This window comes from Lathyrus oleraceus, chromosome 7, assembly GCF_024323335.1.
Source record: "Lathyrus oleraceus cultivar Zhongwan6 chromosome 7, CAAS_Psat_ZW6_1.0, whole genome shotgun sequence".
Classification (NCBI taxonomy): domain Eukaryota; kingdom Viridiplantae; phylum Streptophyta; class Magnoliopsida; order Fabales; family Fabaceae; genus Lathyrus; species Lathyrus oleraceus.
The window spans coordinates 84,259,786-84,331,874 of NC_066585.1; the positions used below are offsets into that span (position 1 = coordinate 84,259,786).

At 36.7% G+C, this 72,089-nt stretch overlaps 2 protein-coding genes and 2 long non-coding RNA genes across 4 annotated transcripts; 1 reads left to right on the plus strand and 3 right to left on the minus strand.

Annotated features, from left to right (window-relative positions):
* Positions 1 to 11,758: 11,758 nt before the first annotated feature.
* On the minus strand, positions 11,759 to 12,822 carry LOC127106679 (uncharacterized). Its single transcript, XR_007795452.1, has 2 exons — positions 12,139 to 12,822; positions 11,759 to 12,061 (listed from the first exon to the last, which is right to left on the minus strand). It is a non-coding gene; the product is annotated as an uncharacterized LOC127106679 (long non-coding RNA).
* A 9,543-nt stretch (positions 12,823 to 22,365) lies between these two features.
* Positions 22,366 to 23,409, minus strand: LOC127106766 (uncharacterized). Its single transcript, XR_007795487.1, has 2 exons — positions 22,824 to 23,409; positions 22,366 to 22,724 (listed from the first exon to the last, which is right to left on the minus strand). It is a non-coding gene; the product is annotated as an uncharacterized LOC127106766 (long non-coding RNA).
* Positions 23,410 to 31,917: 8,508 nt separating this feature from the next.
* LOC127103072 (uncharacterized) lies at positions 31,918 to 33,094 on the plus strand. Its single transcript, XM_051040365.1, has 2 exons — positions 31,918 to 32,597; positions 32,694 to 33,094. Exons 1-2 carry the CDS (start codon positions 32,031 to 32,033, stop codon positions 32,895 to 32,897), a joined length of 771 nt encoding a protein of 256 aa, XP_050896322.1. The 5' UTR covers positions 31,918 to 32,030; the 3' UTR covers positions 32,898 to 33,094.
* LOC127103071 (uncharacterized) lies at positions 32,945 to 41,316 on the minus strand. The gene is made up of 10 exons (XM_051040364.1): positions 40,790 to 41,316; positions 40,612 to 40,709; positions 40,249 to 40,291; positions 39,428 to 39,510; positions 39,273 to 39,337; positions 34,054 to 34,118; positions 33,812 to 33,871; positions 33,534 to 33,566; positions 33,347 to 33,412; positions 32,945 to 33,233 (listed from the first exon to the last, which is right to left on the minus strand). The coding sequence occupies exons 1-10, from the start codon at positions 41,216 to 41,218 to the stop codon at positions 33,165 to 33,167; spliced, it is 1,011 nt and encodes a 336-aa protein (XP_050896321.1). The 5' UTR covers positions 41,219 to 41,316; the 3' UTR covers positions 32,945 to 33,164.
* Between the last annotated feature and the right edge of the window lie 30,773 nt (positions 41,317 to 72,089).

Genomic DNA, 72,089 nt, shown 5'->3' on the forward strand with positions numbered 1-72,089 from the left:
GACTTGCAAGCTCTTACAGCTTGAGCCTAATATTCGGGATTACGACTGGACATTACATCCAGGTAATCTTTTTCTTCCAACTTTATTAAGAAAAAGATTTGAATATTAAAGAGAAGACGAATATTAACGGCTTACAAGCTCTTACAGCTTGAGCCTAATATTCGGGGTTACGACTGGACATTCCATCCAGGTAACCTTTTTCTTCCATTTTATTAAGAAAATGATTTGAGGTTTAAATATTATGTTGATTTGTGAAATGATCTTGAAATGATTCTCATTTATTTTTGGAATGTATTTTGAATTTGAGAAAAATTGAAATTGATTTTGAAATCGAATAAAATTTGAGTATGATTATTTACATGTGAAAATTCAAACATGAATCATCTGAATAAATAATTAACCATATTAGATTGATTAAAAAATAATTTAAATAATCCACTCAATAATTAGAAAAATAATTTATTAATTAAAAATAATGATCAACTAAAAAGAAATCATTTATCAAGATATAAATCAATTAAATAATAAAGATCTAAAATCAAGAAAAATGGATGTCATTTATAATAATTATGTTATTTACTTAGAAATGAAAATAGGTAACCATTTATATATAATTTTTTTACTTAATGAATAGATAGCTTTTAAAAGTGAAATGATACGACACTGATTAAAAGTGATAGCACAAAAAGAACTGAAGCAAACCACATTTTAAGATGACAACAAACCTTAGAAACACTAAGGTCCAACCGACTGTTCTAACAGCAACCAACTTAACTCAATTAATGCTAACAGAACAGGATAACTTCTTCCCACTGAAATTCAACTTCATTTCTAATTAAATTCCAACATTTCAAGGTAATTTAACCTGCATCTCATAACAGAATTGAGAACATCTCATAACAGAATTGAGAAGAGAGGTTATATAAGTAGATCTTCACTCACCCTAGGATGCAAGAAAACTCGAATCCCATTTCCTCTTCACTTTCTATTCACTTATCATGCTGAGCAGAATTTCAAAACCTGTCTTACGAATGCTATTAACAGAGTTTTAGAAGTTTGTCACAATTAAACAAAACGTCGACATAATAGCTCTACATTGACATTTAAACCAAACCCAATATGACTTTTCCTTAATACGTGAACTCAGAAGTGTAATATGATATGAACAAAATCATAACTGTGAAATAACAGAATCAAACACAACTCCTAAGTTCATACAGCTGTAAGCGAATATGCCAAAAAAGGGTCTAACAACAACACTTCCAATATTCACAACACAGCAGTATATCCAACCGAAACACAAATAAAATAAAAAAAATACTACAACAGTATACAAACAAAACTGCAATACTACCGATTATTATTTTATAGAGTGCGGCTTGAGTTTGCTGTTTATTCTGCTTGGCGAAGATGAGACTGTTATTGCTGTTGTTGGGGTTTCACTGCTCGATAACGATGGCGAAGTAGCTACGGCAACCAGGTTTGTGGCTATTGCATCCCGCCCAGCAGTGTGGAAGTCAAATGGACAGCCATGTTTGTCTGAGTAACGATGTAAAGCACAGAAAAAAAAAATTAACACAAGTTAACACATAGACAAATAAATCGTGTCAAACCAAACCGCTTATTGCAGTTGGAGCACCGTTTAGGACCATCCTTGAGCTTCTTCTCCAAACTCTCCTCTGAGCCAGAAGCAACTAACGGTTGTGCAGAGACGGTTCCAGGATGTCCGTTTCAAGAGCAAAAACCACCGGAGCGATTCAGCCAAGTTTGAATACTTCCAAACCCCTTAACAACGCCGTGGAGGGTATTGTTAGCTAGATTCGAGTACTTGATACTCTGCATTTCAGAAATGAATTTCGAGATAGACCCGTTGAGTTGGTTTGAACTAAGATCCAGATGAATCGAACCAGGAAGAGCAGAAAATGAATCGGAGTTCATTAGAGGAAAGATTCAAACTTTGAAGACTCCCAAGCATGGTAACTGAAGACGGTATATGGGGTGGTTTGTAAGCGGTAAGCGATGAGCTTCGGTTCCATTCGCATGAGGGAAATCGTTGAGTTAGGTGGATAGTTTCAAACTTGGTTGTTTCGGCGCAGCTTTTGGATGGAAGGAGTGGTGGTGTAACGGCGGAAAAGGGTTACGGTTGGGTTTTTGAGGTTGAAGGTGGGGCGCGATTTTGACGGCGGATGGAGGGTGATTTAAGGGTCGAAGATGGTTGACGGCGGAGTAAGGGTTACGGTTTGGGGGGGTTTGTGAAGGTGGTGTTTTTCGTGAGGGTGTAGTGGAATGAAGTTGAAGGTTTGTGGCTTCGTGAGGAAGAATGATGAAGGGTGAGAGTGATGGTGGCGGATTGGAGTTTTTGTGAGGGAGAAGAGGGTGGCGGCGATTTAGGGTTGAAGAAGCTGGAGGAAATGAAGGGTTTGGATTGTGGTGGATGGAGAGCTTTGGGTTGCTGAAGGAGACGATGAAGTGCGGAAGCTTAGGAGAGTGAGCGTTTTGGGGAGAGTGACGGCTAGGTCTTGTGTGGCCGAAAACATCAGATGCTGTCTCACTCTCTTTTATTCTTGTATTTTTTCTTTTTTTATTTTTAGAGAGAGGAATCTCTTAAAATGACCCCCTCAAGAGAGACGTTGGAGTCCTTTTTTGAAGCCCACCTCTATTTTTTGTCCTTTTCTTGAGAAGTCAAAGAGAGGAGAGAGACTTCAGAGAGACGTTGGGAATGCCCCTTCCTTCTCCTAGGCATCAGTTGGTTTTTTATTATGTGTTTCTTTAACTTTTTTTTTGTTTTTTTGGTGATGTGTCAAAGGGTTATTGGCTGAGGAGGATAATTGAGGATAGGGATCTATGTGTCTTTCAATTGGGATCACTGATTAATTTGAATTAAAGGCTAAGATTGAACCAAAGAAACACAACATTGTTAACCAAATTAAAAATGCCTAGAATATCCCTTCTAGAATCTTAAATCAATTTAAATCACTTAAATAAAATAAATTTCACATTTTTTATATAAACATGATAAAATTAAAATGAAAGCATGATTATACCTATTAAATTTTTTTGATTTTTCTGACACAATAATGAAAATACGGATTTAAAATAAATAAAAAAATCAAGTGCGAACTCGCTCAAAAAATTACATTGAATGCACCAAAATAATCAGTGTGAAATAAACTTATTGGAAAAATACAGCGTTTCTTTTAATTTTGAAATAAATTTTGACCGGTTAAACAGGCTTGAACTGATTAAAAAGGTGGTCGAAAAAAATAACTGAAAAATAAATCAAGCATACCAGATTAAACTACGTAAAACGTAGATTAATGAAATTGATGTCTAGAAGCTTGATTTTAAAATTTTTCATTTACTGATTTAACGCACATCCTTCGATTAATTCAATCGGTTTTGTCTGTAGTTTCCAAAAAAATTATTTCGACTGATATTTTAGGCATTATGCGGTACGGAATGCATGGCATGCTATGATTAATGTGTTGAATCAGTGATTCAGGGTCAAAATTGGGGTATGACACTGATAAAGCAAAAACCTTGCCTCCTGACTGATTCTCTTTCTTCGGCTTAGGACACTGTGGACTGATATGACCCAACTCTCCACAGTTGAAACAAGTCACAGTCTTCAACCGGCAATCTGCAGCTAAATGACCACCTTTTCCACATTTGAAGCACTTCTTCTCATTACTGGTACACTCATGGATACGATGTCCAGCCTGACCACATCTGTAACACTTAACAGGAGCACTAGAATCTCCTCCACTAGGCCTCTTCATCCCACTCTGTCTCTGAAAACCTTTGCCAGCTGCATACGGTTTTCCACGGTCATTCTGACTCTTACTTTTCCTATCAACTCTTTGCTGATAGCTCTCTGCTCTAGCCTTGGAATCCTGTTCGAAAATCCTGCAACAGTCAACCAAATCAGAAAACACTCTAATCCTTTGATACCCAATCGCCTGCTTGATCTCGGGACGCAACCCGTTCTCAAACTTCACACATTTGGAAAATTCTCCAGTAGCCTCACTATAAGGAGTATAATACTTTGACAGTTCTGTGAACTTAGCAGCATACTCCGTAACGGACCTGTTACCCTGCTTCAATTCCAAGAACTCTATCTCCTTCTTTCCTCTGACATCCTCGGGAAAATACTTCCTCAGAAATCTCTCTCTGAACACAGCCCAAGAAATCTCAGCATCTCCAGCAGTTTCCAACTCAGTGCGGGTAGCAACCCACCAATCATCGGCTTCCTCTGACAGCATATGTGTACCGAACCTGACCTTCTGGTTATCAGCACACTCAGTTACTCTGAAGATCCTCTCTATCTCCTTCAGCCACTTCTGAGCACCATCTGGATCGTATGCTCCCTTAAACATTGGAGGATTGTTCTTCTGGAACTCACTCAACTGACGAGCAGCTCCCATTCCCATAACATTCGGATTTCCTCCAAGTACTCCAGCTAGCATACCCAGAGCCTCAGCAATTGCAGCATCATCTCTACCTCTTCCAGCCATCTCTATACTGAAAACCCAAACAAGCTAAAACAATAAGTACTGATAGGGTTACACAACACCTATCCCGTACAGGGGAAACAGAATAATTACGACTCGACACGACCGACTAGAGCTCTGATACCACTAATGTAACACCCTTCTAAATACCCCAAATTATTATAATTAAAATAACAATATATTCATCAGAGTAATTATGCCCCGAAGGGTGTCACACAATCATTTCACAACATTTGTCAAAATGTCCTGTCATGCTCATTTATTTAATCAAAATAAGGTTCTTTTGCATAATTCGCAGCGGAATAAAATCCAACATCAATGTAAAACATGTAACACAATACATGTAAATCATTCAACCACCAATATTAAATTAATTAAAACATTCCCTCCCGATGTTACATCTATCAGAGCATGACCCATAAGAACTACTCTAGACTCCAAGCATTAGCTTCTATTCAACTCATTTCTCGTTACCTGAAAAATAGGCGTAAGGGTGAGTTCCTCAATCAATATAACAAGCATTATAGAACAACATGTAATGCTAAGTAATTAACACATTAATTCACCCTAACCAGACTACACACTCAGCAATGGTAGTATCCGTTCAAACATCATATTCAACAATAACATATAGCATATATATAATTTCAACCATACTCAACATCAACAACACAACACACAACACACATATAATACTGGAATACATCCATTCATATTATATGCCATACATTTATTATGCAATGAGACTCTATGCATGCGGTACCGACTATTTGTGAACATATAGTTCAACCTCACCGTCCAAATCCAGGCACGGCTACCAAGCTCACTAGTCCCACTCATTTGAGACATAGTGACTCACTCACTAATTCCTCACCATGGGAATTAGCTACCACCCCAAATGGGCCATGAAATGCACGCTAATCACCTAGCATGCAAACATCAACAACAACAATCAAAATGATTTACTCACTAATTCCTCACCATGGGAATTAGCTACCACCCCAAATGGGCCACAACATGCATGCTAATCACCTAGCAATGCAACATCAACAATAATCAAGAATAGACACATGCTCACACTCTAAGCCATAATACAGTCTATTCACACATGTATACATTCACATCATCATGTATACCATCACACACTATCAACATAATTAATCACAAAAGCATATCATATCATGCCACATAATCAAACACAGTATTAGCACCCTCTACTAATACCTATACCACTCAAAACAACGGAAATTGATTCCTACAACATCATATCTCAGCTAAGTACATCACTCAGCCTAAACAACCAAAAACTGCACAACAACAGTTCAGGAAAATCCCAACTCTGCCCATACGCGTACTGCCCATGCCATACGCGTATTGCCCAAACCTGGCCAACTCCATACGCGTATTGCCCACTCTCATACGCGTATTGCGCATTTCCTCGCCCAACTCATACGCGTATCACCTGTCTCATACGCGTATGCTACGCGTAACAATATCCCATTACGCGTACCACCAGAGACCAATTCACGTTCAAAATGTCATCTTTCTCTCCCATACGCGTAAGGCCTCCTCCATACGCGTATCAGCCAGCCCATACGCGTATTGCCTAGTGCCATACGCGTATGACCAGAAACCAGAACTCTCAGATCTGCTATGGCTTTCTCTGTTACGAAACCTATCCGATCCAACCTTCCACAGTCCAAATTACACAAAATAATCATCCATATCACCTACACGAATCATATCCTATTCATCTTCACCAATCCTAACATTATCTCTTCTAATTCCTACGAATTCTTTTCACTTATCATTCAATTTCATTCATCCAATATTTCACAGATTCATCATGCATCAATCAAATCAGAGATACAACCAATGGTTATCACTACCCAGTACATATTATCATATAATACCCTTTAACCGATGATAAACCCCCCTTACCTGAGTTAATCCGGCAGCTTCCGAGCTCCAAGCTTCTCCTTCCTTCAACCTTCGCTCTCTGGCTTTTTGCCCTTTCTGCCTCTTTTCCCTTTCCACGTGAAAACCTTTTTCCAAAAATTGGGACTTGTTATTATTCCAGCTTATATACTCCAATAATATTATTCCACTAAATAATTATCCCAATAATTATTATTCCGAAATAATAATAATAATTCAAATATTCTAATTAAATTAATAAACATATTATTAATTTAATTTAAATAAATACATATTATTATCGGGGTGTTACACTTGTGACCACTAAAAATACCATATATTAAAGAATGAAAATAATGGGTAACATGACAACATACAATTCACGATGCTTAACAAATTATGCAAATACATGTTCTCGAAAGTCAAACGTAACATGAGTTCCTAATTAGTATAGAAGACCAATAAGGCTAGGAGTGACACCTGATCCATGAGGTAAGGAAACCCATGTTGGGTGTGAATATGGGAGTAGAAAAATGGTCTAGAGGGGGGTGAATAGACCCAAATAAAAAATCAACCTCTTTTTAAAAAGTTATCAGACTATTTTCAAAAATCACGAGCATAAGGTTTGATGTGAAAATATGAAATTTATACTATTGAACATTTCGATTACATTAACACTAAATCGTTTCACAAACACCAAAGATGAATATGATGAAACACTAGGTATTCAATTGATTCATTTGTATAATTCACGAGGCGTGTTTATACAATGTTTCAATATATAGAATTCTAACTTCGATTGTTTCTCAGAATATTAATCATCAATTCAACTCAATAGTGTATTGAATTCCAACATAACCTAATGCTTACGTAATAAATCACTATCAATTGAATCAACGATAAACTATGCTAAAATTGAAATACCTAAGCATGCAAATACTACAAAATTAAATGCAAGAGTAAGCGAGAGATATGACACTGAGATTTATAGTGCTTCGGCGTTCGTCCTCGCTTTTTCTACGTGCGCTCTTCAATGGATTCCCATTGGAAACTGCATTGTTCCTTTATATTTTACAAATATTTTCAAGAGTTCATACAATCACTAATCCATAATACAGTTGAGAAAATTAAAATCTCATATCTGGATCTTGACTTGTATACAACACAATGTCAAACTCTTCTATGTAATATTTACTTGATTAACGCTTCTTTAATTTTCCAATATCACCAACCTGCTCCAAGCCTTCATGTGTAGTAATCAACCTCTTGATCCTACCGATTCCTTGAGGAGAATTGTCCAAAGATTTGAGAAGAAGTTCCCCTTACGCTACTACAAAATAGACCTTTCGTAACACCATATTGCAACGACCTTCCTGTTAATCATGGTAATAAATATTTTTTAGACGTTTTTTCGTATTTACTAAAAGACATTTTACTACGGCCATAGTTAACAACTATAGTGAAATGTACCTAAAGTGAAAGGATTTGAATTCCAGCACCAACAATTTTCCATTTATCATTACATAATGGGCTTGACCTTGTATATCACCACGGTTCTTATAATCAACAGTGGTGTAAGGTACAATCATTTCATCAAGATTCATATTATCAAACATGGTGAAATATGTTACATATTTATATATAAGCAAAATTGTCTCTTGCTTCAGTACATAACAATCGTCTCTCTCTAAACAAAACCCTAACATCTCTTTCACCCGTCTCTCTCAAAACAAAACCCTAACATCTCTATCACTTGTCTCTCTCATATGGAAACCCCCAAACTTATGCAGCGAACTCGTCTTCTTTGAAGGGTTACCTTTGTTACATCAAATATTAGCAAATGGCTATCTTAGAGGTTGATCTTTACAATAGTTTATGTTTCAAAATCTGTTTATGTATTATTGTTTATGTTTCAATAGCTTGCTTCATAATGTTTTAACTTTAAGCTTGTTTTGACTTGTAGGTAGGGATGGTGAATGAAATAGATTAACGAGGATGAAGCTAAAGTGAGCGCTGCAAACTTGTGTGGAAGATCTAAAATTACATTCATTCAAAATTAACACAAGTTTTCAACTCTCATTTCAGCTTCATCCTCATTTCACGGTGGATGCCATTATGGGACAAGTACATTTTTGAGAGTTTTTTCAACCCCTTACCGAATATATAACTTTTCAAAGTTTATTAGAAATTATAATATGATAGATAAAGTTATAGTGTTCTAGATATAATTTAATTTATTATATTATAATATTCTAGATCAGATTGAAATGTTATATGTTTAGTGATTATTGTCTAAATAAGCATTCCACATAATTTATAATAAACTCAATGTATATATCACAATGGTTGTTTAGAACACTTAGTTATATGCATTGACACATCATCTAGATTAAACATATACATATTTTCAATCCTAGAACCCTTAAACACAAGGTCCTTACTAGTCTTATGCTCAATTACATAACTAAGAGTATCAAAAACTACATAATTCCCTTTGTCACATAATTGGATAATATTAAATAAGTTGTGTTTAAACCTTTTGACTAAAAGCGCATTTTCAATGATAATTTTGGAGGGATTTCCACAATACCTTCACCGAGAATTTTACCTTTCGTATTGTCTCTATACGTGACATAACCACTTTCCTTCTCATCGAACTTGATAAACATGGAAGCATCTCCCATCATATGTCTTGAACATCTGCAATCTAGAAACCATAATCATTTTGCGGAGGCAAGACTTTCCTGTGACAATTCAAATAGGCAATTTAGGTCCCCCTTAACTAGTGGGTCTTTTGGGTTAGTTGAGTTACATTTAGGAATCCATATCATTTTATCATTGAGAACTTGAATGTTCCTAATATGACAAAGAGACCTAATGTGATCCTTATCTCCACAATAATGGCAAACATCATTAGATGAAATACTTATTCTATTTCTTTTAGTGACATGAGGGTTTTTCTTTAAAAACTTCCCTCTTCCACTCAAAGAAGTATAACAAGTACAAGATAGTGAAATAACATGTGCCAGTGTCCCTTAAGAATTTCAATTTCAAGTTTTAAAATTGGACACTAAACACATTTTATACACTAGAGATGTATACACGCTCCTTAAGATGATTTATCTCCTCTTCAAGTTTCAAAATCATTTCTTTTTGGAGAGAAATTTTCTTAAACGCTTTTATAGAATATGCATACATGTCATTGAATGCATTCAATAATTCACTATAAGAATACTCATTATCAGAATTAGAATTATATACCTTTGAAGTTTCACCTTTCTTACGTATCATAAAACAAAAGTTGGCACACTCATCATCTGAACTCGGGCAAGAATCGGATGAGGAACTCTCATCCTCTTCTTTCCATGCGATGTAGGCTCTACGACCTTTGGAACTCTTTCTCTTTGTCTTGTAGAAATCCTTGTATTTACTTTTATGATGTTTGGTGAGACTTGGACAAGTGGTTCTATAATGTGCCAATTTTCCACATTCGTAGCATGTGATATCATCATCACTTTTCTTGTGATCTTTCTTGGATGGATGATTATTTTTGAAATTTACTAGACCTTTGTCGGTATGCTTGAGTTTGTTCCTCTTTAGATATCTATTGTAGCGTCTAACGAAGAAACCCATTTCTTACTTTTTGGAAACTTCTTTGTCAAAGTTGTCACTTTCTTCCTTTGACTTTTTCCTTTTAGAAGATGAAGCTTTCAAAGAAATATTGTGTTTCTCTTCTTCACATTTCTCTTTCTTTTTCGACCTTACTTCACTATCGGTATGCTTGAGTTTGTTTCTCTTTAGATATCTATTGTAGCGTCTAACGAATAAACCAATTTCTTACTTTTTGGAAACTTCTTTGTCAAAGTTGTCACTTTCTTCCTTTGACTTCTTCCCTTTAGAAGATGAAGCTTTCAAAGAAATAATGTGTTTCTCTTCTTCAGATTTCTCTTTCTTTTTTGACTCATTCTCATGCTCAACTAACTTTCGAAACAATTTTGTAATATTGAAAGTACTAAGATAATTTGATTCTTTTATATCAGTGACCTTTGATTGTCACTCTCTGCACATAGATCTTAATATTTTGTTAGTATAATCTTTGTTAGAAAAGTTCTTACCCAAACTGCTTAATTTGTTGATTAAATGGAATAATTTAGTTTGCATGGAATCCACGGATTCTTCGGGTTCCATACTAAATAGTTCAAACTCCTCTATAAACAAATTAATTTTAGAATCCTTGACGTCATTTATTCCTTCATAGAGAGTTTTGAGAGCGTCCCACATGCCTTTAGCACTCGTATGATATGAAATTGAGTAGAACATTTTAACGCTTAAAGCGAAAATAAGTATGTTCCTCACTTTCAAATCATATGAAGCCTTTTTGGTTTTAGAATTATCCCAATCTTTTGGATGTTTAAAAACGTCATCATTGCCCTTGGGAATAAATTGTCCCTCAATGACGGTTGTCATACCCCGAAATTCGCCATACCCTTCACATATCATATAGGTAACTAACCCCAAACATTTGCATATCATCTTCATCCATTCATCTCATTTACATCAGCATGGTTCAACACAAGAAGACATATAACTTGAATTCATGGCTTTATACTGGTACCTGGTGGAAACTAGGGTTTATTAGCAATTTTTGGTGGATCAAGCAATCAAACCCTAATCTCTTGATTTATAACAGTGATGAACAATTGCATTTTGCATGGTAAATCACTTATGTCTTGAGGCATTTGATCAAGCATGATCGTGCCTTGATCATCAGGGTTTGGCATACATCTTGTTAACCAGACCGTGGGTTTGTAAAAGTCTTTAAGCCCATTTCTCTTCTTTAAATCAATTCAACCATGTAAGCCCATTTCTTTTTAATCCAATTCAACCATTTAATCCGTTTTTGTTTTGCTGACCTATCCCAAGTGCCTAGTAACCCAAGGCCCTGTCCAATGCAGATAAGACAAAAAAAAGGGTAAAAGAAACAATTGGAAAGTGAAGTGCAGCGTTTTACAACAAGAACAGTAAGTGGCATCATCTTCCAAGCCAGCTACAAAACCAAAACGACAACGAGCTTCAACCATCCAAACAACGCAAGCCGCAGAAGTACCAAAGCTGCTATGTTTACAAGCCATATGCAATGCCAAACGCAACTCAAGTCACAAAATGCGGGTGCAACTTCATACGCGAATGTAAACGACAATGCCAACGGCAACAAATACCAAAACGGCAACCAAACGCAGATGAAGAAAAATGCGAAAACAAAGTGAAAACGGCATGAATATCCAACAATTACAATCAAAACGCATTATAGTATAAACAAAAGCGAAAAATTCAAACAGAAAAAGTTCTTGCATAATAATAACTCTAACTGAATTAATTCACGGTGTTAGCAAACCTCTAACAACTTTGCACAAATTGAAGCTTACAAAACTCAAGTGGATTTAACAGATTGGGTGCTTATAAATTCTGGGGGAAACTTTGAGCTTCGGGGGGAATTCTTCACAATTTCAACAGAAACACGAAAATTGAGTTATCTTCTGTAGAACCTACAACAGAGAGGAAAAAGCTCAAGCTTCTTCAACCTCACTTCTCAATTTGTCTCCTCCACCTGCAACAACCTTTAGCAGAGGAAACTGGAATTCAACAGAAATCAGAAACATAAGAAGTTTAGAATAGAGTTGGAATAAAGAAGAAAACTCAGAGAACGAACATGTTACATGGAGGCGTTCCTAATCAACGCTGATCTTCACTCCTCGTCGACGGCGTGTTTCCGACCAGAGTCGATCTTCACTCTTTGATTGATTAGGCGTCACCACCGTGAGCGAATTCTCATTCCTCGTTATTCCTCATCATCATCTTCTTCGTTGAGCCGCAATCGCCTCCAACCGGTAACTGATTCTTTTATAACTCATAACTCCAAACAACCACACGCACAAGAGTAGATAGAATAGGAGGAGGAGATTTTGAGGGAGCCTCACGTGTAAGCTCGCGTTCGTCTTTCTCTTTGACTTCGCACTGTTGCCGTCGAGAATACGTAATCCTTCGGTTCGCCACATTTTGTTACCGTCGAGTGGGTTTTAAGGTTTTTGGCTTCCTCCGTATGAGGATTAGATCCTGATTTTTGTTCGTGAGAGATTTTCTATTCGATTCGTGTTTGGTCAGGAATTAGACGGTTGTGTTTAAGGATTCGAAATTAGGATTACGAGAACTCCGCCGCCGTCGGCGGTGAACTTTGGCGCGGCTGAGTCGTGAGAGTGATTGATTAGCGTCATTCGCGTTTTACAGAAGTGTTTGGTTTGGGAATTCATTTCCCGTCATTGAAGCTTAAAGATTGGCCTGGGACCTAGGCCCAATCTCCCTTGTTCCTGCAGCTTTTGAATTGTACTCCCTCCATTGTCCATACACCCTCCCTGTATGGGTCTGGTTTGATTTAAAGCCCATGCTGAAGTGATTGGATTTTAGTGTTGGTTAATTTGATTTAATTTAGATTAGCTAGATTAATTGTGTGAATTATAATATTAATCATGTTGTTTTGGATAATTGTGTAGATAATTGGATTTTTTTGTTAATTGTTTTGATAATTCAATTTTAGAATTGATTTGATAATTGTTTAAAATTTATAGTTTGTTAATATTTTAGAATTGATATTTTGTTAATAGTTTAGAACTTAATTTTTGATAATTGATTCGAGTATTAATTGATTGATAATAGTTTAGAACTTAATTGGTTGATAATGGTTTAGAATTAATTTTCGTTAATTGTTTAAACATTTGAGGTTTGTTGGATTTTTATATTGATTTTAATTCTATTATTCCTCTTTTGGTTTTTATTAACTTTGATTTAACATCTAACAATTAACTCTAACTTTTAAATTCCGCTCCTAATACTTTACAATTCCGCATCTAACTTTAACTTTTATTTTTCACACCTAACTTCTAACACTTATTTTTGTCAATTTACTTTACTTTGCTTTTTGCTTATGTATCATCATTCGCCATTCACTTCATCTTGAAAATGGACTTAAAAATGGAAGGACTTAAAAAATGCAATAATTCCCAAGCATGGAAAGGATCATGGACAATGGACTTAGGGACTCATTAGGACCCTTGCAAAAGACTTTGGACAAGCATTTGACTCGAACACGGAAGGAGTATTAAAGAATCAATAAGAGTTGTAATCTTTTATGCACTTTCTAGCTTAGGACACAATGCACACACAGGGATTTCTCTTGGGCTACCTGACAATGAGACCTTTTATTTTCGCACTCCCCTGTACTTTACATGTACCCCCTCCCCTTTCAGATGTATGCGTTTACTTTCTTTCTTTATTATTGCTTGCTAGTTATCCCTTAGGCATTAGGAACGATCACTCTTTCAAAATGAATAAGCAAAACCTTGATCCAACGTCAAGCGGTCTTTTTTTCAAATTAAACTAAAAAACACAATAAGATACGATTAGGATTGTATGTCACGAGCCTTAAGTGGTAAAGAAGGGATGAGAATTGAGTTTTCCTACACTCGTTCTGAATGCTTTGAACACAAGATGTTTGGCTTGGTAGTTCGAGGTATTCACCTTTATCCATAGTCTTTAGTGCAATCCAAAATCAATAACACCTTTCTCAAAACCTAAAAACAACTTCAACACATTCAAACCTTTTGTTTGAGCCTTATGGCGACACAATCGAAAACCCTTCTTCAAGGTAATAAAATCAACAAAACAAATAACATTTTCTACCCACGAACTACAGGGCTCTGATTTCTCACTTCAACAAGTGGGCATACGTAGGCACGAGGACCCAATCCTTTTCGAGCACACTAATTTAAAACCTACCTCCAATCCGCGAACCTTTGGCAAGCAAACATTACGATAATGACACCACTCAAGCGTGACATCCTAGATGGTTCCCATGGAGTACCATGGATGTGAGGGGTGTTAATACCTTCCCCTTGCATAACCGACTTCTGAACCTATCGTGGTTGCGATGACCATTCTTTGGGGTTTTCTCGATATTTTCCCTTTCCTTTGGAATAAATAAAAATCGATGGCGACTCCATATTTTTCACGTAGTGACAGATGGCGACTCTGTTGGGGATATCTCCCTAAGCAAGTCAAGCCTAATCTAGGTAGATTCCTCGCGTGTGTGGGTGTTTATCCTTTTGATTGCTTGCCATATTTATTGCCTTTCGCTTTAAATTCTGTAATATCTTCTATATGGTTCCATGGTTCTATGGTATTAATGGATACTACTTTGATTGCAAGAAGCCTTGTGGAAAAGACTCTCTACCCGAGTCTAGAGCGGAAACTTGAGATAGGAGAGGTTGAGTAGTATGGGCCACCGAGAAGATTTTCTCGTAAGGGTCAATACGAGAACCTCGCTTAAAGTAGATTCTTTTTAGGATATTGACGACCATCAAGCTTTTGGCGTAAGCGATCAATATTTTCATTAAGATCAATGACTCTAAGGACCTTTGTAGAGCATTAAACCTTTGACAAATTAAGATTGATGGTCATGTAGTACGGGTCCCCGAGAAGCTTTTCTCGCGAGGGTCGGTACGAAGATCTCACTCAAAGTAGATTTTCTTGATGGATTCGTCGACCAACATGCTTTTTTCGTAAGTGGCGAACATTTAAGGAAGTCCATGACTTTGAGACCCTTGTCTAAAACCCAATGTCGATGGTCGCATAGTGCGGGTCCCCGAGAAGCTTTTCTCGTGTGGGTCGGTATGAAGATCTCACCCAGAATAGACTCATTTGAGGGAGTTGACGATCGACACGCTTTTTCCGTAAGCGTCAAATAGTCAAATGAATCGATGACTTTGGGGTTCCTATCTATAACCCTAGACTACAACCAGTGAGATCCCCATTATGGAAAGCAATCAATGTTATCCTCCATCCATATCTTGAACATGTGATACTATGCCAGCTTGTATGTTCGACTTGTGAGAGCCATGCTTGTGTATCGTCCATTCACTCATTCATGCATTCACGCATCATAAAAAAATCATCAAATATAATATTCATGCATCATTCTGCATATCATCAGTCAAAATCCAGAAAACTTACCATTTGGCTCGTCTGTCCAGAACCATCCACAGTCAAGCTGACTTCCCGGTATTCCCACAACACTCGAAGAAATCAGAAGTTGCTCATGGATCAGTTGGAACAAAAACAAGTTGTTATGAGGGAAGATATGACCATTGTGAAGGCTCGGATGGGTCAGCTTGTTGAAGCTCTACAAGCTTTGGCTAGGGTACAAGAGGAAATGCGTCAGGCTAATTTGAGAGTCGTCGCCGCCAACCTTGCCGTTGTGACAATACCAGTAAATCCGCTAGGAGGAGATGGTACACTTGTTGTAGCTCAACCACCTTCTAAAAGAGGTCCAGTATATCAAAATGTTGCTCATCCATTCAATATCCTTGTCAATCGGAGAGTTCAACCTGAGGTCAAAAATAACCAATATGCTTTCTTCACCGCAAGGGCTGATTCAATTTACGACGCTTTTGGTCCTTCTCTTGCTGACCTCGAAAGGAGATTATGTATGGTGGAGGAGAGATTCAAGGCGATGGAAGGTCCTGATACCTTTAGGTTAGATGCTGCCGACATGTGCTTAGTGCCAGGCGTGAAAATTTCTGCTAAGTTCAAAGTTCCGAGCTTTGAAAAGTATCAAGGGGTCACCTATCCAAAGACCCATATTAGCGTTTTTTGGCAGAAAGATGACTGCTCATTCTATGATGAAAAGCTTTTAATGCACTTTTTCCAGGACAACCTTAGTGGAGCTTCTCTAGAATGGTATATGCTGCTCGAGCGCACACATATACGAACCTGAAGGGAACTTGTTAAAGCCTTCTTAAAGCATTATCAGTATAATTCAGACATGGCTCCCAATCAAACTCAACTCCAAAACCTTGTTTAGAAGCCGGATGAATCGTTTAAAGAATACGCCAAATGTTAGAGAGATCTAGCTGCCAGGGTTCAACCCCCTCTTCTTGAAAGAGAACTGATAGACATGTTCATGGACACCCTTCAAGGGCCATATCTTGACAAAATGGTTGGAAGTACTACCTTGGGATTCTCAGACTTGGTTATTGCGGCGAGCGAATCGAGAAATGCTTAAACATCAGCAAGATACAAGATACAACAGTTGTGGCTAGTGGAACAAAGAAGTCTCATTCCGAATTCTCAAAGAAGAAGGAATGGGAGACCAATGCTACCACAATCGCTAAAGGGGGAGCTGGAGTTTACCAAATTCCATACTATCCGGTGGCAGTAGTAACACCTAACCCGTATCAGCAGCCAATGTATGTTATTCCTATTGGTCCTCCAGCAATGCAAAATCAGCAACCCTATGCTCCTCGACAACCTTTTGCTCCTTAATAACAAAACTACTATCAGTAGGGTAGACAAGGACCAAGGAGGCCTCCCAGAAGGTTTAATCCAATTCCCATGTCGTATGTTCATCTGCCAGCTCATTTGCTCAAAAAGATTCATTAATTCAGTTAAGAGAAGCTAAGGCTCCTCCAGTACCTCTTCCTCCCGGGTATGACATGAATGTCAGTTGTGAGTATCATTCTGAGACGCCAGGGCACTCGATCGAGAATTGCAATGTCTTCAAGCACAAAGTACAAGACTTGATTGACTCGAAAGCTATATCGTTCATTCCAGCTATTCCAAATACAATGAACAAACCCATGCAGGCAAGCACATTTGCAATGTCGTAGTCAGAGCATCAATAGATCTGAAGGATTTGTATCAGTGGGACTGTCCCATCAGCTTCTTCCAAAACCAAGACCCTAAGCTGTGGGAGAATAAAGCTCATCACTCTAGCAATCATTAGTTCAATCATGTTCATGTGTGATTTTCTTGATTGTCGTTTGTAATAAACTCGTTTGTTTTTGAATAATAATGACATTTAAATGAATATGCATGTTTTGAATAAATTCATTCGTGTCCACTCATACTTTATTTTGTCAATATCTAACTGTTGGTTTTAAGAGGAGGAGGATGAAATTAAAATCACAAAACAAAATCACTGCTCATACACTTTTGAATAAAATCTTGCTGATGATGTAAGGCATTGTTTCAAATCCCAAACACCGGAGATATAAGGAAGATAATCCCTAGTCAACCCCTTTGAGCCAAGGAGTGGGAGTTTCTTTAAGATAAACCCTGAATCTTAAACCGGGGCGGGGTAGTCGTCACTCAGTTTGACCAAGCGTTCAAACTTCAAAGGAGGAGTGTCCTATCTGAGGATCAATCATATCTTATCCCTCGCAAGAGGTCGGAAACCATAAATCCCAAATGGTTGTCCCTCACCCACAGAGGCACGAGGTAGTCACAACTTCCAAATCAAATGGACGAGTGTCACACGATTTGTTTCAACAAAAAGAACCAACAAAAAGAAAAAATCGGAAATCAAAAGAAACAAAGCCCACTAAGTCGAAAACTTGAAAACAAGTGACTTAGGAAAAAATTAGGGCATCCCTGTGGATTGTAAATCTGAACCAATCCAGCAAAAATAGGGAAATGAAAAAACAAATCTGCAAAAGAGGAATCAAAAGAAAATCCTCAGCAAGAACAAAATCGTGTGGCTACAAGTCAAACAGAGAGTGCATGACTGCCACTCTAAAAACCTCGTGGGTTCATTTTGACTCCCAAATCCCCTTGGAGGACGAGTGCTTGTATCAAACTAGTTGAACATAGGACTAGAGAACATCAAGGAGAATGGGTGGGTTAGGATAGGTTTGAGCCTTACATCCTTTCTTTCTAAAACCGTGAGCCAGACCACTTTACAACCCTCAAAAGACCTAATCAAAGCAGGGTTTTTTTGAAAGCGTATTATGGTCAGAACAATCGTGTTAAAACTGACTCCTCAACAATTTGTTTATCATATGTGTTGGTATCGACATGACATTCTCATTAGTGATTTACTCACTATATGTCATAATTCCAGTGAACATGCTTGGATTTCAAAACTGCATAAACATGACGTTAGCATTATCATTTCCAAAAACTTGTCTTACTCGTGAGTAAGCATCTAACATCAAGGGATCTACCACAATGAACATGAATTAAGGAACCCGAGGATTCAAAAGTGTAGAACGCCTGAGACCTTCATTGAGCAGGGGCAAGCCACTTATTTTGATCACATCAGTCAAAATGTTTGAAGACTTTGTCGAGCAGAAAGACAAACTGCTTCAAGATCCAGTCGATCAGAGGCGGCCACGTCGAGAAATCTCTATAAGATTCAGTCAATCTGAAGTAGTCAAGTCGAGATTCAATCAATATCTTGGAAGATCAGTTAGTCAGGGGCATTCCCTCAAAGATCAGCCAACCAGAGGCAAAGTTACTTCAAGGCTCGTACTGGGGCAGGCCACCCCAAGAGCACAAGAAGTCAATCTTCCTGAAATGGTTAATCAGAGGAATGCAGTTCCGAGACACTGGGGCAGATTCGATTGAGATAATCTATGAAGAAATTGTTTCATAACTAGTGATTGGGGCAGTTCGTGCATATATCCAACAGACTAGGGCAAGACGGTCTAAAGAGAGGAAGGTTATCTCCTTGCCTGTGAAAGCTTTTCAGATCTAGCTTGGGACATCTGAAGGTCTATGTTAGATCCATCCTCCAGCAACATCAAGAAGTCAAATATCGGGAAGTCATGCGAGACGCAATCCACACTCCGTAAATCAGAAGCCCCGCAACCTAAGCGAATTTTTCTCAGCATTCATTGCATCGTACCCAAGATTGGGGCATCCGTAGATCCTCATATCATTGTATAAATCTGTCATGCATACTTCATATCATTTCATTCATGCATATCATCCAGCATAGCACGAATCTCTCTAACAAGAAAGAAGCAAGCCTAAAACTCTCTTAGCGCTATTCAACAACCCGTTTTTGTTGGCAAACCTCTCGCAGAGTCCAATTCCCATTGGCAAAATCCCTTTTCTCTCACCTAGTTCCTGTGATTCCTACCCATATCTCTCAAATTTGAAAGACCAGTCAAGCCATCATCAGTGTCTACCACTTTTTTTAATACCCATCGGTATTGATCTCCCTTCGCTCGTTAGTGTCTATCACTTTTTTTGATACCCTTCAGTATTGATATCTCTTTTCTCCAAACCGCAGAGTTGTAGATGATCACCTTTATTTCAACGTCAAATGTTATGATGTTATTACCTCTAACCCCAGAGTTGAGAGACCATTCTATACCCGACCTCAGAGTTGATGCCAATTCCTACTCCAACCTCGGAGTTGTTGCTACTTTCTTCTTTCCAACCTCAGAGTTGTTGTATATCCCTCTTATCCCCAACCTCATAGTTGTTATCTTTATCTTTCACCCGACCTCAGAGTTGATGTCAGTTCATACTCCAGCCTCAGAGTTTTTGTCCATTTCTCTTATTCCCAACCTCAGAGGTTTTGTCTTTCTCTTATAGCCAATCTCGGAGTTGTATGTTTCCCCTTCCCAACTTTAGAGTTGTTTCCCCTTTTCCAACCTCAAAGTTGTTGCCCTTTCATTCCCAACCTCAAAGTTGTTTCCCCTTTTCTAGCCTCGGAGTTGTTGTCGCTTTTCTTATTCACCAGCCTCAGAGTTATTGTTTGTCGTTTTACTTCCAACCTCGGAGTTTATGTCTATCACATTTTTCCAACCTCGGCATTGAGGTTTGTCATCCTTACCCCAACCTCAGAGTCGACGCCCCTTTTCCAGCCTCAGAGTTGCATGTCAGTTCCTTACCCCAACCTCAGAGTTGTTGCCTCTTTGTTAACCTCAGGGTTGTTGTCACTTTTCTTATTACCCCAACCTCAGAGTTGTTGCTCTTTCCTTACCCCAACCTCAGAGTTGTTGCCCCTTTTCCAGCCTCAGAGTTGTTGTTTGTCGTTTTACTTCCAACCTCGGAGTTGATGTCCATCACTTTTTTCCAACCTCAGCGTTGACGTTTGTCATCCTTTCTTCAACCTCAGAGTTGTTGCTCCCTTTCTAGCCTCAGAGTTGTTGTCATTTTTCATTAGCCAGCCTTAGAGTTGTTGTTTACCATTCTTTTCCCAACCTCAGAGTCGAGTATCTGTTTGTTTCCAACCTCGAAGTTGACGTTTACCATTTTTCTCTCCCATCCTCAGAGTTGAGCAAATATATTTTTCCAACTTCGGAGTCGGTGTATCTCTTTCTAGACTCGGAGCTTAGACTCTGCTTTGTTTCCAACCTTAGAGTTGACGATTACCATTCTTTTTTTCGGCCTCGGTGTTGAGTATCTACCTTTTTCCAACCTTAGAGTTGACGATCACCATTCTCGCCCCAGCCTCAGAGCTAAACGTCTACCTTTTTCCAACGTGGGATTTGATGTACCTTTTTGCCCCTAACCTCAGAGTTGAATGACTACCTTTTTCCCAGCATTCGAGTTGTTGTGTCGTTTTCTTATCCTCCAACCTCAGAGTTGACGCCTACCATCTTTGTCCCCGACCTTAGAGTCGATGTCCATCCTATTATGCCCAACCCCAGAGTTGACGCCTATTCTTTTTCCAGTCTCAGAATCGATGTTGATCATAATTCGCTTCCAACCGTGGAGTTGAGAATGTCTAGTTTTACCCCAATCGCAGTATTGAGGTCAGAATGTTTCAATCTCCAGCAATTAGTGTTGCTCTTGCTTCTCTCCCCAACCTCAGAGTTGACGATCAACTATTTACTTTCTAATTCCCCTACTGTCGTCCCCAATAAAGTCATCTACCACCCTGAAGCCCAGGATTTGCCTGGCAACCATTTCCAAAGAGATATCTCACGATATATCCCCCAGCGGAAAATTCTTTTTTGGCGTCTAATAAAAACTTGTTAGTAGAGATAAAATGAAAAAAGAAAAATCAATCATTTTGCATTAGCATACTGTATATGTCATGCATGTCTAACCTCTCATTACCCATCTACCACATAACATTCCCATTCCCAGCAGTTGCCCTACATAAAGACTAGATTGTTCATCCGATTTCCCAGTGAATAGACCTCCTTGTGACCTATCTTCACATTGCATTCTATTTGTTCTTGGTGGGAAAATTTCCCGATATTCTAGTATTTAATACCCTCCTACCTTGATTGTCCGGAAGCCGTTGATATCCATGCATTCAGGTCCGAGAGGATTAAATAGGGGCAACTGTCATACCCCGAAATTCTCCCTACCCTTCACATAATCATCTAGGTCAACCTCAAACATTTGCATATCATGTTCATCCATTCATCTCATTTACATAAGCATGGTTCAACACAAGAAGACATATGACTGTAATTCATGGCTTTATACTGGTACCTGGTGGAAACTAAGGTTTATTAGCAATTTGTGGTGGATCAAGCAATCAAACCCTAATCTCTTGGTTTATAACCGTGGTGAACAATTGTATTTTGCATGGTAAATCACTTATGTCCTGAGGCATTTGATCAAGCATGATCATGCCTTGATCATCAGGGTTTGGCATACATCTTGTTAACCAGACCTTGGGTTTGTAAAAGTCTTTAAGCCCATTTCTCTTCTTTAAATCAATTCAACCATGTAAGCCCATTTCTTTTTTAATCCAATTCAACCATTTAATCCATTTTTGTTTTGTTGACCCATTCCAAGTGCCTAGTAACCAAAGGCCCAGTCCAATGTAGATAAGACAAAAAAAAGGGTAAAAGAAACAATTGGAAAGTGAAGTGCAGCGTTTTACAACAAGAACAATAAGTGGCATCAACTTCCAAGCCAGCTACAAAACCAAAACGACAACGAGCTTCAACCAGCCAAACAACATAGGCCGTTGCAGCACCAAAGTTGTTATGTTTACAAGCCAAATGCAATGCCAAATGCAGCTCAAGTCACAAAACGCGGGTGCAGCTTCAGTGTGTGAATGTAAACGACAACGCCAATGGCAAAAAATACCAAAACGGATACCAAACACATGTGAAGCAAAATGCGGAAATGAAGTGAAAACGGCATGAATATCCAACAATTACAATCAAAACGCATTATAGAATAAACTGAAGCGAAAAATTCAAACAGAAAAAGTTCTTGCATAATAATAACTCTATCTGAATTAGTTCACAGTGTTATCAAACCTCTAACAACTTTGCATAGATTGAAGCTAACAAAACTCAAATGGATTTAATGGATTGGGTGCTTATAAATTTTGGGGGCAACTTTGAGCTTCGGGGGGCATTCTTCACAATTTCAACAGAAAAATGGAAATTGAGTTTTCTTCTGCAAAACCTACAACAGAGACACAAAGGCTCAAGCTTCTTCAACCTCACTTCTCCATTCGTCTCCTCCACCTGCAATAACCTTTAGCATAGGAAACGGGAATTCAACAGAAATCAGAAACAAAAGAAGTTTAGAACAGAGTTCGAATAAAGAAGAAAACTCATAGAAGGAACACGTTACCTGGAGACGTTCCTAATCAACGTTGATCTTCACTCCTCGTCGACGGCGTGTTTCCGATCAGATTCGATCTTCACTCTTTGATTGACTAGGCGTTACCACCGTGAGCGAATTCTCATTCCTCGTTATTCCTCATCATCATCTTCTTCGTTGAGCCGCAATCGCCTCCAACCAATAACTGATTATTTTGTAACTCACAACTCCAAACAACCATACGCACAAGAGTAGATAGAAGAGGAGAAGGAGATTCAAAGGGAGCCTCACGCGCAAGCTCGCGTTCGTCTTTCTCTTTGATTCCGCATCATCTCCGTTGAGAATAGGTAATCTTCGGTTCGCCGCATTCCGTTACCGTCGAGTCAGTTTTTAGGTTTTTGGCTTCCTCCGTATGAGGGTTAGATCCTGATTTTTGTTCATGAGAGATTCACTATTTGATTTGTGTTTGTTCGGGAATTAGACGGTTGTGTTTGAGGATTCGAAATTAGGATTGCAAGGTGAGCCAGAACTCCGGCGCCGCCGGCGGTGAACTCCGGCACAGCGGAGTCGTGAGAGTGATTGATTAGCGTCATTTGCGTTTTACAAAAGCGTTTGGTATTCGAATTCATTTCCCGTCATTGAAGCTTAAATATTGGCTTGGGCCCTAGGCCCAATCTCCCTTGTTCCTACAGCTTTTGGATTGTACTCCCTCCATTGTCCATACACCCTCCGTGTGTGGGCCTGGTTTGATTTAAAGCCCATGCTGAAGTGATTGGATTTTAGGGTTGGTTAATTTGATTTAATTTAGATTAGCTAGATTAATTGTGTGAATTAGAATATTAATCATGTTGTTTTGGAGAATTGTGTAGATAATTGGATTATTTGTTAATTGTTTTGATAATTCCATTTTAGAATTGATTTGATAATTATTTAGAATTTATAATTTGTTAATATTTTAGAATTGATATTTTGTTAATAGTTTAGAACTTAATTTTTGATAATTGATTAGAGTATTAATTGGTTGATAATAGTTTAGAACTTAATTGATTGATAATGGTTTAGAATTAATTTTCGTTAATTGTTTAAACATTAGAGGTTTGTTGGATTTTTATATTGATTTTAATTCTCTTATTCCTCTTTTGGTTTTGATTAACTTTGATCTAACATCTAACAATTAACTCTAACTTTTAAATTTCGCTCCTAACACTTTACAATTCCGCATCTAACTTTAACTTTTATTTTTCGCACCTAACTTCTAACACTTATTTTTGTCAATTTACTTTACTTCGCTTTTTCCTTCCGTATCATCACTCATCATTCACTTCATCTTGAAAATGGACTTAAAAATGGAAGGACTTAAAAAATGCAATAATTCCCAAGCATGGAAAGGATCATGGACAATGGACTTAGGGACTCATTAGGACCCTTGCAAAAGACTTTGGATAAGCATTTGACCCGAACACGGAAGGAGCATTCAAGAATCAAGAAGAGTTATAATCTTTTATGCACTTTCTAGCTTAGGACACAATGCACACACAAGGATTTCTCTTGGGCTACCTGACAATGAGACCTTTTATTTCCACACTCCCTTGTACTTTACATGTACCCCCTCCCTTTTCGGATGTATGCTTTTACTTGTTTTCTTTATTATTGCTTGCTAGCTTTCCTTTGGGCATTAGGACCGATCACTCTTTCAAAATCAATAAGCAAACCCTTGATCCAACGTCAAGCAGTCTTTTTTTCAAATCAAACTCAAAAACACAATAAGATACGATTAGGATTATATGTCACGAGCCTTAAATGGTAAAGAAGGGATGAGAATGGAGTTTTCCTACACTCGTTCTGAATGCTTCGAACACAAGACGTTTGGCTTGGTAGTTCGAGGTATTCACCTTTATCCATAGTCTTTAGTGCAATCCAAAATCAATAACACCTTTCTCAAAATCTAAAAATAAATTCAACACATTCAAACGTTTTGTTTGAGCCTTAGGGCGACACAATCGAAAACCCTTCTTCAAGGTAATAAAATCAACAAAGCAAACAACATTTTCTACCCACGAACTACGGGGCTCTTATTTCTCACTTCAACAAGTGGGCATACGTAGGCACGAGGACCCAATCCTTGGCGAGCACACTAATTTAAAATCTACCTCCACTCCGCGAACCTTTGGCAAGCAAACATTACGATAACGACACCCACTCAAGCGTAACATCCTAGATGGTTCCCATGGAGTACTATGGATGTGAGGGGTGTTAATACCTTCCCCTTGCATAACCGATTTCGAACCTGTTCGTGGTTGCGATGACCATTCTTTGGGGTTTTCTCGATATTTTCCCTTTCCTTTGGAATAAATAAAAATCGATGACGACTCTGTATTTTTCACGTAGCGACAACGACACACCATTAAATTTTGTCAACCGGTATCAAGTGTACATGCATGTTCTCTTTCTAGTAAGTATAATTTGCACCTTTGAAAACAAGTGCTCTATTATACGTTCCCTTAGGCTCGTCATCTTCTGCCACATTCACAACTTTTGGATGTCAATTAGACACAATCAAAAGACCAGACTCTTGAAGCCAAGTGTTGGGTGTGAGCATGGTAGTAGAAAAAAGATCTTGCCCTTTAGAGTTATAGACTCTTGCAGCCATTCATGTTGCCTATAAAGTTACAGACTTTGGCTATCAGTCACTCTGCTATAGAGTTGTAAACTCAAGCAATCTCTTTATGCCCTATAGAGTTACAGACTCTAGCAACCCTGCTTTTTGCCTTATAGAGTTACAAACTCTGGAAAAGCCCCTATTTCTTTCTGCCTATAGAGTTACAGACTCTGACGATCATTTCTTTCTGTCTTGTATAATTACAGACTATGGCACACATTCATGCAACCTTCCATGTAGAGTTACAGACTCTGACAAACCTTCTTACCCTATAGAGTTACAGAATCTGGATACTCCTTCTTTTACCTTATAGAGTTACAGACTCTAGCATTCTTTTTTCCTTGCCCTATAGAGTTACCGACTCTGGAAATCATTTATCCTGCCTATAAAGTTACAGACTTTGGCATTCATTCATTCATTCTGCCTACAAAGTTACAGACTCTGGAACTCATTCATTTCAATGCCCTATAGAGTTACAGACTCTGGCAATCTCTTTCTGCCTTATGGAGTTACAGACTCTAGCAACATTTCACTCCGCTGATAGAGTTACAGACTCTGGCACATCTTTGCATCTTTTTCCTTTTAGAGTTACAAACTCTGGCATTCTTCCTTTTTGCCCTATAGAGTTACAGACTCTGGCAAGCATCCTTGCACTCTGGCTTATAGAGTTACAGACTCTGGCTCTCTTCTCTTTACCTTATAGAGTTACAGACTCTTCCAATCTTTCTTTTTTCCTTGTAGAGTTACAGACTCTGGAAAATCCCTTTTCTCTTATTTTGCCTTATAAAGTTACATACTCTGACATTCATTTCTCTTTTCCTTATAGAGTTACAGACTCTGACATTCATTTCTTTCTGCCTATAGAGTTACAAACTCTGGAAATCCTCATTTTCATGCCTTGTAGAGTTACAGACTCTTGTAGCATCCTTTGACTCAGACTACTTTCACTATTAAAATAACACTTTCCTTTTTCTCTTTGGCTAAATCACCATTTATTGGTTAATTCCACACTCTTGCTATTCAAGCAATTTATTTCTCCTTTCGGAAATCTAATCAATTCTTTATTTCTTTTTGGTCTTAATTCCTCGAACTACGGAGCTCTGACTTCCTTATTGCACCATGAGGATACGTATGCACGAGGGTTTGAATCCTTGGCGAGCATATTAATTATTAATTCTCCTTTCTCCAATCATTCACCTTTCATCATTCATCATTCAATACCTTCAACACTCATCATCAGTGATGCACCTTCTCTTTGGGCTAAATATCATCTTTCTTTGGATTTCATACATATCTTTGGGTTAATTACCATATGGTTAAATACCTACCTCTGAGCCAAGATCATTTTTTTTTATCTTTTTGGTCATACCATGTATTGGTTCATGCCACTTTAGGTCATACCATGTATTGGTTCATGACACATTTTTCTTTTCGGGCATACCATATATTGGTTCATGCCATTTTTCTCATTGGTTTGGATATACCTACCATATGGGTTCAAACTACATTATCCTTTGGTTTCAAACCATATTTTCATCACACTTCAATCATTTTCTTCTTTCATCTCCCACCATTAGTTCCATGAACTACGGAGCTCTTAATTCCTTATTGCACTATGAGGATACGTAGGCATGAGGGCCCCAATCCTCAGCGAACACCTTAATTATTAAACCTTTTTCCCCCTATATCATTATCAAGTAATCTTTATATAATAACACACATTTGAGAAAATAACAATCAAAATAGTTTTCGTTGAGTACAACTGATGTGAGGGGTGCTAATACCTTCCTCTTGTATAACTGACTTTCTTACCTTTTTTTCTCTTCCCACGGGTTTTATCTATGTTTTTCCTTTCCTTCGGGAATAAATAAACTTCGATGATAACTTTTTTGTATCTTCGAGCGTGCGATGCGCTCGGGTATTTTTCACGTAGCTTCACCATGTACTCCGCTTCATAAGATGACAAAGTCACAATGCTTTTCTTCCTTAGCCCCCTGAGATTGTAGCATCTTCGATCATGAATATGTAACTTGCAGTACTCTTCTTATTATCTTGGTCTCCACTTAAATATGAATCAGTGTAGCGATATACCTCTACATCTATGTTGATCTCCTTCAGTCTTGGCATCAACACACCATGATCAATTGTACCTTTGATGTATCTCAACACTCTTTTGAGTGCGGTGAGATGACATTCTTAAGGTTTCTCCATGAATCTGCTCAAAAATATGAACTGACATATATTTGGCCTGGTATTTCAAAGCTACCTCAAGGATCCAATGATTTGTTTGTATAGGGTCACACTTACAAACTCGTCATTTGTCTCCTTCTTCAACTTTGCTCCAGTTTCTAATGGCATAGCAGCTGTATTACAGTTGTTCATCTTAAACCTCTTTTAGATGTCTTGGGCATACTTCTTTTGGTTCAAGAACACTCATTCACTTATTTCTTTGAACTCCATCCCTAAGAAATATGACAAATTCCCTAGGTCGGACATTTCAAACTCTTGCATCAGCTTCGACTTGACTCTTCTTATCTCTGTTTCATTTGCACCTATAATCAACAAGTCATCAACATACATGCATAAGATGATTCGACTGACCTTGTATGTATCATTGACATACATTCCATGTTCAAAAACACACTTTATGAAACCTGTTTTGATCAGGAATCCATATATTCTCTTATTCCAAGCTCTTAGGGCTTGCTTCAAACCATAAAGAGCCTTCCTCAATCTATACACCTTCGACTCCTACACTTTGATTTTGAATCCAGGTGGTTGACTGACATAAACTTGTTCTTCCAAAGGTCCATTCAGAAATGCTAATTTTACATCCAATTGATGTATCTTCCAACCTTTTTATGTTGTTGTCGGCACAACAATTCTGATTGTCTCCATCCTTGCAACAGGTACATAGACTTCGTCAAAATCAATACCAGGTTTTTGTAGAAAACCTCTCGCCACTATTCTCACCTTATACTTGGCAATTTAATCGTTTGGCCTTCGTTTCAGCTTGTAAACCCACTTCACATAAAATGGCTTCTTGATTGCTTTTTCGACAAGCTCCCAGGTGTTGTTCTTCTAGATTTCCCAGAGTTCTTCTTTCATGGTTGCTAACCAATTTAAATCATTCATGACTTGATTCAAATTGATTGGTTCTGCTTCGACCATCATCGTTGCTTTTTCTATTAAGTCATAATCTGTATTGACTGCTTGATCTGGAAATCTCTCATATCCAACTAGCCTTGTCGACTTAGTTCTTACTCTAGTCGATCTCCTAACATTATGCTCTGGTGGTTTTTTTGTTTCGATTGGCTGTGACCTCATTTTGTTGGTATTCATCAAGAACAGTTGTGACTGTTTCATACTCTTGTAGAACTGACTCTTGACTTCAATCCTGCCTTTTCTTTCATCCACTAGAACATCTCAACTTATCATAAATTTATCATCATTTGATGAATACAACTTGTATGCATCGTTCGAATGATAACATATGAGCACCATAGCCTGAATTCAATCATCTAATTTCTTTCTCAATTATTCAGGCACATGCCTGGAACACATTGATCCAAACACTCTAAGATGACTAACATTCAGCTTCACAACTGTCCAAGCCTCATAAGGAGTCCTTTTGACTATCTTCTTAGTTGGACATTTATTTAGAATGTATATTGATGTCGAAGTTGTTTAACCCTAAAATCTCTTTGGCATATCTTTAGCTTTTAATAGGCTTCTAGTCATGTTTAGTATACTTTGATTTTTCCTCTCAGCTATGCCATTATGCTGAGGTGTATAGGGTGGAATGACCGCATACTTTATACCTTCTTCATTGCAAAATTTATCAAATTCTCGAGAGGTGTATTCACCATCACCACCAGTTCTCAGTTTCTTTAACTTACATCCACTTTACTTATCGACATGCAAATTGAACTTCTTGAACTTTATGAATACCTCACTCTTCCTTTCAATAAGGTAAATTCACATGTATCTAGTAAATTCATCTATGAAGGTTAGGAAATGGTAGTTACCTCAATTCGACCTCACTTCAAATGGTCCACACACATCAGAGTGAACTAGCTCCAGCTTTTCCTTCGACCTCATGGGCAAGTCATGCTTGAATGCTTTTCTAGCCTGCTTTGATTTGAAACATTCGCCACATACCTGACTTGGTTCCTTCACCTGAGATAATCCATACGCCATATTCTTCTTGTTTAACATACCTAAACTTATGAAGTTTAGATGTTCGTACTTGTGATGCCATAGTCAGTTCTTGTCTTCTTCTGCAGTCGAAGCAAGAGATTTGTGATCAAACTGGTTGATCTCTACTTTGAAGGTCCTATTGTATGACAATGGTGCCTTTAGAATCAACCTTCCATCACCATGATATACCTTCATCTGATTCTTTTCTAGTTTCATGTTGTACCCTTTTACGAGTAGTTGACCTACGCTTATCAAGTTACTTGTTATGGAAAGTACATACAACACATCAATGATGTTGGCTTTTCGAACATCCTTTCTGATAACAGAGATATCTCTTTTTCCATCTGATATGATGTGTCTGCCATCTGTAAAATTTATCACTTTCTCAACTGATTCATCTAGTTTGATGAACCAGTTTTTATTATCAGATATGTGGTTACTGCATCCTTAATCCAGGTACCACATACTGGTTTGATTAGTGTTCGATTGAGTGTTGTCCATGAATAGCACATCATCAAAATCACTATCTTCAGCATGTGCATAATGCACTTCATCACTATCTTTAGCTCAAGCTTCCTTCTTTCTTCGACAGTCTCGAGCATAATGGCCAAATCCTTGACAATTGTAACACCGCACCTCCTTCATGTTAACTTTCTTCCCAAAATACTTGTTGCACATGCCTTTCTTGATTGAATCAGAATGATTCTTTGAGTTCTTGCTTGACTTCATAATTAGCAAGATTTTTTTCCTTGCTTCACATTCATTTTCCCAGATTTCTTGATGAACCTTGCTTGTAGTTCCTGTTCAGTAACCTTCTCCCTTTCTGAGTTCCTCTGCTTCATCCTCATATCATGAGCCTGTAATGAAGTTTGAAGTTCCTCTAACTTCATCTCAGCTAGGTTCTTGAACTCTTCAATTGACACTACGATGTAATCAAAATTCGCAATTAGATATCTCAACACTTTCTCAATCTTTTGCAAATCGTTGATTGATTCACTACACTCCTTCATCTGATTTGTTAACAACACCACACGTGAAAAACATTTCGAGACTGATTCATCTTCCTTCATCTGAGTCATCTCTAATTGCTTTCTCAACGTCTGCAATTTTACCCTTTTCAACTTTTCATCTCCGCCCTACAAGCTCTTCAACTTGTCTCATGCTCCTTTGGTCGTTTCTTCTTCAATTATCTTCTCGAACACGTTAGAATTCACGCACTGAAAATTAAGAACAGACCTTTTCATCTTTCTTTCTTCGTTCCTTGTGCGCAGCTTGCAGAACATCATTCACATTCTCTTTTAAAGAATGTACTTCATCGTTCACGATTTCAACCACGTCTTAAATATGAAGATGAATTTCATATGCACAGTCCTTCATTCGTAATTCTCACCTTTAAAAACCGATAGATTCACTGAAAATTGTATTGATGTTGTGTTGGAATAAAAGACTTTTAAAAAAAGATGAGAGAAGAAAAAGAGGGGGAAAATAAATAAACTGAATTGTAAAAAAGAAATATTAAATAAAGTTGTTTTGATTTACTTCATACCATATCTTTATATAGATAACAAAAACTCAACCCAAAAGTATGCAAATTGACCCAACCTCAAACCATACAAAATACTGAATATAAAATTACAAATTGCATTTAGACATAATTATATATTGTAGTCGAATACAACTGATTCCTATACTACAATTAGTTATTTTAACATAGTCGAATTCTAACTTCAACGTAACATCAAATTATAACTTTTAATTGTAATTGTAAGACAATATTCACCTCGCAAATTGAGATTTTTTTTTAGTGAATCTTGTGCATACTTCATCTTGAAGTTGGTGATTCATCAACAACAGAGTATCATGTATTTAGAAGATTTAGAGGGTTGCCTATTTGCAGCGCGAAGTATTCATTTGTAAGCAAAATAATCATTCCGTCACTGAATATTTATTGGAATCAAAAGTTTATGGAAAGAAATAGAGGTATAAAGACCAACTACTCAATGTGCATGTACAGTCTGTTGCACCTGTGTGAGAACTATATGATGAATAGGTCTCAAACTATGTCAATGGAACATTTCCCGGATCAGAACCGCCAAAAACATAACTTTCCAACTTGGATAAAAAGATACATATCATATAGAACATGACACGTGTGTAGCAATGATCCAACACACGTGTAGAAGAAAAGAAATGTCACACATGCTACTCTACACGTCTTTTTGCATGCTATATTGCACTGGTTTGTGTTAATCCGCAATCTGTCTTTTTCAACATATCCATATTGCTGATATCTATAGTTGAACTCAAGATCACCTTTTCAACTTGTCATTTTCATCACACCTTTTAAGTTCAGTTCAGCTACTAAATAAGGAAAAACTATGTCTGGTGTGTCAATGGCTGTGGCTGGTGGTAGAAATGAAACAGAGAAAAGGCAACAACAACATGGAAGCATGACAATGATGGGTTCATTACGTGTAATAGAGCTACAACTTGTGGCTTTTGTATTGGTTTTCTCCGCAAGTGGTCTTGTCCCACTTCTTGATCTTCTCTTTCCTGTCTTTGTCTCTATCTACCTATTAGCACTTTCACGTTTTGTTTTTCCATCATACAGTCATGGAGTGTCCCAAACTATTTTCCATGGAAGTAAGGCTTTTCGAGTCTATGTTATTGTTGGAACAACAGTGGGCTTGTTCTTGCCTCTGGCTTATGTTTTGGGTGGATTTGGCAGAGGAGATAAACATGCTGTGAGATCTGCAAGTCCACACTTGTTTTTGATCTCTTTTCAAATACTCACTGAAAATATAATAAGTGGGTTGTCAATGTTTTCACCTCCTGTGAGAGCTTTGGTGCCTTTGATTTATACAGTGAGAAGGATCTTTGTGGATATTAATTGGATACAAGATGTGTGGATCAACATCATTTTGCCACCAAATGCACACATTAAGGTTACTTCCATTTATGAATGTGACATGTTTTTGAAACTCTGATGTATTCAAGTATGCGTATATTGAAAATGAATTGCAATTTTTGTGCATTTGCAGGACAAGACATGGTTTTGGTTTGGGAGGGTTCTGGCTATGGCTAATCTTGTTTATTTCTCCATCAATCTCTTTGGATTCTTGATTCCAAGGTTCCTTCCAAGGGCTTTCAAGAGGTATTTCCAAGAGAGGGAAGAGATTTATGCTAAGGCTGCTGAGGACAAACCACATGTACCAAAGAGGAAGACAACAAACTTATGTCTTTAATTTTGCTCACTTTGTCTTGCTAGGTGTATGGTATATAAGCATAAAAATAATGTAGATAGCACTCTTTTAATTTGCTCAACAACTCTTGTTACATTAATAACGCTTTTATTTTGTTTTGGATGCAAGTGCTAAACAATGGATATTAAACTTAAGCAATACAAAATTGATAGTGGACATTCTATCTCTACTTTTTAGGACATTCTATCTCTACTTTCCAAACAACAAGTACTAACTAAAGCATGGTGATAGCTTTACAGCCAAAAATAGTTAGATTTCACTTTCACTATCATTTTCACTATCCTCCAGCATTGCTTCAATAAATGCAGCTTCTTCTTCCTACAGTGAAAGATAACAGAAACAGTGGAAATGTTAGTGTCATACTCGGAAAAACATGATAGCCCAGAATGAAATCAGATACCACTAATTCATTAAGGAATGAAATTACATACCACTAATGCATTAAACTCAATCTCCTCGTCTATGGCATCAATTACAGCATAGTCTTCGAGTATGTCCTATTTCACAGAGCATGCCAAGGTCAGAAAATAATAAGACAGCCAAATCTGAACAATCCTTTTGTAAGAAGAGGAAAGAAAATCATAATAAGTTGCAATGATTGCCTAGTTGTCTACTTACATCATCAGCCATTTGAAACAGTCCATTCTCACCCTGCATAAGAAAAGGCCAAATTAATTTTCATAATAATATATATTTTATTATTCTGAGAATTTTAGAAGTCTAAGTTTATATTTTAATATATCTAAGATTTCAAAATTTTTAAAGAATAACACAATACATGATGATATATCATTTCAATTACATTTAATTTAACACTACATTCACAATGGTATTCACAGAATGGGGTGTTCAAGATTATATGGAATACTTTAAAGTTTGTACAAGTAGAAGCTTACCTTCACAACAATAAATTCAAGTGGCTCAGATGGTGTGTGAATCAAGTAGTTAGTACCTTCCTAAAAAAGGAAACAAAAGAAAAAGTGTAAAATTAGCACTAGCACACAGTAAATTCGTCATTGCAATGTGCATACTAGTGGATTTATTGCAACACAATTTTGCTTCCTTACTAAACAAACCCTTTAAAACAAGACACGGATTCGTAAACATGTAAATGTCTAGTTAAAGATGCTAAAAGTACCAACTCAAAATATGTAATTTCTACATCATCATCACTTGGCAAGCCTTCTATGTCTTCACCATCATCTGCAAAATGGTAATAACAACTTGTGTTATACTTAGAGCATAAAATTCAAATAGTGGTGAGGTACATTATGACTCAAGTAAGCCACAATTATAATGTGTTTATCATCATCATCACCTTAGAGATAATAGCTACCTAAAGATTAACCTATGCAAAGCTTTTCTAGAGTTAATCCCTACTCTCATTGATTGTGGGAAAAGCTAATACATAACTTCTAATGTTATAAGTGCTTATTCAACAAACACTTAATCAAACCGTCACCCACACATACCCAATAATAACACAGGACTAAGTTACTTAGCAAATTCATACACATTAGTAAGAAGAAACTCAAGCTGCAACGGAAAGCTGTGTAATTAGAAACTACAAGAGAGGTGATGAAAAGAACACAACAGATCAAACAAAAAGAACGCTTATCTATACACCAAAAACTTGCTTTCAAGTTGAGGGAAAAAAATATCGAGCAACTTACAAAAGTTAACATCGGATAGAAACCAACTGATACATAAAAGGAAATAGGAAAAATCTATAGAATAGTACAACATAACTTCACTGCACCTCCCTAATGACAAAATGGCTCTTTTCCTATCAAATTATCCGCTAATCAACTCTTCCCTATCTTCCCCTATTTATTCTAAACATAAATACTCAGAATTAATAAAATAAAACTGCTCTTAATTATATAATAATTATCCACTACTGCCCTAATAATAATTTTATAACACCTACAAAATTGAAAAGGAGTATTTTTAGACTTCTTAGTCGAAATGGGTATAAGATGAAAGGACAAAATTGAGTATATCAGTTAAGGGAAAATTACTGCCACTTATGAGCAGTTACTTTATGGGATATTGGACGCTAGTTAATGGGTGTTACTGCTGTAGGCATTAATTAATTATGTAATTATTTATGTCTCAACATAGGAAGTTTAATTGAGTGGTTATTGGAAGAGACCCAATTCTCGAACATTTGGGAAGGGAGTGTTTGAAACTGAATAATATATTTCAAGTATGTTAAAATTACAAGCACTAATCTCTTTATACAAGACTATTCTAATCTAATGGGTCTAACTAATGGACTAAAAACCCGAATATAAATTACTACTAATAGTAACTTATTTACAACACTCCCCCTCAAATTTGTGAATGAATATCTATCATTCCCAACTTAAAAACAATTTTTTCGAAGTTATTGTTGCACAACCCCTTAGTTAGAAGATATGCAACGTTATCTTGAGAAGAAACATATAGAGTGCAAATAAGACCACTATCTAATTTTTCTATGACGAAGTGTTTGTCAACTTCAATATGTTTGGTTCTATCATGCTACACTGGATTATGGGTTATGCTAATAGCAAATTTATTATCACAATAAAGTCTTATTGGTTCATCACTCTTTATCTTCAAGTCTTCTAATATCATTTTCAACCAAAGTAGTTCACATATCCCTTGTGTCATTGCTCTAAATTCTGCTTCAGCACTAGATCTAGATACAAAACTTTGTTTTTTACTCTTCCAAGTCACAAGATTCTCACCCAGAAAAGTACAATATCCTGTAGTTGATCTTTTATCCACAACTATCCCTGCATAGTCAGCATCATTATCTGCTTCAAGACTCACACTTCCATTTCGTTCAAACAAAATTCCTCTACCTGAAATTCCTTTAAATATTGCACAATTCGGAGTGCAGCTTATAAATGAACCTCCTTTAGTTGGTGCATGAATTGGTTGACTAAGCTTACAGCAAAAGCAACATCTGGTCTAGTATGTTATATGCATATAAGTTTTCCGACTAATCTTTGATACATTCCCTTATTAATCAAAATATTTTCTTCAGCGTTCCTCAACTTTACACTTGGATCAATTGATGTACATGTCGGCTTGCATGCTGTCTTACCCGTGTCCGGTAGAAGATCAGTAATGTATTTTTATTAAGATATGAAGATTCTTTTCTTAGAGTGGACAACTTCAATTCCCAGAAAATACTTCAATTTTTCCAAGGTCGTAATCTCAAACTCCTTTGATAAGTGTTCGCCTAACAATTGTTCCTCCTTCTCATCATCACCTGTTACTATAATGTCATCCACGTACACTAATAAAACTGTTACACCTCCTGTCTTAGAATGTTTGATAAATAGAGTATGATCTCATTGACTTTATTTAAAGCCCAACCCTATCATAACTTTGGTGGATCTTCCAAACCATGCTCGTGGTGATTCTTCTAGTCCCCATATAAAACTCTTTCTAATTTGCACACAATGTTGGTGGTAGTAAGTTCACAATATCCAGGGGGTACATCCATATAGATCTCTTCATCAAGCTCTTCATGAAGGAAGACATGTTTCACATCAAATTGATGTAAATTCCAATTCCAATTAGTTGTTGATGGGTTCTTATATGAATATATGAAATAATAGAGAGTAAAAGAATGACTCAATTGTACTGTCGTGGATGAATAGATACAACGTAATAATGATGAAAATAACAACTGATGGTGAATACCTATCAGCCACTAAGCACACAGTGCTTCCCTCACCAAGATGGTGAATCCTAATAGAATTCCTAGTTACCTCATTCCAACCCTTTAAGTCCTCTTTTATAGTCAGAAGCTTATTCCTATTAATTATTTCTTTTATTCTTTTTATTCCTTTACCACTTCTTCTAGTATAGACTCTCCACACTTTTGGCTTAAGTCCATAGTTAAGGCCCACCTCGTCATCCATATCTCTATCAACTGCTAAAGATAATATCACGGTATTCATTTTAGCAACTGGAACAAATGTCTTTGAGTAATCTACTTCATAAGTTTGGGTGAATCCTTTGACAATCAATTTTGCCTTATACCTCTCAATAGATCCATCAACCTTGTATTTTACACTATATAACCATCTGCATCCTATAGGTTTCGTTCCATTTGATAGAGAAACAAATTCTCAAGTATTATTCTTATTCAGTGCCTCCATCTCCAAGTCCATGGCATGTTTCCATTTCCTGTCAGACAATGCCTCAGATAAAAGTTAGGTACTGTTATAGTGTTTAGACTTCTGAGAAATGTTTTATGGGTGGGTGAAAAATGTTCAAAACTTGGGTAGTTGGATATATGGTAAAGTGACTTTTTAGTACATTTTCTAGTATCTTTTCTAAGACTGATCGGAAGATATAAATCCTTGTAGTGTGGTGGTAGTACTGAGTTGAATTTTGTTTCTTGTTTATGAGAAAATTCATAAAATGAATCATTAGTGCTTGAAGGATCAGGAGAAGTTACCTCATGTAATGTCGGATTGGATTCTTGAATATGAGTAGATTCAGGAATGTTCTTCTTTCTTGTATATACTAAATTCTTTCTAAATCTTACATCAGTTTCAACATTTTCATTTTTTCCAGAATCAAGTTCAGTCTCAACATTGTCACCACTAATTTCAGCTCAACTTCTGGTTCGAAAGTAAGGTCGGGAAGTAGAGAAGACTCATCTTCCTTACTTATTATATTCTCCCCCTGAAGACGAGTTTGAAGGAAGTAACTTTCTTGTTCATGGAATGTGACATCTCGAAGTAACATTGACACATTTTAACGCTCTAGGATCAAGTTTCCCTCTCTACCATTACTATGGATAATGGACAAACAACGTACACCCAAATATTCTAGGGGTCAAATTACTTGAAGTAGACACATCAAGATCAAGATAGAATGAGGATAAGACTTTCATAGCAGTTTTGGAGGCAAGGACAGTAGAGGATAAACGATTAATGAGATACGATGCAGTTAAGACAGCATTGCCCCACTATTTCTTAGAGACTTTATTTTGGAATATCATAGCACGAGTTTGTGTCACACAATTCAGACAAGTTTTTAAAAAAGAAATTGTTTTTCTTTTTGCTTCATCACACCTTATATATTTTTTGACCAAATCTCATACACATCTAAAAGGGTTAAACATGTTTTAAAACGATGATATCAACGAAGAATTAAAAATATTAATTTTGATTAGAATATTTTAAATTCTTTTAATGATAGAGGGTTAAATGAAACTCAAATATTATCATATACATAGCGGTGTCGGTGTCCTAAATTTTTACATTATTGATGTCGAAGTGTCTGTGTCGTGTCGCGGTGTCCGTGTCGGAGTTTCTGCTTCATAGTTAGGGACAATTAAGTTTTATTAATGCTGTGAGTTTAGGTTTAGAATAAATAGGGGAAGATAGGGAAGAGTCAATCATCATGGAATTAAATAGGGAAAAGGGTCATTTTGTTATTGGGAGGTGCAAACCCTCGAAGTTATGTGGTACTACTTTATAATTGAAAGGGATTTTTTCTATTTTCTATTTTCTATTTTCTATTTTCTATTCTATCCGCTGGTATTAGAGCAGTTCTGTTCCAAGAAGATTCTACTGTTGTACTGGAAATTTTGGCATGAATATGACTGCAGATTTGATTCCAAGATTTGATGGAAGGGAGGCTTATCGGTGGCTGATCCAGGCAGAGTAATATTTTGGATCAAGAAGAATGACTGAAGAGATGAAACTTTGGTGGACTGTTGCATTTGCATAGACAGAAAATGCTCAAGATTGATGGATTTCTTGGAGGAAGAGTCATCCAAATACTTGTTGGTGGGATTTTTCAAAGGCCATTCTCAAGAAATTTTAACCATAAGTTTTGGATTGTCTTGCGGATAAAAAGGATGAACAGGAAAACAGAAATTCAAGAAGAGGTCTAACACAATCATCATGATCAAGATCTAGCATAGTATCCAAAAACTTGACAAATTTTTAGCAAATATAAACAAGATTTAATTTATAAACAAACATTATAAGTTTAAAGATTTTTTACATGGTAAATTAATCATAATCATCAAACCATTGAAAATATTTGACTTTATCATAACCATTTACAAAGTCTCACATATAGATGGTTGGGATTTGTCAGCGGGTCTAAAACTCTTTTACATTGACGGTGAGTGAAAATTAGTCTCCTATAAATCAAATCTAGACAACTTAATGTAGCTAACTTCTGATAAACGGTAGAATCTCAATGCATTAGCAGCCATATCTGAACAAGAAAATATTTCAAAGTGAATAAATCATTTGTTTCGTTTACATTCTAACAACGCAACATTCGACATTACTATATTAGAAAATGGGAAAGTAAAGAAAAACTAGCCTGTGTGAAAGCCAAGAATATTGTGTTCTGTGTAGGAAAAACCGCCACGTGCAGTGTAGAAGTGTCTGGTATGGAGAGACATATATTTTGTAAAGATCAAATACAAAGTTAATGTCATGGGTGAGTTTCTAGATAACAAGAAATCTGAAACATACCCGCTATAAACAAGATGCATGTGTATCTTGGCCAGTGCAAAAGCTGCAGCAGGTAGGATAGATTCAGCTTCCTCTTCTCTGATCTAAAACATAGAAGGAAGGAGTGAATTTGGGTTAGAAGACTAACCAAACAGAAAAAAGGAAATATGCATTTTACAAGGTAACAAAAATTTGGTATGTATGCGGAAACACATTTTTACATTAATCCCAGATTCCATAGGAAGAAAAAAAGAGTTCAATTTTGCATGCTACAATTGTTTCTAACATGGTCTTCTATCGGATAATATTGTATAAACTAAATTAATAGTGAGTGATATGAAGAGAACACCAATAGATTTTAACCAACCCATAATAAACTGTGACATATTGCAATCTCAATTGCAAGGTTGTGCAGATATTTTAACATTAGTTTAGGGATGTAAAAAGAAGGCCTTGTGATTGTATTGTATAAATGTGAGCAAAAGATATCATCTATGCCAAAACAAAGTGCATATCACATTTTCAAATGCATTATTCAATGAGACTCGGCTAATAATTAAATGACTCAATTTAGGTAAAAATGTAAATCATTTAAACAATTGACAAAAGAAACAAGTTAAACATCAGTTGGTAGTTTAGCACACGCTTGATCTCTCTCACCGACAAACGAGCTTTGTTAGAGCCCATAAAGTGAACTCTCTTTAGAGAAATCAGATCCATTTCAAGAGAACATTGAGAAATACTAGATCCAAAACAAGTTTAGATGCAGCAATACCAACAAATAGGAACATCAAATGAATAATCATACAAATGGAAGCTTAGAATTAAGGGCAGAAACTTACCACTGACCATCCATCATCAGTGCTCTTTGATATATACACAGGCCTACGGTTAAAAAAAATCCATATCCTTAGTCAAAAGATAACAAAAAGAAACGAAACCAGTAGTTTTTGTATCGAGTAAATCACCCATTTGTTCCTTAACTTTGTAGGGCTCTTTCAAATAGGTTCCTTATTCTATTAGGAAAACCAAATTGACCCCTACAATTAACCACTTACCATCAACTAAGTCCCCCCTATATTTTAACCATTTCCTATCAATTTGGCCCTAAACTCTTAAAAGGACTAACATGAATAAAATTTGACAGACTTTTTCTGAAACACTCATAATAGCATCTAAGCAAGAGAGAAATTTGAAGTACTTACGTGTCAACCGGACAGACTAACATACATTCCTCCCTCTCAGAGCTTTTGAATACTCTCCGAATCAAACACTCCAATGGAAGGTTATTGTCAGGATCAATCTGTTAACGACTTAATTAGAATCATCACTTTTCGAAAATATATTAGTGTAAAAAACAGAGGAAACCAAAACAAGGCTTACAATAGTGACAAGTCTATTGGTGGAAGTGATGGAAACACTGCCATCATTGTCCACAGAGAAGCCGGTGGGAGGCCTTGGCACCGTCATACTATCATCATCATAGTTCAGTGATGAATCCAAACCGGTACCAACATTTTGGAAACCAGAATCCACCGGAAACTCCCTCAAAACTTCAACGTCCTTGTTGCGACTTTCTGAACCGTCAAATTCAACAGCAGAATTTTTCTTCTTCGTCTTTTTCTTAGGAGTGGAAGAAGAACTTTTCTGGTGGTTACGAGATTTGGCGGCACGGCAGTTAATTCTAACCGTGGGATAAGATTTAGGGTTTATAAAGGAGATTGAGATTGAAGAAAAAGATTGCTTCACAGCGACATTGGAGTTGAACATGAATGCAGGTGATGATGCTGAAGAGGAACAACGTAATGCCATCTTCTTCTATGTAATCTATCTATCCACTGTTTTTGAGACAAACCGTTTTTTTTCTTTCTACCTCGCTTATTTTTATCGCTATTATGTTTTAAATTCATTGAATAGATAATTACAGATATATTCAAGAAATTTAAACAAGAGAAATGATTTTCTTATACTGTTCACGAGTGCAGTGAAAAGAATAGTAATATATTATAATAATATTTTTTTTAAAAGTAAAATATAAAAAATATTATTTTTTATTTTATTTTTAATGAAATTATGTGATTAATCAATTTTATGATTTTATTAACCAATTTTTATATTTTATTAATCAATTTTGATGATTACTCAAAATTTATTTGGATAATATTTATTAATCAATTTTATAATTTTATTAACTAATCTTTTTTAATTTTTTATTAATCAACTTTGATGAACTAATAAAAATTATTTTTAATATCCGAAAGTGTATTAACCAACTTCATCATTTTATTAATCAACATTTTACATTTCATTAATCAATTTTATTTTATTACTTTAAAGACATCGTTTATGATTACTGTTCAGAGATACTATTCATACATTGTTCATGTATTATTTATACACTGTTCACGTACTGTTTATAATTTCTTTTTAATTTAAAAAAAAATACTGTTCATTGTATGTATTTGATGTAGGGATGGTAATTTGAGTCATCCTCAATGGGCATCCACAAATTTATCCACCACAAAAATGGGTATGATTAGAGGTTTGGGTAATTACCCATAAAAAAAGCGGGTACGGGTGCGGGTATGAGCACCTTAGTAGACAGTCCGCCACATACCCGCACACTATATATTAATGTATTTTTATTTTTATTTATATATTTTAATTTATATTATTATATAAAAATGTATATCTATCAATTTTAATTTATTACATATTTAATATAAGTGTTCGTTTATTTCAATAATAAATTATTTGAAACTTTTTTAATATTTTTAAAAATTTAAAATTATATGATATTTTATAAATGATCTATTTATTTTTAATAAGAATGCGGGTCACGGGTATGAGTACTTACATACCCATATGGCATGGGTACGGATGCTAATTTTGGCATTCAAACGGGTATGGGCTCGGACACAAGAATTTTTTATTAAATCGTAGATATAGAGATGAGTATTATAGTACCCTATCCAAATCCTGTCCTTTATCATCCAGATTTGATGTAAGATGTGGTGTATGAATAGCATTGTATTTAAATAATACATATAAAAATAACTTAAAAGTTTGTCTAAAAAACATAAAGAGTGGATAGATACATTACACATCATTACATTAGAGCAAGTTTGCTTTGTTTTTCTTAATGATTTTTATATTATTATATAATTTTGTATAAAAAAAACTTTTATAAAGACAAAAATGTGGTTCAAATTCTATTAAAAAAAAAGAAGGACGTTGCACCTAAGACTTTCTCTATGGTTCAGGATTTTCATTAGTCTATTTAAGATAATTCTATTAAGTGGAGTTTGTTTGTGAACAATGCATTGGTCTTTATTTATAGTGGATTTGGGAAACTAGATGTTGCTCGTCACGTGTTTGATAATATGTCTGTTAGAGATAAATAATAATAATCTAAATTATAATTTATATATTTAAAATTAAATTAATAATAAAAATAGTTTTAATAATATAAATTTAATGATGTGGTGAAATTATTTAATAAATGGGTCAATTTCAATATATCATGTCATAGATTTGATAGAAAAAATATCAAATATAATAAATAGGGTAAAATAATTAATTTTTTAAAAAGAAATAAAAAAAGTTAGAAAAATCATAATAGCGGAATTAAAATCATATTTAATCCTTTATAATCTTAGGACAACATGAAAGTTTTGTAAAATTTATGTAACTAATTTTCTTTTTTCTATAAAAAATTGTACAATTACTCATGGGTTGATTAGGATATATGTAATAACTTTTTTATTGCTAAGACATGTAGTACAAAATTCAATAGTAGAAATATAATGCCAAATATTTATATTTAAACAATGGAAATTAGTATCAAAGAGCAATCTTTTATTGGTTTAACTTTATATTTGTTGTATCCTCCTAATTCTCTCTTGTTGATGGTTGTTTATCATGTTTAATCTAATATAATGGGATAGTCAGAACTAATAGCCGATAGATGGGGGTTGAGGCCTCTTACGGGCTAATTAGAAAGAACAACTCAACTCATCGGGGATTGTTCAACAATAAGATCCAATATAATATTTATTTATTTAAATAACATGCAATAATTAAAATAAATAATTGTTTTAATATTCTATTTTAATTTATTGATTTAATTTTTCCATAATAAAATCAACAATCTCTCACTTTGATGACTTAAATTAATCATTAAAACACAACAATAATAAGAATAAAATATCAATTATTTCCAATAGCACCTGTAAATAAAATAGTGTAAGAAACACAAGATTTAACAACGCAGAAATTGTATCCGATAGGAAAACAAATCATACATGTTAAATGCATATATTTCACATAAGAATGATAAATGTGGATTATTATAATTTAAATGAAAGATTTTATAATCCAATAATAGCCCAAACATCTTAAATGTTGTAAGAGGTATGATTACAAAATTTGACATCATCTGATACACATCTTATAAGAATAAAAATAAGAATTAAGTAATTAAATATAATAATTTAGACCTCCACTAATATAGAATATCAAATGACTTAACCAAACTCATATCGATAACATATTTTTTAAAAGCTACATTAGTTAAGCCTTTGGTATATGCTAAATTCGAGTCTAAAACTCAAGGATTTTCTCTCTGGCAAATAAGTATTTTATATCAAAATACTTTGAGCGTGAAAAGCTCTTAGTGTATTGAGAGAATGCACAACAATAGTATTGTCGCAGTATATCACAAGTGGTCTAGATATGCTTTCATAAACTTTAAAGTGATAAATTAAGTTTTTTTAACCATATAACTTTACAAGTAGCCTCATAGAAAGCGACATACTCAACCTTCATGGTATAGGTAACAGTAAGAGTCTGTTTAACACTCTTCCAAGAAATAGCTCCACCTGCCATCATAAAAATTAAGCCAGAAGTAGACTTTCGGTCGTTATGGCAAACACCATATTCAAAATTAGAATAACTAACGACCTGAAGTTGATCAAACTTCTTATAAGTCAACATATAATCATTGGTTCCCTGTAAATAGCGCATGACCTTTTTAACAACTTTCCAATTACCTAAGTCCGGGTTACTCAATCATCTCTCTAAAGCATTACAAAAGTAATATTGGGACGAGTACAAACTTGAGCATACATTAAACTGTCAACATCGAAAGCATAAGAGACTTTAACCATTTCAATGGTTTCTTTATCATTTTGAGGACATTGTAATTTGGACGTGGTATCACCCTTTTGAATGGGTGAATTGCATTGGGAGCAAAAATTCATATTAAATCGCTTAAGGATATTTTAAACATATCCTCGATGAGACAATCCAAGTATACCACGTGACTTATCATGAAAAATTGGCTTAAACAATTGAAGCATAATTGAGATCCTTCATATCAAAGTGGCTATCATGCATATGTTTTGTCTCATTCAAAAGATATATGTTACTACTAGCAAGAAGAATACGTTAACGTATAACACAAGAATAATGAAATTGTTCCCACTAGTCTTTAAATAAATGAACTAATCTAAGGCATTCTTAGTGAAACCAAAAGAAGTGACAACTTAGTCAAATTTTAAATACCATTGTCTATATGCTTATTTTAATCCATAAATGGATTCCTTCAGGTTAAACCATGTAAACATTTTCAACAAGGTCTCCATTCATAAAAATTTCTTCACATCCATTTGGTGGAGTTCTAAATTAAAGTGTGCAACCAAAGCCATAACAACTCAAAAATCACCCTTAGTAGAAACAGGTAAGAATGTCCTTTTATAATCAATCCCTTCTCTTTGACTATAACATTTTTCTACTTGTTGGGCTTTGTACCTTTCAACTTTATTATATGGATCCCGTTTGGTTTTGAACACCCATTTGCATCCAATAGCTTTGCGACCAACTGAAAATTCTATAAGATCTCAAACATCATTTCTAGACATATAGAATATATTTCATCCTGCATGGCATTTAGCCAATTAGAAGCATGAGAACAAGCAATTGTTCCATTGAAAATGGTAGGATCATCATCATCATAAATATCGAATTTGTGTTCTTAGAGAAACATGGCATAGTCATTCGATGTTGAAGTTTTGCGTGTTCTCTGAGACCGTCTCACTGGAATTGATTCAATAGTATCATTTGGTTCAACAATAACGTTTGGCTCTATAATATGTTCAAGTTCTTGTTCATTAACTAACGGTGGAACTATATCATCTTCTTAAAGATTGTGGTCATTATTATGAGTAATGGGAATAATAGTGTCTGTAGGAAAATAAATAACTGGTATAGGAAGGAAACTATAATCTTTTTTAAGAAAAACTGGTTGTGGCGTAGAAACTCCATTGCCAAAGTCATCCTTAAAGAAAACTGCTCGGTCAGGTTCAATAACTCGTGTAGAATAAGAAGGACAATAAAATATGAAGCCTCTAGAGCCCACACAATATCCGATAAAGAAACCACTAACAGTATTCAAATCAAGTTTCTTCTATGGATAATGACAAGCTTTAACTTCTGTCTTGCAACCCTACACATGAAAATGTTTCAAACTCGGCTTTCTTCTGGTCATGAGCTCATAGGAAGTTTTTGATACATACTTGTTATGTACTTGATTAAGAATGTAAATGGTCATCTTTAAAGCATCTCCACAAATAAAATAAGGTAATGTAGAATTACTTAGCATGCATCTAGCCATATCCATTAGTGAGCAGTTACGTCTCTCTACAACTCCATTATGTTGAGGAGTGTCAGACATTGTGTATTGAGCCTCAATTCTTCATTCTTCAAGAAATCTGGAAAATAGTCATGGATTTCTTCTTGTCTCATCATATCTTCCATAATATTCTCCCCCTCTGTCAGACTTTACACATTGACCTTCTTCCTTGTTTTCGGTTCAATAGTAGCTTTAAAGGAGTTGAATGCATCCAAAGAACTAGGTTTTTCTTATAGAAGATCTATCTAACCAAACCTTGAGAAGTCCTCTATAAAAGTGATAAAGTATGTATACCCGCCCATAGAAGTAGGTGTAATAGGTCCACATATGTTTGTGTGAATTAATTGAAACACATCATCACATTGATTCGCCTTTGTATTCCTAGTTTTAACAGTCAAATTTTCTTTAAGACAATCAATACAAGTTTTAGAATCGTAGAAATCAAGATTAGGGAGAATATTGTCTTTAATTAGTCTTTTGGTGTGAGGCCTTGAAATATGCTCTAAACGTCTATTCCATCATAGAATAAGACTCAACTCTTCTACCATGCTTAGAGCCAATAACAACATTAACAGTCATTTTATCCATTTTCAATATATATAAACCATCATGTAAAATTCCAGAACCAAGAACGGTAGATTTAAAGAAAACAACTAGTTTTCCATTATCAAAATAAAAAGTTTAACCACACTTATCCAAATCTAAAACATAAATGAATTTTCTTCTCATGAAAGATACATAAATTTCATATTTTAAAATTAAAAAGTGTCCAAAAGTCAAAAGCAAAGAAGCAATTCCTATTTCCAAATACATGTACTCCAACTTCATCTCCCACAACAACCATAGCCTCAACATCATTTGGTTCCCTTAGGCTTGTGAACCCTTGCAAAGAACTAGCAAGTTTACATTCCTCATGCAGTGTGACAAGCTCCTTTTGAATATATGTGCACTTCAGCTCTATAGTTTCAACTTTCCCTTTCCAGATATAACTTTTCTTGAAGGGGCTACCCAGGGTTAAGACATCACCTCGTCAAGTAGAGACAATAGAAAAGATAATAGCATCCTTGAACATGATGTGAGCAAGCTCAGAAGCCATATCCATCTTATTCCCCTTAGAAATATTATGGATGAAGAATAAATCTAACATAGAGAAAATAGAAGCAGCCTCCTCATAAGTGTAGGGAAGCCAGGAAGGGAAGATATCTAGTATCTTTATGAAAGGAGTGACCTCCCTAAAATAGTCGTCTTCAGTGACCCAAATCCATTTTGGAGAACATTCACTCTGAGGAGATTGATGTTCCTCCTTTAGGGCCCTCTTTGACAAAGTCAAAGGTGAGGTTTTATCACCCACCATCAAGTAGTAGCATTATCCACAAGTCGATACACCTTGAGTGTATGAGTCGGATCTTATGCAGTCGGGGTAGGAGAAGGAATTGAGGCAGTGGCAGAAGAAGAAGCCATCATATTCACCACATCCTGAATACACTAGCAAGGTTGTAGAACATGTTCGTCTTGCTTATCTTATCCATTTTATTTACGAAACACAATCATGCATGTCAAGAAAATAAAAACAAAAAGCATGAAGACTCTACTCTCAACAAAAATCTTCCTCTTCTCCTCAAAATTATTTGCACTCAAGATAGAGCGAGTATCAATCTACCGAAGAAGTGCTCGCTACCTTTGTATCTACCCAATCATACATCGATGCACCCAGCTGACGTTAAAGGTTTAAATGTTATAATACCTCAGTGCTGCTAGGCTCGCAACCTATAGTCTGCAGGAAAGTCTGAAAGAAATCTCTAGCAAGGTCCCTCCTTTGCAAATTGACTTGCATCTCCTATTTCGACAAGATTGGAATGGGCATAGGGACCTCAATACGATTTTTTCTCCACCAACAGTTGATATAAGGGTGTCTAATGACCCAGAGGAAGAAGTTTACCCCTCCAAGGAAGTCTCGGACATCCCTTCTGATCCAGAGTCGTCATATATGGTTATAATCTTTGGTCCTATGTGATCGCTACTAAAATAAGGATAAGGAGAATCAGGGGATAACCCAAATGAGGTCTCCATTTTAGAATCTCTCATTAAGTTAGTATTATCACTCATTTTGGCTAAATAAAACAGGAGATGTTGAAAAGCTTGAATGAGAAAGGATCTTAGTTAAAGAAGGTTGATGAAACATGAGGGATAAAAAAGGAAAAAACATTAAGAAAATATCTAAATCACTTCTAATGATATTACAAAGAAAAAGAAACAAAGATATTTTCTCTAGAAAAAGAATGAAAGCTTGAAAGCTGAAAGGTTATGAAAACTTCTGAAAAATTCAACTCACTCTATTTATAAATAATGGCGGTTGAAGTATCAAGACCAACTATGAACAAAGACCATAATATCAATGGTTGGAATTCCACTTACGGAAACACGTCAAACTCAAGTGCACCTAAGCATTCTATGAACCACGCCACACCCTAGTTGGTCGCGTCATCAGACGTGTAAAGAATGGGTGACGAAGCGTCTCAAAGATAGAACTGCATTAAATGCGCTTGTTCCCCATTACTTTTTAAAAAAATTATCCCCAGGGAATCAGTTTCATTCCATCCTAGATTACGACATGGAGGCAAATCAGCAATACTGAAGGCTTCCCCCATCTTCTTCAATGCTCCGTAAAGCCTTGAGTGCAACTGTTTTGGAGCGACCAAAAGGCACAATCCATCTTAAACCCACTCTACTCGACCAAAAATATTTATAAAAAAAATAGTTCACACACTATGAGAAGATACATAATCTTTGATCTTTAATTTATTTTTACTCATCTTGAATCTTGAATTGACTTGGGCGTTGGAGTGATAACCGGGAAGGTCCACCCCGCGACGCCGTAAAGGAGATCAGATCCATTGTTCAAATTTAACATGTATCCAATTCTCATCATCTATGGTTCCTTTGTGAAGCTGGAACATCCATTTTTGGTTCTTGAACAAAACAATTTCCAATGTTTTGTAGTTATATGCATTCAAAATAAACCTGATATATGTATCCAAGCTATGTCAACCCCTCAATTTATCAGTCAAATTCACATCAACTCATTATTTTTTACAAGATATGAAGTCCATGAAGATGATTAGTTTGGCTAGTCAAGTGAATTGATTGTACTAATTGATGAGTAATTCCAAACCTACGCAAGTACCCGACCTACCTTTTCTTCATAAAGATGTAAACTATATTAATAGTATATTTTCACGCCATTCCCCAAACTTCTATAAGGAATTTTAGATTAGGGCATCTCTCCAATCATAGATTATATGATATGAAAAAAAAATTATCCCTCTATTACAATTGGCAATAAATATGTTTGTGACATTTGTTACTTTGCCAAACAAAAGAAGAATGCATAAAATGTTAGTTTGTCTCATGCTACTTCTAAATTTTCTCTTTTACATTTTGATATGTGGGGACCAATACCCACTCCTTCTATTCATGGACATCAGTATTTTTTAACCATTATGGATGACTTTAGTCGATTTACATGAATTATACTAATGAAAGCAAAATCTAAAGTAGCTATGCATGTTCAAAATTTTGATAACATGATTGAAAATCAACACAAAGCCACTACTTAGATCATTAGGACCCTAACTTACAATCTTTCAATGTGTTCGGTTGTCTTTCCTTTGCATCAACCTTACAATATCACAGATCTAAACTTGACTCAGGAGCTAGAAAAATCGCTTTATTGGGATACATGACAGGTTATAAAGGATTTTCCCTCTTAGATTTACATACAAATGAAATGTTCATTTCTAGAAATGTAACTTTTCATGAACACAATATTCCATTCCCATCAAAAGATACAAATACCAATAGTAATTAGAAAATGCATCCTTACCACCTAAACACTGAGAATAAATCTTATTCATAAACCATACCCAATTATTCCCATAAAACTCATACAAAGCATATTCTTACACATCAACCACCTAAGACACATACACATGTACCATTATCTACTCCTATAGACCACCATCTTGATAATGATAAACCTCAACCAGAGCCAATCATTATGTATTAGTCAACCCAGTCACATAAACCTACATCATCATCCACACCTACTGACCAACATCTTGATTATTATGATGACACTAACCCATAATTACTCCCTAGTACTTAACCCATCAGAACTAAAAATCCATTTACATACATCAAATATCATATTCGCAATGCATTCACTAATACACCTAATCACTCATCTTTAGGTGCAACTTATCCTCTCTATCTCTCTCTCACACAAACATACACACATACTCTCTCTCTCTCTCTCTATCTCTCCCTCTCTCTCTCTCGCACGCGCGCATGCACACACACATACACACATTTCATGTCTTATTCTCAGTTATCACCATTACATTGACACTATGTCATGTCTCTTGATTATTTAACTAAACCAAAATCATTAACTGAGGTAGATAAATATGAATGCTGGAAGGAGGAAATGAAAATTGAGATTACTACCAGTGAGAGATCATATACTTGGGAGATTGTGTACTTTCCACCAAAATTAAACCTATAGGTTGTATATGAATATTCAAGATAAAATTTCACGTAGATGTCTCTATGGAAAGATTAAAGGTTATGCTAGTAGCTAAAGGCTACAATCAAATTGAAGGGATGGATTAGTTTGACACATGTTCACTCGTGGTCATACGATAGTCAGATTGGTTATAACTCTTACCTCAATTCACAAATGGCACACACATCAACTAGATGTCAATATTGTATTCATGTACGGTGAGCTTCAAGAATATGTGTACACAATAATCCCTCCTGGAATCAAAACTACAAAACCAAACCAAGTATGCAAATCTCAAGAAATCACTATATGGACTTAAGCAATCATGTAGAAAGTGGGATGAAAAGTCTGAAGGAGAATTGCCATCCAAGGCGCAACGGAATTTAAAAATTCTCCATTTAATGATCCTTACGAATAGGCATGATCAGTGATAGAATCGTTACCTCTTGTGGCGATCACGAACGTTGAACGATGACAACGTCTCTACTCAGTCCACACGAATGGATTCCTTCAATCTCAGTGCTAGCTGCTACGAATGAAGGCTTTGAGTGAGAGAGAGAGAGGGAAACGAAATTCCAATTAGAGTGACAATGCTTCTACCCAAGGGTTCTATTTATAGAACCACTTGTGTGGGCTTCAAGCTAAAAAGCCCACTTAAGTGTACTTTGGCCCATATCTTATAATATGCCCAAAATCACTTAAGCGTGTGGTACCTTACCATATTTCGTATTCCACTTAAGTGCACCGTACCTTACGATGTTCCTTAGTTACTCTATCTCTCATCAATCCGTCCTTTGTGTGTGACCCTATAGGTTTTCACGGCGTTGGCAATTATATTAAATCACGTATTTAACATAATAAACAGTGAGCGGTATCTAGCAACACATCACTGCTACCCAAGACACGAAAATGTCATGTGATCTGACAAGTCCTTCTGTGATAATAATTATGTGTATAATTACCCTTTTGCCCTTATGTCTATATTGAACACAAGGTATAGACCGTGTCATCCTTGTCCAGTTCAATATTGGGCCCATAGACATTTATTCTGTTACGCAGGATGGGCAAATTCCATCTAGGACACTCATGTCCCTCAGCATGCTTTGTGGAGTATCCATCAACTGTCTTTATGGTTATCCAGTTACGGACAACGTTGGATCAGCAATAAAGCACTCGACTCTACATCTAGGGTCCACAGTGGTTTCAGGTCGAAGAGTGGTATACACCATTATCACCATGAGAATAACTTATGACACTTTGCATAACTTTCTATATAGTATTCTCATAGCGGGTCAATCCGGTATAAATATTACTCTTAATATTCATACCTATGTTTAAGACTTGATAACTCCTTATCCATGATCCATGAGATGTGATCATCAGTCTACAAACATAATAGTCTTCATGCTTTAATGTTCTCCCACTTCACAATAAAGCTCGACTACGAATACTTTAAGAATAGTGTCCTTATGTTTAATGTGATCTCATGATTAAGTCATACTTCATACATTAAACTGACTAGCTATTCTAGGGACTTTATTAAACAAACATAATAAAGAAAAAGCCTTTTATTATTAATAAATAATTCGATACAAGTACCAAAAGTGTTGGCCTCTAGGGCTTACACCAACAATCTCCCACTAGCACTAGAGCCAACCAGGCATACCCCTAATGCCCATTGATCTAGTATGGCCATCATGCTTCTGCTGCGCAAGAGGCTTTGTCAGTGGGTCAACAATATTGTCAAGTGTTGGTACTCTACATATTTTCACATCTCCTCTATCTATTATCTCTCGTATGAGATGATAACGCCTAAGTACGTGTTTGGATCGTTGGTGAGATCTAGGCTCCTTAGCTTGTGCGATAGCAGCATTGTTATCATAATAGAGACCAATGGGATCCACAATGCCAGGAACTATGCCAAGTTCACTAAGGAACCTTTGATCCAAACAACTTCCTTTGCTGCACTTGAGGCAGCAATATACTCGGCCTCGGTTGTAGAATCAACAACTATATCTTGCTCTGAACTTTTCTAGCTCACATCGCCACCATTTAAGCAAAAAAACACATAACCATTGGAATCATGCATATTAAAGCGTCTCAGCACTTTGTCTATGTATGTACTCTGAATTAGGCCAAGCAGTTTTGTGATCTATCTCTATAGATTCTGATTCCTAATATATATAGGTTGTTTCACCTAGTTCCTTCATAGAAAAACATTTCCCCAACCAAGACTTTACTCGTTGCAAGGTAGGGACATCGTTTCCAATGAGGAATATGTCATCTACATATAATACCAGGAAAACGATCATGCTCCCACTAACCTTCTTTTAGACACAAGGCTCATCTTTGTTTTTGATGAATCCATGAGTAATACATCACCTTGATCAGATATCCATATATCTCAGGTAGGTGACGTATCCTGCCTGACCTACGCTGGTCTTGTTCTACTTGAGCAGGTTGCTCTTACACAACTATTTGTGTTTCCTGCTCTTATTCATCCATAGGTGTATCAATGCCTTGTGATTCTTGAATTTCTTCAAGCTCTACTTTCCTCCCACTGATTCCTTTGAAAATGAAATCCTTTTCTAGGAAAACTCCAGTTCGAGCGACAAACACTTTGCCCTCAAAAGGATTGTAGAAGTAATACCCTCTTGTTTCTTTAGGATATCCCACAAATAAGCATTTGTCAGATTTGGGCTCAAGCTTATTTGAAATCTGTCGTTTCACATAAACTTTGCAACCCCAAATCTTCATGTAAGACATATGTGGTTTCTTACCACTCCATATCTCATATGGTGTCTTCTCAACCTTTTTGGATGGAACACAGTTAAGTGTGTAAGCTGTTGTCAATAGTGCATGTCCCCAAAAGGAGTTTGGAAGATCGGCGTGACTCATCATGGATCGGACCATGTCTAACAGGGTTCTATTTCTTCTCTCAGATACACCATTCCATTGGGGTGTTCCAGGAGGAGTGAGTTGGGATAGGATCCCACACTCTTTCAGATGGTCATCAAACTCTAGGCTTAAATATTCACCACCTCGATTTGATCGAAGAGTTATAATATTCTTACCTAGTTGATTTTGTACTTCATTCTTGAATTCCTTGAACTTTTCAAAGGACTCTGATTTGTGTTTCATTAAATACACATAACCATATCTACTGAAATCATCAGTAAATGTGATGAAGTACTGAAAACTTCCTCTGGCTGGTATGTTCAGTGGTCCACATACATCAGTATGTATGAGGGCCAAAAGATCATTAGCTCTTTCACCTTTTTCCTGTGAATGGAGACTTTGTCATCTTTCCAATTAAACAAGATCTGCATGTCTCATATGATTCATAATCAAAAGAGTCCAAGAGTCAATCTTTATGGAGTTTGGAAATGCGTTTCTCATTTATGTGGCCTAATCGACAATGCCAAAGGTAAGTTGGATTTAACTCATTAGGTTTCATCCTTTTAGTATTAATGTTATAAATAGGCATTTCAAGATCAAGGACATGTAGTTCATTGTTCATTTATGCAGTAGCATAGAATATATCATTCAAATAAATTGAGCAACAATTGTTCTTTATTATAAATGAAAACCAAACTTGTCCAAAAAGGAAACGAATATAATATTCCTGCTAATTGCAGATACATAATAACAGTTCTCTAACTGAATTATTAAACCACTAGGTAAAGTCAATACATAAGTTCCTACGGCTAAAGCAACAACCTTTGCTCCATTGCCAACTCGTAGGTCGACTTCACCTTTTGCCAAATCTCTACTCCTTTTTAGTCCCTGCATATTTATATAAATGTGAGAACCGCATCCAATATCTAATACCCATGATGCAGAAGTAGATAAATTAACTTCAATAACAAAAATACCTGAAGTTGAAGTCTCTACTCCATTCTTCTTATCTTCCAGGTACTTTGGGCAGTTTCTCTTCCAGTGTCCGATCTTACCGCAATGGAAGCAGGTGCCTTCTTTTGCTATGCCTCCACTAGGCTTTAAAGCAGCAACAGTGGGTTTGGGTTTGGCAACTTCCTTGCCTTTCCCTTTATCACCCTGCTTGGTGGGCCTTTTGTTCTGTCCCTTTCCATTTCCGATCATCAGAATGGACTTCCCTTTTGACTTCAAATTTTACTCAGCAGTTCTTAACATTGCTAGCAGTTCAGGAAGAGATTTGTCCATATCAATCATATTGAAATTTAGGAAAAATTGACTGAATCCATCTGGCAACGATTGCAAGATTAAGTCAGTCGCAAGTTCCTTTCCGAGGGGAAAACCTAATCTCTCAAGGTTTTCCACATACCCAATCATCTTAAGCACATGGGGACCTACAGGGGCTCCCTCAGTTAACTTGCCTTGAAAAAAGGGCTTTTGAAACTTCAAACCTCTCATGCCTTGCTTGCTCTTGATAGAGCATTTTAAGGTGTTCGATCATATCGAACGCTGCCATGTTCTCATGTTGCTTTTGTAATTCTGAGTTCATGGTAGCTAGCATGAGACAAGCAGTTTCATTGGCATCATCGACATGCTTCTTATAAGCATCTCTTTCTGCCTTAGGTGCAGAACTAGGAGGTTCCTCTTCAGGAACAGGTTTCTCCAAGACATACAGCTTTTTATCATGTTTGAGGACTATCCTCAGGTTTCGGTGTCAATCCAAAAAATTTGTCCCAGACAATTTCTCCTTGTCAAGGATTGATCGCAAGATGTTGTTAGAGGTGTTTGTTGTCATGGTAATCTACATAAGGATTAATGAATATATAAGTATCATTGACATATTTAATTAGGCCTTTAATTAAATATGCTCCCACTATTTTACTCAAAACAAATGACCCTCATCATTTGATTCGGAAAATCCTGTTGGAAGATTTTCTAGTGGGTCGAGATCCGTATTTCACTTCGTTCTAAGTCCGCGTAGGCGGATTACACAAAACTAGGTTATTTAGGTAGGAACTCCTTCCAGTTGTATCTCATACAACTCTCGAAAATTTCAGTTGGGTGAATAACTCCTTATTCCAATCCATCATATGGATCATTCCCAACTCTTGCTTCTAAACATATATAATATTATTATAATTAAGTTTGACCCATTGTTTTAGCAGTTGGATATTACAATTATCCCATCGCACCTTACCAATATAGAAAATGCACCTCGCGTAGGCGAAACCTACATTGTCTGATACTAGTCTTGATGAGTGCTAAAACTTGAAAAGCAAACACATATAATATTATTATAATTTGTTTAGTTAAGTTTGACCCATTGTTTTAACAGTTGGATATTACAATTATCCCATCGCACCTTACTAATATAGAACATGCACCTCGCGTAGGCGAAACCTACATTATCCGATACTAGTCTTGATGAGTGTTAAAACTTGGAAAGCATAAACTTGATATTTAATTTGAGGGAATTGCAATTTTTGATCTCACCGGCTTATTTATCATATAAATCGTCTCTCGCATGCATCAACATACATTCACATGCATCAACATACATACAGAAACAGTTATGGCCCCTAGCGCAGTTGTTCTCCCAAGCCAATGAGAGAACCTAAGCTAACCTAATAACGATCTAAGCTTCCTCGAGCAAGATCTTCAAGGTTGTCCTCCTTTGGCACTGACTTCTTTGCTTTCTTCATGTCATTACATTACATAAAATAAACTCGTTTTACATACGAGGGAGTGAGACAAGAAAAGAAGTTACATTGAGATATTAAAAGAGAGACACGACACGCAGGTCGTATTTTAAAACCCAAAACAAAATAAAGGAAAACTAAAGCCATAACCGATCACCACAAGACAATAATAAACACATTATTATTATTATCAATTTTAATTCTTTTAATCAATTAAAACCAAATTAAATCTCGACGACCGATCACATTACGCAGAGTTAGCCGAACGGGTGAATTTTGCCTTGCGTTAACCGGTTAACCAAATGCGTTAACCGGTTAACACTGTTTGAAATATGTTCAAAAATTGTTTTCTGCCTTGCGTTAACCGGTTAACCAAATGCGTTAACCGGTTAACACTGTTTGAAAATCTCTTGGAAAACTGTATTCTGTCTTGCGTTAACCGGTTAACCAAATGCGTTAACCGGTTAATACTGTTTGAAAAACTTAAAATTTTTATTTCGTATTGCGTTAACCGGTTAACCATATGCGTTAACCGGTTAACACTGTTCCAAAAAGTGTTAAGAAAGCACAACTCTTGTGCAGTCACAACCCCAATCGCATAACTCTCTGACAACACAACCCTTGTGCCGTCACTAACCCTGATGCACCAATTTCAGACCGTCAAACACATCTCGATTGTTGATTCAATATGATTGATCAACACGTCATTGCTTCACCATACTAATGTCGGATCAAGAAGCAAACAACCATTGATCGCTCAAAGGAAAACAACCATTAAGTGTTTGAATGAACGACGAGAACACTATATCATATATAATGTATTTTGCATCATGATTACTTATATCATATATATAACTCGATCGATCTCAATTTAATCTTTGATTCATTCTGTCTTTAATCGTATTAATACAGAAAATAAATAGTTATCAGATTCATGGTTTCGTAAGTGGCTCTGATACCACTGAAGGAGAATTGCCATCCAAGGCGCAGCGGAATTTAAAAATTCTCCGTTTAGTGATCCTTACGAATGGGCATGATCAGTGATAGAATCGTTACCTCTTGTGGCGATCACGAACGTCGAACGATGACAACGTCTCTACTCAGTCCACACGAACGGATTCCTTCAATCTCAGTGCTAGTTGCTACGAATGAAGGCATTGAGTGAGAGAGAGAGGGAAACGAAATTCCAATTAGAGTGACAATGCTTCTACCCAAGGGTTCTATTTATAGAACCACTTGTGTGGGCTTCAAGCTAAAAAGCCCACTTAAGTGTATTTTGGCCCATATCTTATAATATGCCCAAAATCACTTAAGCGTGTGGCACCTTACCATATTTCGTATTCCACTTAAGTGCACCGTACCTTACGATGTTCCTTAGTTACTCTATCTCTCATCAATCTGTCCTTTGTGTGTGACCCTATAGGTTTTCGCGACGTTGACAATTATATTAAATCACGTATTTAACATAATAAACAGTGAGCAGTATCTAGCAACACATCACTGCTACCCAAGACACGAAAATGTCATGTGATCTGACAAGTCCTTCTGTGATAATAATTATGTGTATAATTACCCTTTTGCCCTTATGTCTATATTGAACACAAGGTATAGACCGTGTCATCCTTGTCCAGTTCAATATTGGGCCCATAGACATTTATCATGTTACGCAGGATGGGCAAATTCCATCTAGGACACTCATGTCCCTCAGCATGCTTTGTGGAGTACCCATCAACTGTCTTTATGGTTATCCAGTTACGGACAATGTTGGATCAGTAATAAAGCACTTGACTCTACATCTAGGATCCACAATGGTTTCAGGTCGAAGAGTGGTATACACCATTATCACCATGAGAATAACTTATGACACTTTGCATAACTTTCTATATAGTATTCTCATAGCGGGTCAATCCGGTATAAATATTACTCTTAATATTCATACCTATGTTTAAGACTTGATAACTCCTTATCCATGATCCATGAGATGTGATCATCAGTCTACAAACATAATTCTTCATGCTTTAATGTTATCCCACTTCACAATAAAGCTCGACTACGAATACTTTAAGAATAGTGTCCTTATGTTTAATGTGATCTCATGATTAAGTCATACTTGATACATTAAACGGACTAGCTATTCTAGGGACTTTATTAAACAAACATAATAAAGAAAAAACCTTTTATTATTAATAAATAATTCGATACAAGTACCAAAAGTATTGGCCTCTAGGGCTTACACCAACAAAGTCGACTTCCACTATTATCATTTTCGATGATTTTATTCAAGCTAATGCATACCATTCATTATTCATCAAGAAAGACACCTAATCCCTCACCATACTTATAATCTACGTAGATGACATCATCATTGTTGGTAATTATTTAGAGGAATTCGACAAGACCAAATCAGTTATGCACCATCAGTTTCAAATAAAAAATCTTGACCAACTCAAATAATTTTTTTTATTAGAAGTAGTTAAAGGAAGTATTGTCTTGATCTCTTATCTAACTCAGATATACTTGGCTCATAACTTGTCAACACACCTGTAAATCCATCAATCAAACTATTCAATGATAACAATTCACCTTACATGGATATTTCAGGTTATAGAAGATTAAATGGGAACCTTATCTACTTAATAACCACCAGATCTGACATTAATTTTATCACACAAAAATTAAGCCAATTCCTCAACAAGTCATCAACCACTCATTTCAATGCTGCTACAAGAGTCTTTTGATACCTGAAATAAAATCCTGCTCAAGGCCTATCCTTTCCTCGCAAATCATTATTGCACATCACAGGGTTTTCTTATGTTTATTAGGCATGGTGCATTGAGACACTAAGATCCATATTCGGTCAATGTTTCTTCTTAGGTAAATCTCTGATTTCATGGTGCACCAAGAAACAATTGACAATGTCTAGGTCTTCTTTGGAAGTAGAATATTATGCATTAGATGCAACCACATGTGAACTATAATGGATTGTCTACTTGCTTGTAGATTTGAAGACCTCGCCAACTAAACCACCAACATTTTATTGTGATAACCTCGACACAATTCTTATATATATGCTAACCCCATATTTCATGAACAAACCAAACATCTTGAAATTCACTTACACCTTGTTTGTGAGAAGCTTCAAAATGGCATCTTAAAGCTCTTATCAGTTTATTCTAAAGACCGAGTGGAAGATTTCTTCACTAAACCTCTTCCTCCTCAAGGCTTACACATTCTACTATCCAAGTTGGGCATGATTTCAATCTATCATCCAACTTGTGGGGGATACCACACAATAATAATCAACTACTAGTTACAAGTTAGTTAGACATTAACTAACTTGATTTTAGCATCTTCCCAAATATAGGAAATAATTTGTTTCTTCATAGTGAAGCTTTAAAAATATGGAAAGTTAGGGTTAGGAGTTAATTAGTAAGAAATTGTCATTTATGATCATGTATAACATAGTTAGCGTAGTCTCTTACTCATGGACAAATAAGAGTTGTACTCTCTTTTCACATTAATGAATAATTTATGCCTTATCCATAATAATGTTTGGTCGCGACTTTATGAGTCTATCGGGGTACTAACTGCAAGCGCACAGTCTAATCGCGTAGTTTTAAAAGATATCGATCCCACAGAAACTTAATGAATCGATCTACCGTTTTTCTAGGGTTACTGCGTAAAGCTAAGGCGGATGATACTTTAATGATTAGGGAAAAAAAATAAAACTAAATTTGGATCTAGATAAAATATCAAATAATATGGATATTAGTATGTAGTTCGTCGTATTTGGGGAATCAAATCTTCGTTGGTCTTTTTCTTAATTTTAAAATAAGTCTTTTCAGTAGGCACTATTAATTAAAAGTCTTTTCCTCAAACTCTCGCTCTGTTGAATTAGACTATGACTTTATATTTTAACGTACGCTCTCACTATTTCGTTAAGTCTAAAATCACTTTTGAAAATAATAGAATCTATAGAAACTCCTTTTGAGAAAATACTAACCGTTTAAACGCCCTCGTCTCAAACTCTCGCTCTGTTGACTTAGATTATATGATTAAACTTAAATGCTTAACTCTCGTCCTCACATTTAACTTTTAAAAATAATTTTTGAAAATAATTAGAATTTAATTAACCTTAAAAATTGCTTTCGCCCTGATTTAAAGTTAATGTTCAATTTACACTATCCAATTAAAAACTCAAACTGTCGTTCTATTGATTTTAACTTCTTTATGTCTTTTACTCTCGTACAAAAACCTTGGTATTAACTTTGTAAATTGAGACCAGAAAAAGAGTGACTATATTCTGAAATAAATTTAAACCAACTCAATTTGGGTTCCTTTATTCCGCTTACTCTACATACCAATATCTAAATTAATTAGCCAGACATGATAAACATGCATAAACAATAATCATGCATAAATACGGCCATATCAAACAAACAACATATATAAACAGCGGAACAAAGCATATGTAAATTAAAACGATAAATCAATTAATTAATGAACCTGGAAAAATACTAGAAATCTGGATTTTATCTCCTACGCTTCGATGCTCGAACACTCCACCACAAGTCGGTTGGATTTGTTCTTCACAATTCTCGATCAGATAGGAAAGTAAAAACAAGGAAATAAAATACTATGATCTAACGTAAGGTTAGATCTAGTAAAAATTACACAATAGTTTCCGGTGTAGAAACTATCGTGAGAAAGTAAATTGTATGCTTCGGAAATTAAACTAAAAGAAAAGAAGAAATAAATTGCTTGAAAAATTAGGATGCTGGCAAAATTGTACGGAGAAGAGAGAGCTTCAATTGGCTTTTGTGAGGTTTATTTATATTAACCTCCCAAGATAACCGTCTCCTAGAATGTGTCTTCAGTATGGTTCAAAGCGTCTCCGAGTGCATGAGAGAATTTAGGGGAAACCGTCCACTCAGTCACGCACGTAAAGCCCAAAATATAGGAGTGGAATGTGTGACGTCCGTCACACTATGTGTTACGGTCATAACACTAGGTCTTAGGACGTGGCGATCGGCACGTGCTTGTTGCGGTCGTGACAGCAATTTTTTTGTTCCAAACGTGGGCTGGGCTTTGGTGCTTCAACTTGCTACTTTTCCTAGAAAACATTCTTTTTGCACCCCTTTTCTTTCTTTTTCACATGTGCTTTAAATAATGATACCTGAAATAAATAATAAGAAAATGCCGAGTAATATCGAATAATATAAAATAAATTGAATCAAATAACGATATAATTTAATTAAATCAAGTCTAAAAATGTGATATAGTTTCATGTTATCAAACTCCCCCACACTTAGACTTTTGCTTGTCCTCAAGCAAGAAACAATGTAGAAATCGATTTTTTTTTTAAATATTAGCCAGATGAAATTTCCAAACACACATCAGTTCGTAATAGGTTGCAAGTAAATCTCGTTAGAAATAACCTGAGTTTAATCTTAACATCAAAAACTACCGTAACAACACTAAATAATCCCACCTTATGCAAACTAGTTCGAGTCATGCTATTATAGCTCAGCCTAGTTCTTTTACTCTTATTTCACCCGTTTTCATTCGAGTGAAATCACATTAAGCCCTTTATCTTTTCGCGCACATAGTGGAGTAACCGGTTAGCGATTCTGATCCCCTTTTAGTTAGAAGTTCTGGTACATAAGTTGGATAACTTCTTTATTTAGTCTATTGCAAATTGCGGGGGATCGGACCTTAGTCCTCCCTACCAAGTTCAGCACCAGAAACCGCTGAACCAACTCACAATGGATCGTTCATACTATGGTTTTATAGGGTCTGCAACCTTTGGATTAAATGATCGAGTAAGGATCACCTAACTTAATTAGTGCGTTTCCTGATTTTTAATATGTTGTTTTGGGAATCATTCACTTGTATTCCTCGCTCTCCACGTAGTTTGCTATTAAGATGGTGCCGACTTCTCGTATAAACTACTCGGGGTTACTATAAAACTAAAAGTTCAAGGAATTGGTATAATAGGTACTTAAACTGATCTAACATGCTGAGGTTTTTAGAGTGTTGGAGCGGTAATAATTTTGTCTTAATTTCACTCAAGTTTTATAAAATAAGCAACCTTTATACTTATTGAGTGTGTTGAATTTTGTTATGGCTCAAGAAAATTGAGGAGAATAGATAATAAAAATTTTCACACTAGGGACTTGACTTAAGAAAAAAAATTTATTATTGAAAGGGAAATAACATACTTGAAAGGGAAATAAACATACTGATAGGAAATCTTAACATGAATGAAACAAAGTATAACATACTTGAAAGGGAAATAAACATACTGATAGGAAATCTTAACATGAATGAAACAAAGTTTCCCCCCCCTACACTTAAATAAAACATTGTCCCCAATGTTTAAAAAAAAAACGAAAAAAAGGGGAAAATGGTACCCAAACTCAATTCTGCTTGCGTCCTCTTGTTCTCGGACCCGGTGATCGTTCACGTTCTGCCAAGTCATCAAACCTGTTAAGCAAGTCAGTGAACCTCTGGTCGGTTATTGCATTCCTCTCTTGTTGTTGTTGTTGCATCTGGCGCATCAGTTGCATTACTTCGTTATTCTGCGCATGCATGGCATCAAGCCGTTGGTCTTGATGTTCAATAGCATCCATGATGTCATCATTTGTTGCAGGCCTTCTTCTTCGACGATGTCGGGAGGATGGACCAGCTACATTATCGAAAGGATTATGTGGGACAGAATGTTGTTCAGGACCTTGATCACCTTGCTCCATTTCATCAAACTCGTCTGGGGGAGGGTTTGCTTGTGTAGGCATGGTAGGTTCGGGAGCATTCAAATCGTAGATGAATCTGTTAGGGTTAGTAACATCGGTGAGTGCAATGTTGGGCAAAATGACGCTTGGGATTTCTTGGTTATTCACCATAAGATAATAATTCCCGCCTACCCTATTTTTGATTAAGCGGCAGGAGCGACAATAGCTGATATCCATAAACAGGGGTGGCAAAGATTGCAAATTCTGAAGTCGGTCCCCTAAATTTAAACCGAGTGCGATGGTGGTTATTAATCCTCCAATCACAAAAGGTTGATTGCCTCGAGCACAAAGGGTACGGATATGGTGAAGTAAGAAAGAGGCGGCGTTGACCCTTGTATTTGCTGAAAAGATGCAGTGTAGGAAGAATAATTCTTTCGCGTTAACTTTGCTGTTGTTGGCTCTTCCAAAGATGGTGTTTTGCAAAATACGGATAAAATACCGGATAATGGGGTTGTGTATGTGTGAAGCAAGTAATGCATCCCAATTGGTGGTTACCACACCGGATATTTTTCCAAAAATTTCGAATGCGATCGTGTTCCACTATGAGTTTGGAGGGATTCTTGGGTGGACGTCGTCTCCTTCAGGAAAACGTAGCATGACACTCAACTGTTCTTGAGATAGTGCATACTCAGTGTTGAACATACGGAATTTTACGGCACCGGTTAAGTACTCGTCCTCACCGGTTGGAGTTGTGTATGAATAAGAGCTTAAAAACTCCAAGGTGAGTGTAACACCTCAAAATTTGCCCTCCTCTATTGGGACTAGCTTAACATATTGCATTTCATTTATAGGTCATTAGTCATTGCATATTTGCATATCATGTGGCTACATTGAGCAAGTCATCCTCCTAGGTCTTGATCAGAAGATAAAGAGGTTGAGATTCAAGCTAAGGGTTTCATTGAACTGATCACTAATCATCTGAGGGTTGGTGCTTCAAATTAGGGTTTCTTGATTCCTCAAGGGGATTGAGCTTCATCTTAGTTGAAATGATACATCATCATCATCATCGTGGTTTTATCATCACCAAGAGATTCATAATGCTTCATCAGATTCCTTGGGATTAGGGTTTTGACCTCTGGTCAACCCTAATCATCTGAATTGTGCCAATCAGGGCTGGTCAAGGAGATGGGGTTTTCAATGGATATGGGGATCATCATATGATTATATTGAACTTATGAAAGCTAGGGTTTCATCATTGAGCTATTTCATCAGGAGTTTGAAGCTCAAGTTCATCTATGCATGGCCAGTTCATTTGTCAGTCAACAAAAGTCAACCACAAGTCAACTGATGGATTTGGAGGTGGGAGAGGGTTAGAGACACTTCATTCATGTCTAAACAAGTTTCATTTGACATTTCAAACATCAAGAATGAAGAAAATAAAGTCAGATGAAAACTTTCCAAAAATAGAAAGTGACTTGTAATTCAAAACTGCCAAAAATGGAAAGGTTTTCTCCTCAAAATTACATGTCCAAAAATGCTTCAAATGAAATGTTTTTCAACATGAAAGTTGTAGATCTTGCTCTCACCTTTCCAAAAAGTCCAAGAACATGAATTTCTCATGTGTGGTTGGCAAGTTATGATCAAATCATTGTCAAGAAAAGTTGAATTTCAAAGTTGGATAACTTTTGATTCAAATGGCCAAATGGAGTGAGACCTTTTTGAGCAAATTTCTTTTGATGTACTTTATCCAATTCAAGCATTACATTTCATTAAAACTCATCACACAAAAAGTGCATTTTTCAAGTGAACCTATTTTGAAATTTGGAGGGAAAAAGGTGATTTTGAGAAATATGCATTGTTTTCACGTAATTCCACTTGCATTAGCTTACAAACATCATTTTAAACTTGCTCCAAACTAGAAATTGCACTGTTACATTGATTTTCACAAGGAAGGGTGAATTGGCCAATTTGCCATTTAGCATGAAACTTGATTTTCACTTAAACACTTGCATTAACACTAATTAGGATTAACAACATCATTAGCATCACATATAAAGCCATAATCATAACTGTTTTCTGATTAACCATAACGGAATTGTGAATTCTAGATCTAGATCCAAAACTTTTGCATTTTTCTCTCAACTTTCTTCATCAATTTTCTTCATTCTTTTTGCCTTGCCTTCGATCAATTCATCATCTACATGCATATTGGAAGTGGATTGAAGCAAAATCTTGAAGAAATCAAGCAAAATCGTGGACTGTTACAAGAGTGTTCAACAATGGCAAATGGAGATTTCATCGTGTTCAAGCACTGTTGAGCTAAAGCCTTGCATTCATTCATCTTCCACATCATCATAGAACTTCTGTTTTGCACTTCCATGGCCTGAAACACGCGAATCAACTTCTGCCAATTCTTGAAGGTGGGTTTTCGACTTGATAATTCATGCAATTAATGGATGTGTTTGATAGATCTTGGAACATAGGTTAATCTGCACTTTGAATCGTTAATTTTCATCAAGTATTGAACAAGTTATGCTGATTGGAAGTTTCACATGTGAAAATGTTTTGGATCGATTCTCTTAAATTAGGAAGAATTAGGTTAAATCAATGTGAGATTGTTGATGTACATTAGGAGATCTTTCCAATGATGTATGGTTTGTGAATTTTCGTGACAAAAAGTTCATGCGCTGGGTTTGGATGATGAACATATGATGAATGTTTGAAATTTTTTCCAGAAACCTTGTTAGATCCAGTTTTTCGCGTTTTGCATGGCTGTTGGTGTTAGTCATACTGTAGCGCGCCAGGATTTGAAATTGGCCTGGCTTCGATCCTCCACTAGAGCATTTCCACTTTTGCCTTTTCCATTTTTTCTTCATATATGCTATACATATTTCACCATGCCATTTCATTTTTTTTTATTTTTTCTTCCATTCAAAATTCCATAACTCCTAAACCATTAATCCAATTAACATGATATTTTTTGTTCCAAGATCCTTGTAATCTCTACTATTTTTTGATTATTTTTGCAAAAATTGTGCACGTGTGGGTTGTGACATGGCCTAGGGTTTGTTCACATGTATTCTTTCATGCACCTTGCTTGATGTTTTGATCATGAAATGATGATTCCTGATCCAAAATTCTTGAAATTTTTCATGTGCAAACTAGAGACCTTAATGGACATTTTGGCTTTGAGTTTGTGATTTTATCATTCATGGTTTGTGAGATATGAGCTGTTGAATCTAGGTGTGACAATTTGTGTCACACCATTTCTTGTCCTACTTCCTGATTTTATTTGCCATGCCATATGAACTTGAAATGAGCTGAATTTTTTCATGTTGAATCTTATGGATCTTAGGATGTCTTGTGAATTTTCCTGGAATTTTTGAATGCATTTCCTATTTGTTTGAGAATTTCTCCCCTGTTTGACCAATTGTGAACCTTTTGTGAGTCATGATCTCATATGTTTTGTGAAATTCTTGTGGTTTATTGGATGGACTTGAAATTTGGCATGTGTATTGTAGACATCTTGAAGTTTGCCATGGTTTTGATTTCACTCATTTATCATGTTTGGTTTCTGTTTTATGATTGCTTGAAGTTGATGTATGATTTAATGCCTTGTATGAGCTTGTTTGAGTATGCTTTGGCTTGATGAATTTAATTGACTTGCTTCCCTTTGTCCAAATGGCCTGAAATTTGGTGTGATGATCCTTTAATGAGTGATGTTTATCCATGAATTTTTTGGGAATTTATTGAATTGTTTGTGAGTTAATTTGAATTGGATATTTCTGTTTGGTCCTATGAGGTTCTAAATTGCATGCTTGGCCTTCTATGCTTCATGAAATGATGTTGGTTGATGATATGAACATGAGACCAATTGGATTTGATTCTTATTTGATTGATCTTGATTTTTGATAATTTTCATGTTCTGTTTTGGATTATTGATCCCCCTTTGACCCTAGGCCATGTCCTAGTGGTTAGTGCTTAATGTTTGAGTTGTGTTTTCAGGATAAAAAGCATATGGCATGGAGGAATTAATTCACTTGGCTTAAGTTGTTTGTTTGATTGATGTTGATTAACATTAAGTTTGTTTTGTAGGTGGCTTCTAAGTCATTTGTGTTGAGCATTGGCTTATGCTTTGCTTGATGCATTGCTTGTGTACAGTTAACTGTTGACTTTTAGTTTGTCTGTTTGACTGTTTAAGCTGTGTACTGATTATGTTAGATTGATTTCAGGTACCTTAATTGCTATAGTTCATTTTGAACTTGCTTGGGCTGTTGCTTGGTTGTATAAACCATTTGAGGTATAACATTTCTTCTCCATGTAGTCTGGAAGACCTGGCCTGTTATTGGGTCAGGCACCTGTCTGAAGTCCTCCTTAAGAGGCAATGCTTGTGCTTGTTTATTTTTGTCCCCAAGCAGGAAAAGACCTTTGATAAGGCAATTGGCAGATACAAGAGATGTGCAATCCATCTCCTGCTATTCAGTTGAGTCATCCCTCTGCTCACACAACTGGTGTTGATGCATTGTGGATCCTAACCCAAGATCCTTGTACAGTTGTACAGTTGAGTCAGTGTCATAAGTGTAGAAGGGTTCCCACTTTCTGAACCCACACTTCATTTGTCTAAAGCTCTCCCTGGCCAGGGATAAGAGCTGTGAGGCACACCCCTCACTTCCTATTTCATCTGCTTCACCCTAACTCTCAATGTTAGGTTTAAGAGCTAACATCACCTGATACAGTTGGTTTGCTTTGGCAGCCTAACCCTTGTGTGAGCGCACCTTGTTTGGATATAGTGTGTGCTAATTGTGAATGTTTGCTTTGTTTTGATTATGCTTGCATGCTTTGCTTTGCCTGGTTAGGATTAGCTTGCTTCCTGAGCAAGTTAGATAGCAACCTTAACTTAGGGATGATATGCATGATAACATCTAGGCTTGAGTCATAGTCTCCCTAGTTGTGTCTCCCTCTGTATCTGGTTAAGCTAGTCTTTTTCCCCTGTTAAGGGGAACTACGTTGCCCTGATCCTCATACCAGATGAGGTACGTAGGCAGGAGGTCGTACGAGATCTCTCCGGGCACCCTTTTTCTTTTGTGTGTGTTTGCTTGACAGTTGCTAGACTCGAGTGCCAGACTCCTTAGTAACTTATTGTTTGTTATCCTTCTTGTGTGTGTTAGGAGACGGATGTAAGCCCAGCGATTGGCATTCTGTATCCTATTGTTGTGTGCTTGGAGTCCGGTATAAGTCCATCAAGTGGCATCTGGTTTCCAGTGTGGGTTTGTTTGGTTCGAAAGCTGATGTAAGTCCAGGGATTGGCGTTCGGGTTCCCTGTTTGCCTTTTTGTGTTTTGTTTGTTTCGACGTGCGTGAGTCGAACTACGGTAGCTCTGATTCTCATTCCAGATGAGATACGTAGGCATAGGATGCGATATCCTAGCGAGCCCTCTCCCCTCTTCTCCCACCTGTGTTGTTTGTGTGTGTGATGTTTATTTTAGCAACCTTTTCCTATCTTTTAGAGCGTGGATCCCGTCGAGTACGACGGATGCGTAGGGGTGCTAATACCTTCCCTTCGCATAACTGACTCCCGATCCCATTCTCTTTGGTCGTGAGACCATGTCTTTTCCAGGTTTACTTCGAGCGTTTCCTTTCCCTCCTTTGGGATAAATAACGCACGGTGGCGGCTCTGTGTTGTTTTGTTTTAGCCCGCCGGTTGTTTTTCGCGGATGCGACAGCTGGCGACTCTGTTGGGGAATTGCGAAGTTGACCTATTGCTGGTCCATCTTCCCTAAGCAAGTCTCTCCTAGCATTTTAGGATAGTTTAGGTTGCTTGTATTGCTTTATTTATTGCATTTATTATTCTGATTGTGTATATATTTGCATAAATATTTGCATGCATCATACTATCATGTTGTTGTTCTCTGTATAGGTGGTTCCTCTGTTTTGGGGTGGGTGTTCTGAGTGGGGCTAAAACCCAGGCCCGAGTATACACCTAGGATTAGTGTGGTCTCATGTTGCCTCCTTCATGTTAGGTCAACATGTGTTTGGCAACGTGATGTACCACAAGCCGGACGAGGTTCTTTTGAGGGAGCTTTTCCTTTGTGGAGTATCCACTTTGGTTGAGTTACTTCATCTGAGCTATTGACTTCGGTGACCGATCATTTCCCGGATCTTTGGTTTAGAGGATCTTAAGAGAGCTACAACGGCACACCCGAAAGAGCAAACCCGTTGAGTATCTTCGCCCGATTGTCGAGACTATTATCCGCCTTAGGATGACCTGATTAGAATTTACCTGTGAGGGGAGGGTGATTCTTACAGATGCATGTTCAGATGGTGACTTTGATGGTGACTATTGGTTTCGTTGATCAGAGTCTTATTTATAAGTCGGATGTATCGACATTTCTTTCCGAGACGTCGGAGTGCTATCCGTGGTATTTATCAGTGGGGATCCATTTATTTCAGGATTCCCCGGGTCGATTCAGAGGATTGTGGTTATCTGCTCAGAGATTGTCTGATGATGATGATGATGATGTATCTTTCAGTTCCGTTTATTTCGGAACCCTTGATTTGGATTTGTGGTTACAAATTCCTTCAGATGGTTGTGATCAGTTCAGAGATCAGGGCTGTAACTCAGAACAACAGATGTTCAGATGACTCGGAGGATGACTATGCATTGCATTCATTCATCAGCATCATCACATTTTGCATTTACCTGCATCTAACACATGTTTATCCATATGCAGGGACATTTTTGATCAAGATCCTGGTTGAGAGACTTCTTTGCTCAGACATGAGGACCGGTTTGAAGGACGATGTTGTCTATAGCTTCTTTGACCCGGAGATCGGTGTGCTAAAGGAGATGATAGCATTGATTACGCCCGACCATGTGGGGATGTTCAGAGAGGCATACGGTAGTATTCTGAAGATGGTTTTCAGACTCACTGACAGTGACAGAAGCGCCGTTCATACTCTTCTCCAGTTCTATGACCCGGGTTTGAGATGTTTTGTGTTCCCGGATTACTTATTGGGGCCTCTGATGGAGGACTATGCTAGCATTTTGGGTATTCAGATCCGAGATCAGATTCCTTTCTGTGCCATTAGGGGAGAGCCTGACATCCTTGGGATTTCTCGTGCTCTTTATTTGAGTCCGGAGATGATCAAGGAGGGTTTGAAGGAGAAAGGAAAATTACCGGGTTTTCATTTGAGTTTCTTGGAGGCCAAAGCCAAGGAATATGCTGCTGTGGGTAGTTGGAAGACGGTCTGTGCCCTGATTGCTGTGAGCATTTATGGGACCATCCTGTTTCCTAATCAGAAGAGCTTTGTGGACCATAATGCCCTCAGGTTGTTTTTGCAGAGGAACCCTATTCCTACTCTGATTGGAGATGTCTATTACTCGGTCCATAACAGGAACGAGAAGCGGCGTGGTGGTTTGATCCGATGTTATGCTCAGATGCTATTCAGATGGTTTATGGGGTATTTGCCTTCCCGGGGTGTTTTTGTTTTTCTTGATCCTACGGTCAAGTGGTCAGTCAGGTTGATGGGTTTGCGGGCCGCTGATATAGCTTGGACTCATAACGGTATGGCGGGACGAGATTTCATATGCAGTTGTGGGAGTCTTCCCAATGTGCCTCTTATAGGAGTTCAGGGTTGCATCAATTACAACCCGGTGCTTCTCAGGAGACAGATGGGGTTTGCTATGGAGGGTCCTCCTCTCGGACGAGAAATCCAGGAGTCCTTCTACTTCCCGATTGAGGGCAATCAGGCCAAGTTGAGACAAGTGTTGGATGAGTGGCGTGACATTCAGAGGAAGGACAAAGTTTCTTATGGCAAGGTCAATAGCCGGTATTTTCCCCTATTTGATAATTGGCTTCGGAAGAGAATAGAGATCACACATCTACCATTTCCGGGAGGTGATCCTTGGTGTCCTATGATTGAGGGTCCACGTTCTTTTGTCAGTATGGAAGAATTCCTCGAGATGAAGAGAGCCAGAGATCAGTTGCAAGCAGAGAAAACCGAATTGGAGATGAGTGTTGCTCGGATTCAGATGGCTAATCAGGAGATCAGAGTGAGGATGGAAGATCAGGATAAGCGACATGCCCTGGAAGCAAAGCGCTTTGAGATGGATACCACTTATTATGGCAAGGTTAGCCAAGCCTTAGAGTCGTCCACAAGGGAGCATGACATCACCAAAGAGAGATTGGCCAGAGCTTCGAAGGTCATTGAAGATGAGAAGAGGAGGCAAATCCTTGTGAGAGATCAGAGGGAAGACAGAGTTAGAATCCTCGTCGCTGAGTGGGAGGCAAAGCTGAAGATTAAGGAAGCAGAGAACGTGAAGATCATCGCTGAGCGAGATCATTGTATCGCCGAGAGAGATCATTACATTGCTGAGAGAGATCATTACTTTAGGCAGATGAAGATTCACCAGAAGGAGGTGGGGAGATTACAACAGGAGAACACCGAGCTCAGGTTCGCCGCAGAGTTTGCAAAGATGGTTGATGATATAGGGCCTTCTGTGGGACCCTCGTCAGGCTAGACCTTTCTTTTGTGTGGATTACCGTCAGGCCTGTTGACGGAATTCATTTGCTTGTATTTCTTTCCCGATTTTGGAGATTTGTATCAGCTTTGATGTATGACTATAGCACTCTTTGTGCATTTTGCTATGTGATTATTATGTTCATTCAGTGATCGATCTTCAAGCTTTATTTGCTTTACTGTATGCACTCACACAGCACACACATGGTTGGGCGGTATTTTGCTAAATCATATGTCTCTGATCTGTATGATGAAATCAAATGCTGAATATCAGAATATTGCTGCCGGATTATTATATGTCTTGATGAAGCCAGGATCGAGAGATAAAGTGTTCCTCATGTGGATAAACACTGCATTCATGCATGATCATAATAACGTGTTTTTATTTTGCAGGTATCAGTTCTAACGTGCTTGATTGTTTCAGGAATCATTGCTCGTGCTCGTAGAGTTGTACCTTTGCACTCAACACGCCCTCATAGATATTTCACCAGACGCAACACTCCTAGACTGATGGATCTCCCTAACACAGATATTCTCGAGCTGAA

Bases quoted from the DNA above. Each gene is read 5' to 3' on its own strand.
- LOC127103072 (XM_051040365.1), top strand. From the start codon at position 32,031: ATGTCTGGTGTGTCAATGGCTGTGGCTGGTGGTAGAAATGAAACAGAG. The intron at 32,598-32,693 runs GTTACTTCCATT...GTGCATTTGCAG, and splicing joins CACCAAATGCACACATTAAG to GACAAGACATGGTTTTGGTT.
- LOC127103071 (XM_051040364.1), bottom strand. From the start codon at position 41,218: ATGGCATTACGTTGTTCCTCTTCAGCATCATCACCTGCATTCATGTTC. The intron at 39,338-39,427 runs GTATGTTTCAGA...TCTCCATACCAG, and splicing joins ATGCATCTTGTTTATAGCGG to ACACTTCTACACTGCACGTG. The intron at 33,872-34,053 runs GTACTTTTAGCA...TTCCTTTTTTAG, and splicing joins AAATTACATATTTTGAGTTG to GAAGGTACTAACTACTTGAT.